The sequence below is a fragment of the Propithecus coquereli genome, unplaced genomic scaffold (genome assembly GCF_000956105.1).
Source record: "Propithecus coquereli isolate 6110/MARCELLA unplaced genomic scaffold, Pcoq_1.0 Scaffold1, whole genome shotgun sequence".
NCBI classification, from domain to species: domain Eukaryota; kingdom Metazoa; phylum Chordata; class Mammalia; order Primates; family Indriidae; genus Propithecus; species Propithecus coquereli.
Window position 1 is genome coordinate 15,655,771 of NW_012133857.1, and position 68,172 is coordinate 15,723,942.

The following is a 68,172-nucleotide window of genomic DNA, read 5'->3' on the forward strand; positions in this document are numbered from 1 at the left end:
TACAGAGAAAATACTGAGGACTAGAAGTTAAATGGACCATTATCACGTGTATGGTTTTGTGAAATCCTTCCTAAAGCTAGGAAAACTGGGCCATTGTCAGAGATAAGCAAAGTGAGCCTTGGAGATGTGAAGTGACTTGTTCAAATCTACACAACTGTTCCCTGATGGAGTGGATCCCAGGCTTCTGATTCTAAACTTGCCGCTCTAGCCTGCATGCTAGGAATTGTGAGGGTAGAGTGGAAGAATGGACCAGAAGTGCTTTGTGAGACGTTAAGCACCCAGCATACACAACACCCAGCTGTTGTTCTGTGGGTGTTCTTATTATCTACTACGTAGGCTGTAGGAAGCCCAATTTTTTTTTTTTTTTTTGAGACGGGGTCTCACTCTGTCGCCCTGGATAGATAGAATGCAGTGGCCTCATCATAGCTCACTGTAACCTCAAACTCCTGGGCTCAAGCAATCCTCCTGCCTCAGCCCTCCAAATAGCTAGGACTACAGGCATGGGCTACCATGCCTGGCTAATTTTTCTATTTTTTGTAGAGACGAGGTCTTGATCTTGCTCAGGCTGGTCTCGAACTCCTGACCTCAAGCGATTCTCCTGCCTCAGCCTCCCGGAGTGGTAGGATTTACAGGCATGAGCCACTGCATATGGCCATGGAAGCCCAATCTTTTTTCAATCTCTTTTAGGCCTTCCATGATTTGGCCCCAACCTGCCTTCTCACTACTTTTCACACCATCACTACCCTTTCCCAACACACTCTAGGCCCTAGCCATTTGGAGTCCTTACTGGTCCTCAAACTGGCCCTATCTCATTGGTCTTTGCTCCTGCCACCCTCTCTGTTCAAAGTGTCTTCCCTGACAGCATCTCTTATCCTCCCAGGCCCCACTGTCCCGATTTTCCTGACTACTCACAGTTGGCACCTGCTATGGACCTAAATGTTTGCGTCCCCTTCAAAATGCACATGTTAAAGACTAATACCCAATGTGATGGTAATAGGAAATGGGGCCTTTAGGAGGTAATTAGGTCAAGAGGGTAGTGCCCTCATAATGGGATTGGTGCCCTTATAAAAAGAGATGTGAGAAAGATGATCTCGCTGTCCACTCTGTGAGGATACAGCAAGAAGGTAGCTATCTGCAAACCAGGAAGAGGTCACTCACTAGGAACCGAATTGGCTGGTGACTTGGTCTTGAACTTCCAGCCTACATAACTGTGAGAAATAATATTTATGTTGTTTAAGCCACTCAGTCTATGATTTTTTGTTACAGCAGCCCAAGCAGACTAAGAGAGTGCCCCTAAAGCACTTTGTACCCCTTTATAGCTCTTAGTACAGTCTGCATTATAGTAAGAGACTAGAATATGTATCTCTATCTGATCAGCCCATGAGCTCCAAGGAGGGAAGCTTGCCTGGTTTTGCCTCCTGCAATAGTGGAAGGGAACATTCCCAGGACTCCCATAAATGCCTCCTGACACATTACTGCTGCTACTGCTGCTGGAGGCAGACTGTGGGACTAAACGCCTATATACCCCACCTTTCCGGGTGAAATGAGCTGTTAGTATGGAGGCTTAGAATGGCCTGGGATCCTCAATAGGCCACTCATTAACAGGGTGACCTCAGTATTCTCAACTATTAAATAGGGACATTATCTGTCCTGTAAGGCTAGTCATAAGGATTGTATCATACATGTCTAGCCCTCAAGGAGCTCAAATTCTAGTGGAAGGAGAGTGAAAAACCCTAATAAACAAACAATAAAATTTCACATAGGAATAAGTGCTATGAAGGAATAAGACCATATAAGTTAATAAAGGCTCTTGGAGGAGAGAGAGGGGCACTCTTCTGGAAGTTAGAGAAAACCAGGCACCCAGCTGGGGGAGGAGTGTACTTGGAGAATAGAGAAAGCACTGCAGGGTCAAGGTATTTGGCATAATGGCTGAGATGCTCCAGGTCTTGACCCAGGCAGCCTGCCCACCCCCATGGACCATGGGCTGGCAGATGAGGTGGGCTCCCACTTCCTTTATCCCCAGCCAAGCAGCCTCCTCCTCCATAGCTAGTCCCTGGAGCAGAACCAGCCAAGAGCTCTTCATGTGCACATACTCCTAAGCCTGGGCTTCCATGTGGGCTGGTTTGGAAGGGACAAGGGGATCATTTTGCCAGGCGGAAAGAAGCCAAAGGGGAAATGCTCTAAGCTAAGTCCAAAGGGCAAAGCCTCCCAGGAGCCCAGGGTATGTATGGACTCTTCGGGGCTCCCGGGGCAGGAGTCAGAGGACTTTTTCTCTTATTCTGGAAGTTAAGACTTGGCAAGGAGGGACTGAGCAGACACTGTGTGTCCAGAGCCATGCTGGGTTCTGGGGTGGGGTGGGGAGAAGGAACTGTGAGGACAGTCCACAAGCACTGACCACGTGCCTCCACTTAGGCACCTATCTGGGCACTACACATGCAGGTATTGACTCCTTCATGCTCTCAATAACCTATGAGGGAGGTACTGCAGATGAGGAAACTGAGGCACAGGGATGTTAAGTAACTCACCCAAGGCCATTCAGCTAAGGGGCAGTCAAGCTGGTATTTGAACCCAGGTCCTTTCTGACTCCAGATGCTTAAACAGTAATGTTCTTGCTATCAAAAAAGCTTCTGATTCTATAAGAAACCTAAGAGTCCCCATACCTAAGCCACAGAACACATGTGGCATTGAGAGGGAGGAGTCTGGAAGGGCTGCAGTTGTTGAGCTGCAGGGGGCTTGGAGACTTCCCCTCCTCCCTGCTGAGCCTTGCCAAAGGCCTTGAATCTAGAGTTATTGGCACAGACAGGACGTGGCACTCTCCATGGTCTTGCCTGTGGGGCGCTCAGCTCAGGGCTGGCAAGCTGTGGCTCACTGGCTGTTGCCTGTTTTGTATGGCCTGCAAGCTAAGAATAGTTTTTATATTTTTAAATGGTTGAAAAAAATTAAAACAATATTTCATGACATGTGAAAATTATATGAAATTCAAATTTCAGTGTCCACAAATAAAGTTTTGTTGGAACACAACCACATCCACCCATTTGTTTACATGTTGTCCATAGCTACTTTCCTTTTTCTTTTATATTTTAGAATTTTTTTCTTTCTCTCCAAAAATCGCTACAGGAAACAGCTATTTTCTTGCTACAATGGCAGAGTGGGTTGATCTGCAAACCTGAAAATATTTACTAGCTGGCCCTTTCCAGGACGCGTTTGCCAATTCCTGGTAATCACCACTGAGCCTGGGCAGTTGGCATGGAGTAAACATTTCAGTAATGAATGAATGAATGCATTTATGAATGCACTGGAATTCATTCACTGGAATGAATGAATGATGAGGGACTAGGAAAGGAAGAAAGACAAATAAATAGGCTCTTTTTGGGGGGTCACCTAGTTTGGGAAGCAGGAGCTTCTGATTCTATAGGAAACCTAAGAGTCCCCTTGAGAATACCAGACTGTAATTAGTGGTCATTGAAGGAGCTGTTTTCCCCAGGCTTCTCCCTGCCTCCTGCCTCTATGCCAGCTGGCCTTCCTGCCAGGGAAAGCTGACCCGAGCCACCTATTTTATTACAAATCTGGAGGGAAGTGCCAGGGCTGATGCCAAGCCAGTTAGGCTCCTGGAGCAGAAGGATAGGGAGGGAGGCCACTGGTGGGCAGGGAGGCCACTGGTGGGCAAGGTGGAAGCATGGCTGAGCCATGGACCTCAGCTGGATGGAGGCAGGAGACCTGGGTGTGGTCCCACACATGAGCCACTAGGTGGCGGAGTGTCCTGGGTGACGGCCCTGCCAAGGCTTTCTGCGGCCCAGAGGACCTCCATCATGGCCTCTCCCCAAGTAGGACATCAAGGGTCTGCCCCTCACTCAAAAGTCCCAGAGTGTGAGAGCGCGATACTAACAGTCCACGTTTGTCCACATGGGCGCTGTGCGAGGCACTTCACTTTCATAATCTCATTTAACTTCCATAGCAGACCCACAAGGTAGACAACATTTTTATCCCCACTTTACAGACCAGGAAATTGAGGCTCAGTGAGGTTGAAGGACTTGCCTAAGGACTAGTGAATGGCAATGCCAAAATTTGGATTAGGCAGTGTGGCTCTCAGACCCTTACCAGAACTAAACCAGAGAGTTTATTGTTAACGCTGATTCCTGGGCTCCACCTCAGCAGTTCTAGGGTGGGATCAGGAATCTGTATTGACCAGCACCCCACCCTGGGTGCCTCTGAAACAGTGGACCAGGCTCTGAGAAGCACTGCCTGCTTCTGTGGGCTGGAAGCGTCTGTCTGCCTCAAGCAGTCAAAACAATCCTTGAAAGCTGCCCCCAGGCTTGTCCAGCCCTCAAGGAGCCTTGTTCTCAGGGCTGGGCCCAGGGCTAGTGGACAGGGCAGCAGGAGCTGCATGCAGTGGCTCCATGAGGACCGTGGAGGAATTCAACGCCAGGAAGGGTATACAGGGCACCCCCTGGGCACCGGGGTCTGCCCAGGGTTGGGGTGAGCAGCCACAGGGCCCTGGCTTTGCCTGCTCCTCTGGGCATTGATTTGTGCAGAGGGAGAGAGTCACCTGTGATGCCCACATATCAGCATGTTTCATTTCAGTCTAGCCTCGCATTCCAGAGCCAGCGCTCCGGTCATAGGTGAGTGAGCCGCAATCATGCCCTCCCGGTGATACCAGGCAAGCTGAGGTGGTAAAAACTGGCAGGGGGAACTCAGGGGTGGGTGGCAGATATTTCTGGCTGGGGAGTCAGGGAAGCTTTCCCGCAGGGGATGTTTTAAGGTGAATCTTCAAGGGCGAGAGGGCTTGGTCAAACAAAGGGACATGCCCAGCAGAAAGGACAGTAGCAACGAAGGCTCAGAAGAGGAAACGTGCCGAGGCAGTTGGAGGACACAGGAGTTAGCTGTGGCTGCCCTAGAGTGCAAAGGTTCTTCCATCTACCCGTCTGTGGCCAGTGCTGGGCTGGCGGTCCTAAGGACAGCAAGTTCATGGGTGTGGACGCGCACGTGTGAATGAATACAAATGCAGGTTCATGTGTTCACATGCATGGGGGAAAGGTGAGTGTGCATTTGCATGTGTGTGCAGGCCTAGTTGTCAGAGTCTGCTTTCAGATAGACAAGGTGTGCACAGGCGCATGTGTACATGCATATGAATGGACATGCTCGTGAGTTTGTAAGTGAGTATGGATGTGAAAGCGTGAATGCAGGATCACGTGTGGTGCGTGCAGGTGTGCACGCCTGCTAGTATACAAATATGTGTGCTGGTCTGGGAGTCAGCCTTCAGGCGCTCTGAATCCGGGTCCATGGCCCCCGTAAATGTAATAATGGCTGCTGTCGTAAAGTCTTTTCTGAGTCAGGTCCCCATGTTCCATGCATCACCTCAATTAATCCTCGCCTCAATCATATGAGGTAGGCTTATAATAATATATAATGATCTCATGAGTCATTATCCCCATTTTACAGATTACAAAACTGAGATGAAGAAAAGTGAAGTGACTTTCTTAGGGTTACCCAGCTGGTAGGTAGCACAGCTGGGATTGAGCCCAGGCTGCGGGACCTCAGAGGCCCCCTTTATCGTTTCCCACAAGCTGCTTCTCAGCAGTTCAAAGAGCTCCTGAGGAACTACCCCTGGCACACCCATGCTGGCCTGGGCCTGGCACAGACTACCTGGGGCTTCTCATGTGCTGGGGGGGAAATGCCTGGGTTTTGGGACCCAGGGCTACACATGTATTAATAGTAAGGTCACACAGGTGAAACGAGGCAGCCCTTGTTTATCAAAACACCCAAAGAACTTGAGCCAGATCCAGCTGAGGCCCCTGGCCTGAGCATGTGTTATGTTTCCTGCCCCTTAGAACAGCAGCCCAGCATGGAGAGTTGCCCCAGATTCTCCTGGGGCAGTTTCTCAAGAGCTACTCACAAGCCCCTGCCCCTACAGAGGGCCGGGGCCCCAGTCTGGGGAGCAGAGTAGAGCCAGGAACCGGGGTGTTCCTCCCTGGCCCCTGGCAGCCTGGCAGCTGCAGCAACACCACCAGCTTGCATTGAGGATGTGGGCTACCGTGTGAAAAAAACTAACCGGGTCACACAGAACCATTTTCCCTACCTTTTGGAGATGGACTAATCTAAGCTCAAATGCCGCAGGCAAGTCACTTCACCCTGAGCCTCTGTATGCTCATCTGTAAAACAGAGATGATGATAATACTCGCCACGTGGGTTGTGGTGAGAATTGAATGAGATAAGCATGTGGAGGTTGCCACACTGCCAGGCACGTAGAGTGAGCGTGCCCAACAAATAGGAGCTGTTTAGAGTCGTTTTCATCACATTTGCATCAACAGGGCTGACATCATTTCTCCCTGTGACCTTGGAAAAGCGTTTAATATTTTTAGAACTTCATCTCCCACCCCCACAGAGATTCTTTTGATCTCTTTTCTCTCTTTCTTTCATTCTTTCTTTCTTTCTTTCACTCTCCTTCCTTCTTTCCTTCCTTCCTTCCTTCTTTATTAGGCTCACTTAAATATTTTATTGAGAAGTAATTCTGCACCATAAAATTCATCCTTTTAAAGTGTACAATTTATTTGTTTATTTTAGAGACAGGGTCTTGCTCTGTCGTTTGGGCTGGAGTGCAGTAGTGTGGTCACAGCTCACAGCAACCTCAAACTCCTGGGCTCAAGAGATCCTCCTGACTCAACTTCCTGTGTAGCTCAGACTACAGCCTCCTGCCACCACGCCTGGCTAATTTTTTAATTTCTTTGTAGAGACAGGGTCTTGCTTTGTTGCCCAGGCTGGTCTCGAACTCCTGAGCTCAAGAGATCTTCCCACCTTGGGCTCCCAAAGTGCTGGGATCATAAGCATGAGCCACCATGCCTGGCCCCAAAGTGGGTGTTAGTATATTTGCGGAGTTGTGCAACCACCACCACTAACTCCAGAGTACTTTTCATCACCCACAAAAGAAACCTCATACTCATTAGCAGTTGCTCCCCAGTGCCCCTTCTTCCCGGCTTCTGGCAACTGCTAGTTTACTTTGTATCTCTTTGGATTTGCCTATTCCAGACATGTCATGCAAAAAGAATCATACAAAATAGGGTCCTTTCCACCTAGATTCTTTCACTTAGCATGATTTTGAGGGTTATCCATGTTAAGAATGTATCAGTACTTCATTCCTTTTCTAAGGCTGAGTAATATTCCACCATATGGATATACCACATTTGATGTACATGTGGGTTGACTGTGAAAAATAATGCTGCTATGAACATTTGTGTACAGGGCTTTGTATGGACATATGTTTTTAATTCTTTAGGAGTGGGATTGTTGGGTCTTGTGGTGACTCTATGCTGAACCATTTGGGGAACTGCTAGGCTGTTTTCCACAGTGTGCACCACTTTACATTCCCACTGGCAGTGTATGAGGGTCCCAGTTTCCCCACATCCTCACAAATACTTACTGTCCATCTTTTTTGGTCACAGACACGCTACTGGGTATGAAGTAGTAACTCTTTGTGGCTTTGCTTTGCATTTCCTTAATGACTAATAATGTTGAGCATGTTTTCATGGGCTTATTGGTCATTTGTATATTTTTCGGAGACATGTCTATTTAAATCTTTAGCCTATTTTTAAATTCTTTTGATTTTAGCCAGCATTTACCTGTGTGCCAACATACAGGGGCACAGGAAGAAGCACACAAAGCCTGGGACTCTGCTTGCGGTGTGAAGGCTCGCCCTGCTCTGCCTCCCAGGGCTGTCACATGGGAGCATTTGTGTGAAGGAAGGGACACTGCTCCAAAAGGGGAGGAGGTACAGACTGGACAAAGGCCTCAGGTTGCAGAGGCTCTGTCTGTGTAATCCACCCACCCAGAGGCCTGCCCTGCCACACCCGACACCAGTGTGATCAATACCTGGCAGCTAGAAGCTGACCGGGCATGGCAGCCACCCAGGCCACCAACAAAAACCCATCACCAGCCAGCCAGGGCCAGCCACACGGCCCCCAGTCATCTGCAGGTGGCTCTGCAGGTGAGTGATGGAGGCGGTAAGGCTACAGAGGCCTGAGCAACAGGAAGACAGAAGGACTCTGTTCTGCCCCCACTACTGTATGCCTTGTGCATGTTCCTGAGCATCCGTTTTATTTGTGGAATGAGAGAATAATGGCACAACCTCTCGAGGTAGTTATGAGGCTGAAATGCGATGACACATGCAGAGGGCTTTGCACAGGTTGGGGCAGAGGAAATGTTCACTACCTAGAACTCATGTTATCTAAAAACTGAGAGGGACAAGATGACCTATAAACGCTCTTCTCCCGTATAAAAAAGAGAGGTGATAGGAGCCAGGGGTACCCCCAGATCAGATGGAAGGAGGAAAGAAGGAGGCCAGACTCCCCCACACACAGCCACCTCTATGGGGAGCAGCTGCCCTGAGTTCAGGGTTACCCAAAAAGGACTTCAGAGGCAGCAGCCCTGGCTCAGGCTGCCAGACCATTCTGGGAAGCCCTCCGGCCTCTGTGGCTCTCTGCCTCCACCCTGGCTTGGCCCCAGCCCTCCCAGCCGACACTGCAGCAGCCAGGAGTCCTCTCACTGATCTGCCCAGCTCATGGCTGAGGGGAAATATGTTTCCAGATAGGGTGAAAATAGATCCTTCTCCAAATATATTCATCGTGGCTAAGAAAAATAAATAGAACCACGAGGGAAAAGAGAGCAGAGAGCAGCCATCAGACGAGGCCAGGCCTGGGCAGCTCTGGAGGGGCAAGTTGCTGACGGGCGGGGCTGGGCTTGCGTGTGTGTGACTGTGGGTGCGAGTGTGTGTGTGCATGTGTGTGTGGCCGAGTTTGTGCGCAACTGCATGTGTGAGCACGTGGGACAGTAAACGTATGTACGTGAGTATGTGTGAGTGTGTGAGAGTGCGTATGCATGTTGAGTGGTGACCATGTGTGTGGGAGACTGTGTAAGTGCATTTGTGTGTAAGGTGAAAGTCTGTGAGCATGTGCAAGCGTGAGTGTATGAGTATGTAGGGTGGTGCAAGTGTGTGTATATATGGCGGCATGCAATGAGCATGTAAGCATGTGTGAGTGCAAATGTGCATGACTGCATGCTGTATTCATGAGTGTGTGCATGTGTGTGCATATATAGGAACATGTGTGTGAGTGTATGTGAGTAAGGATGGCTATGAGTGTGTGTGTGTGCGCCCCTGGGTTGTGCAGTGTGGGCGTTTGTGAGCAAGTTTACGTGAGGGTGTACATGCAGGTATAATGTGAGTTTGCAGACTGAGTATGTGAGTGTGCATGAGCGTGTGTGTGCATGTGCTCCTGTGAGTGGGGTGGTACTTGTGTATTTGTGCCCCGAGTCATGTGCCAGGGGAGGCGGCCTCAAGGGAAGGGAGAATTCTCTCTGCTTAGTCACTCACGGCCCAGACACAGCCAATCTGAGAAAATATTTCAAAATAGACCTGTTTGCATTCGTCATGGCAACTTCCTGCTAGCCGGTGGCCAAGAAGTCTTCCTAGAGTCGCAGCTTGGTGGGGACCCTTCAGAGGCATAGGATGTTGGAACCCGAAGGGGTCTTGAAGCTCATCCGCCCAAAGACTTTATGCTACAAATGGGGAGGCTGAGGCTGAGGGTGACACAGCTGTTGAGGTCAGAGCTAGGCGTGGAAGTCAGGCCTTCTGCATCTCTGTCTGGTGTTCCTGTGCTTCCCACCAATGTACACCTTCTGCCTCCCTGGTCATCATTCATTCATTCATTCATTCAGCAAATGTTTACCAGTCCCTATTAAGTGCTAGGTACCGCACAGGCCTCTAAGCTACAGACAAGACCCCTACCTCAAGGAGCTTCCCTCCCAGCATGGAGAGGTAGACTGAAACCAATAACCAGGCTGATAAAATAATTCCACACCCTGACATGCGCCCGGAAGTCAGGAAGGCAGGGTGATGCAATCCCAAGGCCTACTTCAGCTGGGGGCTCGGGGCCTCTGCAGAGTGACACTGGGGCCAAGGCCGGGTAGAGAGAGCCAGACCTCACAAGTGGGTACCCAGACCCATCTGCAAACTGACCTTGTAGGGATTGACGGAGCAGTAGGAGTGCCACAGGTCAGGAAGCCTCAGCCGTTCCCCTAATCCCATTTTGATGGAAAGTGCTGGAGAAAAGCCTCCTGCCCGTGGGGCCTGAGGCTGCTGAGGCCCAGGAGGCACTGTTGGGGTCATGGAAGAGCTGTCACCTTCTGCTCATGCCCTGAAGCTCCGGTCCAGCCCTCACGAAAATCACAGTGACCACTGATGTTAAATAATAGTAACGGCTGATGTTAGTTAAGCACTCAGCTTGTGTCAGGCACATAGCAGGTGCTTCAGGAACATTACTGCATTTATTCTCAACATACCTTAGGAAACGAGCACTGATGTCACGGGGCAGTGGCGCAGGCTCCAGCCTCTCCATTCTACAGGTGAGGGAAGTAAGTTGAAGTAACTTACACAAGGTCGTACCACCGAGAAAGGGCAGAGCTGCCATTCCCACCCCAGTCTTTGTGCTCCCAAAGGCCAGAGCCCCTGCGCACGGATCCCAGCCCCTCCCGCCCGCCTGACCTTCACATCTCACTGACGTGGGCCCTCCTGGCCACCTGATCCCTGGGACCACCCTGCCTGTTCTTGGAGCTCCGACTGACTTGGGCCTCAGGACCTGCCACGAGGCCTTGGATTATGCCTCCATTTGCAAGGGCCACGATCCACATCATTGTCCTAACAGCACCTGCTACGTGCCAGGATCGTCGAGACCTTTACATGCATGATCACGGTCTTTGCAAGAACCTTCAAGGTTGGGCTTAGGCATCTCATCTTACAGCTGAGAAGGTACAGGAACTGGCTCGAGGTCACACAGCTGTAGGAGGGGATCAAGTGACCTGGTCGAGGAGCCTGACAGCCGCCCATGCATTCCCCCGGGAGAGCTGGTGAAGAGCTTGGCCTGCTCCCCCTCCTGTAAGCTTCCGAATCAGTGACTCCCTTCTGTCACATCCCTCAATCTATGTCAATTCATGCCTCAGCAAGGCTGCAAATGACAGAAAGTGCCCGACCAGTGAGGTTACCCCAAACACTTGAAATCCCAAATGTTGGAATGGTGAACGCCATTCCAACTCCAGGTCTGCGCCACAGGCTGTGAGAGAATAAATGTAAAATAGCACAGCCTCATCTTAGTCTAGGGACCCTGCGCAAGGGACCTGACCCTTCAAAGCCCATCTATAAACTGTGGGAACTACCTTGCGGGTTTGGAATCAGGTAAAACTGAGGTAACTTAACATTGCCTGGCACACAGCAGTTACTCAGTTAAGATCTATGTGCTCATTGGTTGGTTGAAAATTGACTGCATGACCTTGAAGGGCTGGTGCTGTTTGGAGTCTACATGGTGGGATGGAGATTTCAACTTTCTGGGTTTCCAGAGCATTGCTCAGAGGACCTGGGTCATCAGCTCTCTCCCCAAGTCCCTGGTGTTTGGGCTCAGCAGACACTGGGCTCTCCCTCTGGACACAGTAGGGCAGCAGGGCAGCGGCACAGGCTCCAGCCTCTCCAGCTTGCAGGCAAGCTGCGCAGGGGAAGCAGCAGGTTTTCTAGACAGCTGTGCCCCCAGCGCGGCAGCTAAGGGAGGGAAGTGTGCACTCAATGGGGAAGTTCCTGCTGCAAACACCCAGTTGAGAAACATGTTGGGGAAAATCTACCAGGCTGCTGATCTCCAGGGGTGGCCCAGCAAACCACTCCCTCCTTCCTTTGTTCCTCCAGCCTGGGGGTGGTAGCGGCTTCCTTCCTGCTGGTGCTACTCTCTGGGCAGCCTCTCTATTCCCTGTATAGTCTCTGTACTCTTCCATCACTTGTATAACAGATTCCCTACATTCAATTCCCTCTATCTGAAATACCTAGAATGGTTTCTCTTTTCCTGCTGGACCCTGAAATCCAGAAACGTGAGGTCAGCCCCCTCTCCCTTTGCAGATCTGCCTTCCTTACCTCTAATCTTTAGGGTGCTAATCTTTTTGCCAGCTTCCCTCTTTTTTGTGTGGTCTGTCTGGGAATGCAGTGAACTTAAGGAACCTCATCAACTGGTTCTCACTAAAATATTACTGAGTGATACTCGGGTCATCCAGAAGAAGCTAGAACCTCATTGGGCCTGTCCAGGGGGGGTCTGAGGCCACGAGCTGGAAACATTGCCTAAGATGTCTGTCTTGCCTCTACTTTCCCCAAAGGCTAAGCCAAACTCCACAGAATGGCAATGCAGCATGAAGAGGTCGGTCCCCTCTGCCATAGATGAAGATCAGAGCAGAGGAAGGATGAGAAACGATTGGAGGCAAACAGGCCCAGAATGGGCACGTTCCCCTTCTGTGTACCATGGCATGGGACTGAACCAGGTGGACCTTGAGGACCCTTGCTGTGCGACAGTTCACAGATCTAGGACTCTTAGAGCAAGGACATGATTTCCCTCGGTTCTGCTCCCAATTCTGATCCTCTGTGGCCTTCCAATCCCTCCTCTGTCTGGCCTTAGTGTGTCCATCTGCTCAGTGGAGGGGTTAATCAGACTGGTTCAAGAGGGCCATAGAGGAAGACCCTGGGAACTGATTTCTCATCCACATCCAGGCCACACACTCCAAAAGCTCCTTGTAAGAATTTGCTTCCCTCACCATCCCTGCCCACCTGATATCTTCTCCATGCTGCTGCCCCAGGCTGAAGCCCACCCAGCCCACTTTTCCCCATAGCCCAGTCTTCACGAAACTGTGAGCCCATCAGCCATGGCCCACACCCCCCCGGAGTGATTCCAGCTGTCCAGGGCTCCACTTCTGCCTAGGCTGAGGAGTCCTTTCCCCTCAGAGGACTACGAGGTACCCCTTGTCCTGGGCAGGGGTCCACTTGAGCCGTGCCCCACCTCCTTCTCACTGTGCAGGGCTTCCTTTCCAGAGAGTAAGAGGAGAATGGACCCGTTTCTTTTTTTTTCTTTTCTTTTTTTTTTTTTTTTGAGACAGAGTCTCACTCTTTTGCCCCGGCTAGAGTGAGTGCCGTGGCATCAGCCTAGCTCACAGCAACCTCAAACTCCTGGGCTCAAGTGATCCTTCTGCCTCAGGCTCCCGAGTAGCTGGGACTACAGGCACGCACCACCATGCCCGGCTAATTTTTTCTATATATTTTTAGTTGGCCGATTAATTTCTTTCTAATTTTAGTAGAGGCGGGGTCTCGCTCTTGCTCAGGCTAGTCTCGAACTCCTGAGCTCAAACAATCCGCCTGCCTCGGCCTCCCAGAGAGCTAGGATTACAGGCGTGAGCCACCACGCCCGGCCTGGACCCGTTTCTTAAAAGGTTTCTAGAAAGACTCCAAGAGAGGAACAGACCCTAGGAGACTGCAGGTCTTGTTCCTATGAAAGCTGAAGTCAGGCCCTTCTAAAGCCTCTGCAGGCTTTCAGCTCTCAACCCAAGCAGGTTAAAATGCACCCACTTCCCACATTAAAACACTTTTGAATCACTTTCTAGGAGTTGAAGTGTGCTATAGATGACAGGTTGTCCTAATATTACACTTTGCAGACATTTAATTAAACATGCAAGAATTGCAAGCTTCCTCTGACTGAGCTCCGACCCTGTGCTGTGTGATCTCAACCTACTCTTCAAAACACTGTTCTATTATTAAGCCCATTTTACGGGAGAAACAGGATACGAGAAGTCCTGCACCTTGTCCAAGGCCACATAGCCAGGGAGTGTGGCAGCACCAGCACGGTCCACTTTACCTCTGCCCTGGTGTGGGCCTCTCCCCACAGCCCGCCCTCTGCCAGCGCCTCTCTCTCCCATCCCCAGGTTCCTGGCTCTGCCCTGGGGTGCCTGGGGCAGGGGCTTCAGGCCCGTGGGGCTCAAGCATCATAAGAAGAGCTCGGATCTGCCGAATGATCTGACCTGCTGGACCAGAGCCCACCTCCTGGCCCAGTTAGGAGCTTAGTGCCAATACCCGAGGACTCCTCCCCAGGGTGAGCTGCAGGGCACATGGTTTACCTGCCAGGAGCCCAGAGGTAGGAAAACAAACACCATAAATCATCAGGAAACCTGTGTAAATATTTTATAGCCGGGACAGTAAATAATGCAGCTCTTTGGACATGCCCAGCCCAGTTCATCTGTCCCACATCCAGTACCTAGGACAGTCTGACTGGGCCCCTCTTCTATCTTGCATTTTTTTTTTTTTTGAGACAGAGTCTCACCGTGTTGCCCGGGCTAGAGTGCTATGGCGTCATCCTAGCTCACAGCAACCTCAAACTCCTGGGCTCAAGCGATCCTCCTGCCTCAGACTCCCAAGTAGCTGGGACTACAGGCATGCGCCACCATGCCCGGCTAATTTTTTCTATGTATTTTTAGCTGTCCAATTAATTTCTTTCTAATTTTAGTAGAGACGGGGGTCTCGCTCTTGCTCAGGGTGGTTTCGAACTCCTGAGCTCAAACAATCCGCCCGCCTCAGCCTCCCAGAGAGCTAGGATTACAGGCGTGAGCCACCGCGCCCGGCCCTATCTTGCATTTTTTAAACAAATACTGTGGCCCAGTGCTGGTGGCTTTCACGTGCACTATCTTCACTGACCAGCCCTTGCTCAGGCCTGGAACACCTTTCTCCCTTCTCCTTCAGGAGTCACCTTGTCCAGGAAGCTTTCTTTGATTTCCTGGGTGGGGTCAGGGGTTCCTCTGGCTCTCACAGTCCCTGGGCTTCCCCCATCTGGGCTCTGCTCACTCTGTGTGGTCATTTCCTGGCTGTCATTATGATTCCTGGTGACTTGTCTGCTCTCCCTCTGACTGTCAGCTCCAAAAGGCAATCATATCCCTAGAGGTGGGTGCAGAGGTGGGTGCACAGTAGGTGCTCAATAATGCTGGAGGATGGAATAAATAATCTTGCTGAATCCTTAAGTACGTTTATGATGCAGGTGTTGCGTTTATTATTCCTGTCATACATATTTTACAGACAAGAAAACTGAGGCCCGAGTGGCACCACTGGGATTGACCTGAGCCTGCCTGACCGCAAGTCTAATGTTGTCTCAGTAACCCATCCGGGGATTTGCCTCTTCCCCCTGCAGATCTCAAGTTCCTTTGTTTCTGCTCAGGGAGGCCCTCGACCCCTCCCACAGGCTCTGGCATCCATTGGGGACTAATCCACAGTTTGAATGGCTGGAAAGGGCAAGGGAGAAGTCAGGGTTTTGTCCTCGACTGGGGAAGCAATGCACAGTGAGCACCCTGGGAGCAGGAGGCTGGGTAAGGGGCTCCGTGCTCCCCGGGCTCCAGAGCAGCTCTGGGAAGACATATGTCTGGGGTCTTGGGTCCCAGATGGAGGCGGCTATGGAAGGTGCTCTGACGCAGCAGCCCAGATGCCTTCTATCCAAAGGCATCATGCTGCTTTGAGGCCACGTCCCTAACCAGGCTATTGCAGCCTCACTAGAACCTGAGACGAGAAGACAGATGATCCCGTCTGCCTTCTCTCCATCCTGTGGCAGGCATTGAGAACGAGGACAAAGAAATCAGGGCACAGGCAGTGTGAGGTGGGACAGGACAAGGACACCTTTGCACAAGAAGCCCTGGCCTGACCCTGGCTTCAACCCTCAGCAGGAGGTGGGGTGCAGAAGGGAGGGCAAATGGTTTCAACTGGTGTGTCAACTCCAGCTGGTTGCCAATGGCTCCCTGGAGCTGTGTTGAGACGATTCTCAGCTGTGTCCCTCCAGATGCACCAAGAAGTACTGTGATTCAATTGGCAGTTTCTGCTTCAAGCACAGTAGCCCACCTAGGAATTTGCCAGCCCATTATTCCCCCTCTCCTCAGCTCTCAGGACAGAGCAAGGACTCAATAAAGGTTTGCAGGTTCATTGTTGATTACTAATAAGGGCAGTGCAGAAGTCATTTGGAGTTAGCATTTACTGTGGGGAGGAAAAGTAGGAATCCCTGGCCTATTTACTATTGCATCTGCAAGAGCCAGGAAGGAAATCAGGGAGAAGAGAATGGGAGAGAATGACAGATAGCAAGTGAGAAGTCAGTTAGATAGATGCTCGTAAGAACTTCCTGGCAGTGTGGACTGAGACCCTGAGCCCAGGGACAAGGGAAGTCACAGCTTAGCCCTCACTAGTCAGCAGGGACCAGGAGTTTTCCAAGGCAAATTCCAGAGATAAAACATGGCAAGAGCCCAGGCAGCGAGTCTTTTGCTGCAGGAGGCAGGGCCCAAGCAGTCTATGCCAGCAGACTCCGCCAGGCATCCCCACTGGGCCCAGGACAGTGTGAGGGGCACACAGGGGTCTTGCGTGGAGCCCCTGCCCTCACAGAGCTTCCCAAGCTGTGGAGGAAGAATATTGCAGGGGCCAGAGCAGGCAGGGACAGACAGGCAGGGGTTCCCTCTGGACTAAGAGAGTCTGAGCAGGCTCTGGGGGCCAGAGGGCAGGCTGTGAGGCCGCCAGGCTGTGTGTACCTACCCTTGTTTCCCCCAGTCTCTCACTCCCACTGGGATGCCCCTGTGAGGCCACACAGACCGACGGCACAAGCCTCTGTGGTAGGAGAATGAGCCTGGAGGGCAGCACTGTCCAGAGGCAGCTGCCAACACCTGCGCGCCAGTCGCTTGTCTCACTCCACCCAGGCCAGTTACCAGCTGTCTCACCCTTGCTCCTGCGGCTTTAGGGACAAGCTGGCCTGGCGGTTGTGAACTCTGGCCTGGAGGTCAGAGCAGTCTGGGTGTGAGGCCCAGTCTGGCCACTTCCCAGCTGTGTGACCATGGGCGCATCGTTTAGACCCTGGGCCTCAGTTTCCCCTCCTGTTAAATGGAACTAATGATGCTACTAACCACATCGTAGGGGCTTTGTGGGAAGTATGTGAGTTAAGGAACATCAAGTGTTAGTTCAAGGCCTGGTGGGTAGTGTGTGCTTGATGTGTGGGGGCTGGAGTTACCATTCTTATTTTGACTCTAATCTGAGACCAAATTTGAATTACCATTCTTATGATTCTAATCTGAGACAAACCCACGCTCTCCACACCTTCTGCAGAGTTCAGAGTCTACCCAGACCCCCCAGGGGACCCCTACCCAGATCTGTAGGCCTTTAGGCTGATGGAGGGCCCTGGAGCTGGGGCTGGGGCTGCTCTGAACCTGAAGGCCTGGTGCAGAACAGGAGGGGAGGGCAGGGCTCCCTGCAGCACTGTGGCTCTGGGCCTGCTGAGCTTGGGGTTGTGGGCAGAGTGACCATCCTAGGCCACCCATAATTACCTTTCGGCAGAACTCTGCGGTACTGGGCGGGGGCAGCAATTTTCAGGTTTTATTTTGATGCCCAGACAGTGCCCTTGGGCAGCCTCACACCAGCTGGCTGCTGCCAGACAGGGACAAAGGTTGAGTTCGTCAGGGAGGAGGCCCTTCCAAGGAGGCTGACCTCTGAGTACAGGGTCCAGGGTTCAAGATCCCATGGTCCCCACCCTTTGCTCAGGCCCTGGGGCAGAGGCTGTTCTCGGAAGCCAGAGGTAGCAGGAGAGCCAATGAGAAGCACGCCAGGGCCTCCGGGACAGCATGGAGCAGGAGGAGCCAGGGGAGGCCCAGTGGGCTCTCCGTCCTTGTCCTCCTCTGCTCTGTCCCCCTCCTCTCCTCCCCCCAGCTGCCTAGGCCTTGGTCTTCTGTGGAAAGAGGCTGGCACGGTTTCTATTGTGGTGGCGTGGAGTGAGGGTATCTCAAGGGCAGATTCTGAGCCTGTGCCATCTCTGGAGGCCAGGCACCCTGGCTTGCTCACACCTGGCCCTCGTCCTGCCTCCCACCTTGCTGCCCCCACATCATGCCTCTCACAATGAGAATGCATGCACAGATGCATCCTTGCACACTCACCCACCAGCGACAATCAGGGTGATGATGAAAGAAGTGCTGTGATTTCCCACCCAAAACTCCCCCTATAGCAGCGAGAGAGGTGGGGACCCCAGGAGTCAGGCTCCAGGGCGTGGGGAGGGGAGAAAGATGGTGGGTGCCTGTGTGTTTACAGACACCCAGGGGCATTAGCATGCAGGCCTGCCCCAAGCTGCTTCATCATGAGCTGCTACTCCCCATTCTCTTGGGCACATTCCTACCTGCTGTGTCTGGTCCCCCATGGCAGAGCCTGGGTGTCTCCGGATCCCAGAGGGGCTTCCAGGGCAGGGTCTCCAGGGCTCCTGGGTGCAGGGAGCCCTGGAGGTCCAGGCCAACCCCATCCAGCTTTACTTCCGTGGAGCTGGCCCTCCCAGCCCCTGCCAAATGGAAGCCCAGGGTGCTGGGAAGCCAAAAACATGCAGTTGACAAATGTTGCTGAGCGCTGTCTCTGGGCACAGGAACGCCACCATGGGAAGGTCGGTCTTCCACTGAGCACCTACTGTATACCTGGCCCTCACAAGGTGAGGGCCGTGCATGCGTGCGTGTGTGTGTCTGTGTGTGTGTGTGTGTGTGGTGGCAGTGGGGAGTGATCAGGAGGGAAGGACATGGCACTCAAGGGGGTGATCCTGCAGCTAGGGAATGAACAGAGACATACAGGATCCAAGGCTCAACTGCCAGAATTGTGGCACCTGGAAGCCCAGAGCCCTATAAGCACAGGTTGACAGTGGAGGAGTGGAGGGTTTTCAAAGCTGCCCCGGAGCCCCCTGCACTCACCCATGAGTCCGCTGGCCAGAGTCCCAGCAGCCCATGATTAAGGGCTGAGCCAGCCAAGCTAACAGAGCAAATGTCAGAGTGCAGAGATTGGTGGAAAACTCTCCCTGGACTCATAGCCATCTGTGCCCTTTCGTGGGGCAAATTTTGTGCTCCCAGAGCAGGCTGTAATCGGCCTCGGCACTTCCTTGGAATAAGGAAGCTGGGCATGTGAGCAGGTGGAGGTCTCTGAGTTTCCGCCCAGCGTCAGGCATGGGCATCACCAGCAAGCATGGGGCAGGGCACTCTGGTCCCCACCCTATAGGCTCCAGGAAGCATCAGTATGAATAATCAAGGCCATGCCGTCATTTATTCATTCTTCTAAAAGTGCCTGCTGCCTCCAGGCCTTTCGCCTTACTGTTTCCCCTGCCTAGAGCTCTTCCTCCAGATCTTTCCCCCTCCAGTGTCTGCTTGGAAAACCCCTGTTTCAAGGCTTTATTTCCCATTGTCTTCAGCACAGGCCCAGGCTTCTGCATGGCATCCGAGGCCACTAAGAGTGTGTATCCCCAATTGGTCCTGGGGTACCTGCCAGCAGCAACCAGTCCCCTGTGAGTCCCATGCTCCAGCCCTCAGGGTTGCCTCCCTGCTCCTAGAATCAGCTTTGGATGCAGAAGTTCATTACCTTTGAGCCTTCGCTCAGGCTGTTCCTTCTGCCTAGAGTGCCGTCTCTGCCCTCCCCCACTGCCGCTGAGGACTCCTCCTTGTTCTGCCTGGCCCGGCTCCAAGGGCACCTTTCTGATGGAGCCTTCCCTGCTTTGTCAGCTCCAGCACACGGCCCAGCACACAGTGGGTGCTTCTTAGATGACTGCAGGATGGAAAGAACAATGAATTATGTTCTGCTCTTGGCACTGTTTGAATCCATTGCTGGCAAGTCACTTTGCCTCTTGGAACCTTAGTCCCCCATCTGTACAATGGTGAACTGGGGACTGGCTGGAGTGGGGATCGTTGTGTGGGGAGGGAGGTTGAGCAGGGGGCCAGGGCAGAAGGCCTCCATCCAGGGTCTGGGAGCCCTTTTCCCTCTCACCCTCTCTCGGAGAAAGGTTTGTGCCTGAGGGAAGAAAGTTCCTTTTTTCCTCCCCTTTACCACGGCTGTGACCTGCACGCTCACACAGCACCCCCACAGTGGCTGTGGTTTGGCTGCTGCCTGCCTTCCCCAAAGTCTGGGCATGGGTGGAAGCTTCCTTGGGGCCTCTCTGGATTCCAGTGGCTTGGTGTGGGTGGTGTGGAAGGAAGGGGCTTGAGGAACAGAGGGAAGACTGGGCATTTCCACTACTTCTTCCTTCCCCTTTCCCCGCCACACATACACTCCAGCTGGCACCCAGGTGCACACATATGAACTCAAAATCAGATTCCACAGAATACTCCCGCCACAGCCCCTATAGCCCAGCACTCAAACCCACTGATTCTTCCCCCCAAGTTCCCTCTTCAACCTTGCAGTTCTCCCTCCAGAGAGGCACCCCAGGGCTAGAAGCATCCCACACATGGAAGAGCTACCTTCCTACTCCAGCATACAGATCAGCAGGGTTGCTCTGGCAACATGAGAAAGCTAGGGTAGACATCAGCATGAACTTCCCAGGTATCCAGGTTGTGAAACCCAAGAGCAAGTTGAAAGTCTAGTTCATTTTCTTGGGCCCCCCAGCAGAGTCCCAGACCTCTCCACATCTAGAGAATCCTGTGATCCTGGGCCTGGTACCTGAAGCTGAGGCCTCGGTTCCAGTGCCTGGGGAAGCCTGGCATGGCTAGAGGGGAGGTGTAAGGGGCTCCACAAGGGGCACCCCTGAGGGCTCAGATTCTTTACTCCAGCCCTTGACCCAAACTCCACTCCATCCAGAAATTCCAGCCTTTTTTCCCTGTCCCCGACTGCCCCAGGTTGACTGCCCAGTACCCACAGGCCCTGAGGGGCTGGCCTGGGAACTGGCTGTGCTTCTGGCCCCAAGGGCTCATCATCCTGCTGCCCAGACCTGCCCAGTGGCCTGGCGGGCTGCCTAGCCACTCTGGCCACAGCTTGTGCCCATGGAAGCCTGCGGGCAGCGGCAGGGCCCTGGCGTGTGAAGGTGGTGAGGTGGGCAGCACCCTGAGGGCCAGACCCGTCCTCCAGGGCAGGCTCCTCCCCCACCAGCCTCTGCCTCAGCCCACTTTAGGCTGCTGGGCATTGAGGGAGGAGGCACGTCTCTGCCGGGGGAGTCCTGGTCTGGGGAAGATGGACACCATCAGCCCAGCTGTCTATATCTAGAGTTGGGTACAGGGCTGGGCCCTCCGCATCTAACATTTTAATCTATTAATATCTTCATGGCAGCCCCAAGGGGTGCGGATGTTGCGGATGAAGAAACTGAGGCTGAAAGAGGGCTGGCACTTGCCCCAGGTCACACAGCCCATCGCCCCGGAGACTGCATGCTGGTCCTCCCCACACTGGAGCCCCTGCACTCAAGGTGTGGTCGATGCTTCAGGAGAGGCCCCGACAGCGTGGAGTGGGGGTGGGCTCAAGGGAAGCAGAGGAGCTTCTGGTGAGGGGCAGGGATCTGGGAGGCTCCATGGGCTGGCAAAGAGCTTGATGGAAAGGCTTCCAGGGGCAAACAGCCTGAGCACAGGCGGGGGCCTTGTGGGGGACAGCGGGGATGGCGGGTGGGTTGGCATAAGTATTCTGGTGCCCAGGGCCTCTCATATGCCTGGAGAACCTGGGGTGGAGGCTGCTGGCTGTGTGGGCCCCTGGCTCAGGCTCTGCTGGTCCAACTGGCCCAACCACTTCTCTCTGGCACTGCCCGTTGCCCCTGCTCAGAGCCCTGCCAAGAGTTGTTGGCAAACCCTGGGTGAAGTCTGGGTCAGGGGCCTAGGATCCCCCAATCCTGGTCTCAGGGCAAGGATGAAGGAGTCCTGAGCCCCAGGCTGCTCTGCTCAGTCTTTGAAGGCTTCACAGCCACCTCCTTCAGAAAGTCTGCCTTGATTGCATCCTCAGTAAAACAATTTCCAATAAGCAATGACAGTGTGGAGGGTAGGTCTATCTGGGGAGATGACATTAACTATGCGATTATGGGAGATTTCTACTTTCCTCTGTACAGAACAGCCAATGTGTGTCGTTGCTTTTCTAAAATTCTGTGACTCTCTTTCCACCTCTCATACCCCACCCAGCCCCTGTCCTCATGGTCTTCCCTGTCCTCAAGGTCTTTTCAGAGGTTCCCAGCTAGGAGGCCGGCTGAGGTGCCCTGGACGACCCTCACGCCCAGGACCTCGGTTGCACCATGCATGTAACGGGCGTGCACAGGTCTCCCTGACTTTCCTGAACCGAGCGAGGGGCTGAGCGTGGGGCAGCGAAGGGCGAGGAGGAGAAGGCGCCGCGCTGCCCGGCGCCAGTGCCCAGGTGGAGGCGCCTGTCCAGCCACCAGGTGGCTGCGGGGCCCGGGAATAGAGCCGGGTCTTTTATAGTGGGGCTTGCGTCACGCGGCGGGCAGACGCCTCCGCCCCAGCTCGAAAAGGCTTCCCCGGGGCGGGGCGGGGCCTGGGGGCCTGTCGTGCCCACAGCGGGAGCCGGAGCCGTGCCTGCGGGGGCGTGTGTGCGCTGTGCGCGTGGGGAGGAGGGTGTGTGCATGGCGCAGGGGACCCTGGCGTGCCTGCAGTCCTTCCCACCTCGAGGGGCGCCCTTCTTGCTCCTGGCCACCTCCAACCCCACTTTCCCATGGGCCAAGCTGCGTTCAGTGAGCTGCCCTCCGCGGAGGGAAACTGAGGCACCAGAAAGCAAGGGGGCTGGTGAGCTGATGGCCCTTGCCCTGGGTGACTGAACCCCGCAGGCCGCGCAGTGTGAGACCTGGCAGACGAGAGCTGAACAGTGGCGGGAGTGGGGGTGGCGGACTGGACCGGGATGTGGGCTGGGGTGGGGGCTTGTCTCCTGGGTCTCTATGCCGGGGGATAGCAGTCACTGGTCGTCAACGCCCCTCCTTCCCACCCACACACCAATTTAGGGGGCAGGGGGCAGAGGAGCCGGGAAAAGGGACTCTGGCAGGGGCTGTGCATGGTCAGTGTAGGGTTGGGGCAGTCCCAGGCTGCACACCCTGTGCGAACCACAGGAAAGCCCTGTGTCCTGCTCTCGCAGGAGGCACCTTCCCTCCTCTACCCACAAGTACTTCTCAAATTTCACCCAAACAAATGTGTTGAGGAAAGAGCTTGGAGACTACTAGCCCAGCCTCACTAACTTGGTTTGGCAGTTGACACCAACATAGGTTGAGCTTTGCTCCTAGTGTCTCAGAAGCTGATCTCTTCCATCCTCTCAACAACCTCAGGCCAATGTTGTCATCCCCATTCCACAGGTGAGGGAGCTGAGGCACAGTGAGGTCACAGTCCAGGGCAGGGCCAGGCTGTGAACCTCGCCCTTTCAGCCTCCAGGCCTGTACTTCCCCGCCATGTGGCACTGCCCACAAGGCCCCTGCCCTCTGAGCCTGTCTTTGCCTGCCCCTCACCTAGTGCCTGAGGCTGAAACTCCTGTGGATGACAGTCTTCATGCCTGAGGCCTGGGCATGTCCCAAGTGTCCTTCCCACCACACTACCCCCAATGGGACCCTCCCAGGCTCTGCTGTCCCCAGCAGTTGCCCAGGTGCAACATCCCTGCTGACCTGTGCCAGAAACATGAGCCCACTCTCCCTGGGCCAGGCCAGTGCTCTGGGTGTGATGAGGATGGCCCTGGCAACCAAAGCTTCAGGGACAAGGATGGCGACACAGAGAGGCAGAAAGAGAAAGAAGGTATGAGAGGCAGAGAGGCCAGGACGAGGACCAACTCTTGGCAGGGATCAGGTGGGGGACCCTGTCTCCCTTCAGCTGGGTAGGCCTCAGGGACAAAGAGGCTTTTTCCAGATTGTTTGGCTGAGTCTTGGATTTCCCATGAAGGGGGTGGGTCTTGGGGGCCCCCCAGGATTCATGGTTTTTGGACAGGGCAGAAGTGGCAGGAATCAGGCTTCTTCTCCTCTAGACCAACTGTCAGGGAGCCCACAGAGGAACAGCCCTGGGTGGGTGCTGTGGGTGGGAGTCTGGGTATTGCCTAGTGCCACCCCTGGCCCATGTCCTTGGCTGCAAACCCGGAGGGGGAGAAAAGGAAAACATCACTTCTGGCAGCTGCTGTGAGCCCAGCTCTGTTCAGAGATTTACACTCCACATCACAACATGAGAGGACCTCGAGGGCTCTTTCAAGGCTGACAACCTGTGACTTGGCACAATGACCATGACTATAAACCCTGGCCAGTGTGGGCTAAACCTTCACCAGGTGTCCACCCTGGCCGAAGGTCTGTACATACCACTCACTTAACCCTTTTTTTTTTTTTTTTTTTTTTTTGAGACAGAGTCTCACTCTTTTGCCTGGGCTAGAGTGAATGCCGTGGCGTCAGCCTAGCTCGCAGCAACCTCAAACTCCTGGGCTCAAGTGATGCTTCTGCCTCAGCCTCCCAAGTAGCTGGGACTACAGGCATGAGCCACCATGCCCGGCTAATTTCTTTTTCTATGTATTTTTAGTTGGCCGATTAATTTCTTTCTAATTTTCAGTTGAGGCAGGGTCTCGCTCTTGCTCAGGCTGGTCTCGAACTCCTGAGCTCAAACAATCCGCCCGCCTTGGCCTCCCAGAGTGCTAGGATTACAGGCGTGAGCCACCGCGCCCGGCCCTCACTTAACCCTTATTCAGCCTCCAACATGAGTCTGCCATCAGCCCCTTCATAGGTGAGGACACTGAGGCTGGGAGAGGAGTGGTCACCTGCCCAGGGTCACACAACCAAGGTTTGCTCCCAGGCCTCAACAGGCCCATCTTAGGTTGGTGCTAGGCAAGTTATGGGGGCACAGAGGCCAGCTCATCTGGACCCTGACCTGGCCTATCCAGTGTGGCACCCAGAAGCAGCTCCAGGATGCAGGGTGGCTCCCACCAAGCTTGGCCCAGTCTCTCTGGACCTCACACAAACCTGTTCTCCCTGGGACCCCTTGGAGCCAGGGCCTGTTCATGGAGGAAAGCCCAGCTGCCATCATGGCCAGCACAGCCTTAGCCCCTCTGCCCCTTTCTGAGTATGTCATACTGCCCCTTCGAATCTCTGGAGGAGAAAGATTGGCTGAGGCCAGTGTGTGCTAGCAGCCCCTGAGCTCATGAATCTGTAAAATTCTGAGAACCAAGAAAGTGCTTCCTGTTATCTAACCTAAATCCTTCTTGTTCCTGTAACACCAGTATACTCTAAGGCAGTGGTTCTCAACAAGTGGTAATTTTGCTCCCCAGGGGACATTTGGCAATGTTTGGAGACATTTTTGTCTGTCCCACGTTAAGGGGGGGAGGTGCTACTGGCATCCAGTGGCTATAGGCCAGGTGTGCTGTTAAACACCCTACAGCGTACAAGAGAGCCCCCTCAACGAAGAACGATCTGGCCCAAAGGTCAGCAGTGTTGGATTGAGAACTTGATGCTAAGTATGGGCTTTGGAACCAGACAAACCCTGGTTTGAATCCTGCCTCTGCCACTTACTCACTATGTACTCTCGGGCAAATGGCTTCACCTTTCTCTGTGCCTCAGTTTGCTCATCACCAAAACTGGCACTAACAGCGCCCCTCACCTCTTGGGGTCTTGAGGACTATTTAGACTGCACACATCCAGCACCCAACACAGAGCCTGGTACTGGGTAGCCCCCATCAGTGATAACCGTTATTCTTCATTTCCTTTTCCCAAGGCAAACTGTGGGGTGTGGGAACAAAGGTCTGGTGGCTGAACCTAGAGCTCCCAAGAGTCAGCCCTCCCCTTGCACAGGGTGGGCCTATTGTTTATGTTAAGGGAGAGGCTGGGTTGGCTACTGTGGACCTGAAGGAGAAGCCAGAAAGGAAACTTGATCCCAAGTGGGCAAAGGTCACCTGAAGCTCACCTAGTATATACCCTTCCCTCCAGCCCAGCTCCAGGAAAGTCATGGGGCATGGTAAGTGAGGGGGGATGGGACCAGGACACAGAACATGCTAATGAATATAGTCTTGTAGCTCAGGGAAGTGGCATGGATTGAGCATCAGGGACGAGGGGCATTTGAGTGGATACAACCAAGACAGGCAGGGGTCTGGGGGTGGGTGGGAAATGGCATTTGGCCCCAGGCAACAGCATATTCAAACGCCTGGTTGTGAGGAGAAAGATGTCTTTCCCAAATGCTAGTCCAGTATGGCCAGCGGGGACCAGCTTGGTGGAAAGAGTTGATCCCAATGGGGATACGAGACAGTGCTCAGGGTTGGGAACCTGGACATTAACAGGTTTTCAAATTGGGTCATCTCTCCTTCCTGGGTGTAGGGTACCAGGGCTGCCTCCCCATGGCGGGAAGAGTCATTGTGGTTTTTCTCTCTCCAGCCCAGAACCCCCTCCTCACACCTAAAACAGCATTTTGGGATCCACATCTCTGCCAGGGCTCTCCATGCCCAGAGGTCTAACTGGACTCTTCCCAGCCTGATTCCTGCAGCCCTGGAACCCACCTGGTCTGGCCTCTCTGCATCCATCTTCCTCAACCTCAGCCCAGGGTCCTTCCACCTAAACAATGTGGCAGCCCATCTGCCCCCCTCCAGCCTCTCCTAGCCTCTCCTCTTCCCTGCTGGAGGCCCATTTGTGCCTGTCACCCTGCCAGGTCGTAATAGAATCTACCACCTTCCCATTGCTCCTTGAGAAGACCAAAGTCCTGGCCATGGCCTGTCTCTGTCACAAGCCCCTTGCTAAGTTCAGGCCTCCTCAGGGATTGTCCCCAACTTCCATCCCTTGGGTCTCAGCTGGGAAGAGCCATCTAGACATAACCCCATCCACTCTAGGTGGTACGCCAGGAGGCCTGGGACCTGGAACCGTGGTTTTTGCCTCCTGGGAAGTGACATTTCTTTGGTTGAGTATGGGCTTGGCTTTCTGAGCTTTGGGGGAAGGAGAATGGACTCCCTGGACCCCAGGTGGTTCCCAGGCTTCGGGCCTAGGGAACACTCGGTGAATGAATGAATGAGTGAATGAATGACTTATGTATGACAACCAAGTTGCAAGTCTGGAAAGGAAGCTCAGGCGCCTGCCAGGGGCGATGGGGAGCTCTCAAAGGTGGGGGCAGGAGAGCAGAAGACTGAGAGATCGGGTTAGGGGCGCTCCCAGAGCCGCCGGACTAGCAGTGCAGCGGCAGACCAGCGAGAGCCCTGGAGTCTAACCAGCTCCCTCTTTGGGGCAGGGCTGGGACCGGCAGGCCTGGCGGCGGGCACCGAGCCGGCCGCGGCCGCGCTCCAGCCAACAGGAAGAGAAGGAGTGAGGCCAGGCGAGGCGGGCCAGCTGGCCCGCGGAGAGTCCCCGGCGTGGGCGTGGGGAGCGGGGGAACACCCACGGGCGCCTCCTCCGCCCGGTTGTGTATGGGGGGCGCCGCCCCCGGGCCTCGGCGTCTTCCTTCGCAAAGTGGGGGCCCCTGCGGGGACTGGCTTGCGTGCTAACGGCAAGAGGGAGGCGAAGTGTGCCCAAGAGGGCAGAGAGGCCAGGAGGCTGACCCTCACAGAGCGAGGCGGAGAGACCGGGTACCCCGACTCCCAGCAAGCCGGGGCGGGGCCTCGGAGGGGCGGACCCTCTTGGGGGAGGGGCGGACTCTCTCGAGGACGGGGCGGGGCTGGGCCGGCACCTGGGCGAGGTCGCGCCGCCCCGCCCCGCCCCCTTGCACTTCCGTGTGCCGCGGCGCCCGAGCGAGAGGCGGCAGCCCAGAACCCCCGAGCGACCCCGGCATCCGCCCGCCGCGCCGAGAGCCGAGCTGTACCTCCCTGGCCGCTGGGCCCGTCCCCATCGGGCCCGCGCCGACCCCCGTCCGCGCGCGCGCCCCGGAGCCGCGCGGGGAGCCGGACCCCGCCGCCGCGACCCTCGGCTCCTGGCCCTGGGCCCAGAGGTGAGTGAGAACCGGGCCCGAGCTCGGGATCAGCGCTACCCCGAGGGCGCGCCGTCCTCCCTGCCTCCTCCCCGCTCCGGTCCCCGTTTCCCGTTTCTGAAACTGAGAAACTGAGCTGCGGCCAGTGAAAGTCCCGCCGTACGCCGAGACTCGCCGGTGCCTCTGTCCCTTCGTCCGTCCGTCCCACCATTCAACAGTGGGGGCTGAGACCCTTTCGTCCGACAGCTCCCAGCCCCTCTGCCCACCTGTGTGTCCCCCGCTCCTCCGAGGAGTCTGTGCGTCCTTTCCGAATCTCTCCGAGGCCCCGTGTCGGTCCGTCTGTTCCCACCCCCTCTGTGTTCCCCTGTCCGCCTCTCGCCAGACCCGCTTCGTCTGTCCCTCGCCCTCGGCGTGTTCCATCGCCCCACCCCCACCCAGCCGCCCCCTTGATCCTGTCCTCCCGGAGCCGCGCCCCCGGCCCACGCTCGCCTCCCCCTGCCTGTCCAGCCTCCTCTCGTTTTCTACCGCCGGCCGAGGCCGAGCCGCCCGCCGGGCCTCGCCTCCCTCCCCTCCCTCCCCTGGGTCCCAGCCGGCCCGACCTGCGCGGCGCCTCCTCCTCGCTCTCTCTTTCAGTCTTGGAGTCTTTCTCCGTCTCTCGATCGGTCTCTGGGCTGGGCGTGGTTCCTGTCTCAACCATCTTCCTTTCCGCCCCTCCGCCCCTCCGAGACCCCTGCCCTGGTGGCCCCGTCTGGTGCGGTCTTTCCCTGCCCCCTAATCCAGATGCCTCCCCCCGTGGGGGGCCCAGACAGTGTAGGGGAGGAGATGGAGGGGAGCACCCTCCTGACTGGTGGTGGAGAGGTAGGAGGTGAACATCAGCACTGCTCCCACTTCCCCAAAAGAGCCCCCCTGAACCCGTATCTAAACTGGGACAGAAGGATTTGGTACGAATTGGGGTGCCCTACCCTGTATGCAGCGACCCTGTCTTCTTGTGCTGAGTTGCCTGTATCTTGGCTTGTGGGTATGTTGTGTGTCTGTGTCTCCTGTGTTCTTTGGCACTGTGGGACTTGCCCCTGTGCGTGCACATTCTTTTTCACGTGTGTGACTTGCTTGTATGTATGTGCGTCTGCTTGTGTGTCCTGAGGCTCTGTGTGGGTCCTTTGCAACTGTGTGTGTACCATAGCTTGGTGTGTTCTTTGTCCCCTCTGTGTGTGTGTGTGTGTGTGTGTGTATCTTTGCCTGCCCGTACGTGTGTCCCTGTGTGTCTGGAAGGTTCAGTGTTGCACACTGGGTGTATCATGGTGACCAGCTGGCCATGAATACATTAGATCCGTTAATTGTGGGAGCCCCTGGTGTTGGGATCCCAGCTCACCAGGCTAATGTGTGAAAGTATCTATGAGTGTGTTTATGTGTGTGCACTCACATGTGGTTCTTCCTCTCCCTCCGCCACCGAGCTGCTGTGACCAGACAGACCTGGTCACCAAGGGAGAGGACTGGTCCCTTGGGTTTCCTCATTCCTGATGTTGACCAAGCTGGGGTGTGGCAGGCAGGCCGGCAGAGGGCAACTGTGTGGCATGCATGTGTGTGGTTGTGTGTGTGAGGTGTGGAGGTGTCTGAGTGGCTGTACGTGGCAGTGTGGGGCCACGGTGGGAGTGTATGACTGGTGGCAGACACACTCTGACTGTATGAAACTGCCAGGGTGTGCTTGGGGAGTGACTGTGATTGTGGGGAACTGAGAGTGCTTGGGCGTGGGTGTCAGCAGCAGGAGGGGGTGTGACAAGGTGTGTGGTGACCGTGCGGAGCAGGAAGGTGAGAGCCCGGTGTGTGTGTGAGCACGTGGGACACTGTGAGGGTGTGGTGTGCACGCAGCACCCTGGGGAGGCGGTGAGAGCCAGAGGGCAAGTCTTGGGGTTTGTAGTGTTATGACCAAGACCTCAGGCTCTGGGCCAAGACAAACCTGGGCTCAAATACTTGCTGTGCTGATTAAGAGTGGGAGACCCAAGCTAGGCCGAGTTATCTGCAGCATGGAAAGTTGCTGTGAGGACTAGAGGTCCAGTGTCACAGATCCTTTAGCACAGCACTGGCCCATAGTGAGAGCACAGCACATGCTGTCTTATTTGGTGACCACACCCCAGCTGTATGGTCCCCATTCTCCTGGGAGCTGGGGCTAATGAAAGCCCAGAGAGTCCCCAACCCAGTTTTCTGCCTATGATGTGTCTGTTGCCCCCGTCATCCCCTTGACCAGGATGCTTTGGGAGGGAGGGAGTGCTGACAGAGCCCCCAAGACCCAGCCCTGTTCAGCCCACGTGACAATCCCTTCCCCGCCAGGGGGAAAGAGGGGTGAGGGGTGATTTGGAGCTGTGACTTCAGGGCACTGACACCGTTTAGCTGGTACAGCTAATTGGAGTTTAAATTAAAATTAGAAATAATTTAAAGTACAGCCAAAAAAAAATAATAAAGCCTGAGGATGCCTTTGTCCCCAGGGAGTGGTGATGTGGGGTCCTCAGCTGGGAGAGGGGCTGACATCTGGGGAGGAGAATCATTTATGGAGGCCTGGTCTGGCCTGCAGAGAAAATGCTCAGACCTTTCAGCCAGGAAACCCAGGGCACCTCGCTGCCTGTGCCATTCCTTCCTTCCAGGGTCTATTCAGGTGTCAGTTTTTACAGCTGTATAATGGGCACAATAGTGATGTAAGAATCATCTGAACTGTAAGGTTCAAAACAAGGGATAAAAAAATGTCGCTATTCATTTGGCACTCTTGTGAGTCCAGCACAGGAGCTGGCACGCCACATCACTGGAGACTTGGAACCACCTGGGGAGAGGGATGCTAGTATTCTCCCCATTTTAGAAACTGAGGCTCAGAGGAATTGCCCCAGGCCATAAAGTGCCCAATTTCTTCCTAGGACTCCTGAGCCTGCGGGGCAGCCTCCCATAGGCAGGAAGGTCGGAAACGGCTTTTTGCTCTGTCTATTGGCCTACTCGCCAAGCTGGAAATGTTCTGAGGGCAGGGACACAGAGTTCTCCACCTCTACCATGGAGTGGACACATAGCCGGTACCCAGGAAAAGTTGGGCCTGACACCCCATTTCTAGAGAAGAGAAAGCCAAGTCCAGAGAGCCTGAGGTCTTAGGGCCAGGTGAGACAGAACTGGGCTGTGTCAGCCGTGCTGAGCTGGGCTGATGGGGAGAGACTATTTGGCAATCCCTCCCAGCACAGCTGTTTTCTTCTGTTCTTACAGGTCTACTGGGAACTGGCCCAGGCCAGGAGGGCAGGTTTCTTTCTCCTGGTGGTTGGTGTGTGGTAGTGACAGCAGCAGAGAGGACAAAGGACAAGCAGGAGCCGGGAGCCCCAGGTAGGACTGAGTCCTCTTCGACAGGTGGACAGTGTGAGCAGTGGCTTTCCTCTTTGAGCTCCTCCCCTTCCACTGTGGGGCCAGATGGGGGTGGGGGACGTGCATGCACAGTCCTTGATCTGGTTGTGGGGCCTGGGTCCCCAGAGGTGGCAGCCGTTTGCCCTGCCTAGGAGGGGCTCCCTGCCCACGAGGAGCTCCCTGCCTGGAACCTGACCCTGGCCCAGGGAAGGCTTTGGCCTTGGAGCTCAGAGGACTGGGGCCCACCAGCAGTTTGGAGCAATAAGTGCTGACACTTTTTTGGTCAATTAGAGAGAAGATGGCATGCGAGCCAAGGATTGAGGGTGGATGTATCAGCTTTTCCATGGCCCCTTGTATCTGCCTCAAACTGTCCTCATCATTACACAAGGACACTGAGGTTCACCCTGGGCCCCACAACGGAGTGGATGCTGCACGGGGAATGGAACGGGGTCCCCAGCTCCTGGCATAGCTGAGCTCTTTTCTGTGCCCCAGTTCCGCTCCATCTCCCTAGCCTATCTGGAACCTGAGCAGGGGCTCTACACCCCTCTTTCCAGACTCCAGGTTCAGCGGGGAGCTGGGTAGAGTCTCTAAGGAGTGCTGGGGAAGACTGAAGTCTCTCTGAGGCCCCTCATAAAGCTAGAAATCCCTCCTTTTGGGGCCAGCCTTGCCCTCTTTAGCCCCTATTACAATGAAAATACTGCTGTGAGTTACTCACTGGATGTCTGGGGCCCCAGGGAGCAGGTTTCTAGGGGCGGGGTGGGTGCTGAGGAAACCTGGAACCTGGCAGTGACAGTAAGGGGATGGCAAAGATGGTCTTTCCTCCAGGAGTCCTCCCCAATCACCCCCCCATGCCCACCCCTGCGGGCCGTCAGGCACCTATAGGTCTCGGGGGTGACGGTGAGCAGGCCTGAGAGGGCTGGGCTCCCTGGGCCTGAGTCTGGGCAGGGGAGGAGGTCAGGGCCCTTACCCCTGGAGTGGCAGCAGGGGCAGAATGAGAGCAGGGTCTTGGCTGGGTGTCGTGGATCATGCCTGTAATCCCAGCACTTTGGGAGGCTGAGGCAGGAGGATCACTTGAGGCCAGGAGTTTGAGACCAGCCTGGGAAACATAGCAAGACCATGCCTCTACAAAAAAATAAAAAATTAGCCAGTCGATCATGGTGGCATGCACCTATAGTCCCAGCTACTCAGGATGTTCGGGCAGGAGGATCGCTTGAGCCCAGGAGTTCTGAAGCTGCAGTGAGCTATGATTGTGCCACTGCGCTCCAGCCTGGGCAGCAGAGCGAGACCCTATCTCTTAAAAAACAAAAACAACAAAAGAGCAGGGTCTTCACTGGGCCTTCTGTTTATTCAGCCTACCCCCAAACCTGGTGGGGAGGAGGTGAAGTGCCCTTGGCTGTCTGAGGGCCTCTGCCACCTGAGTTCAGGGGAGCTGGCCTTCCTGGCACTCAGTGTCGTTCCTTAAGGAGTGCAATTAGCCTTGGAGCCAGCCTGCTTTCAACCCTCAAACATCACTTCCCTGGCAGGCACAGACATGCATGTGCTCACACAGGGCTACAGAAAGCCAGGCCACACTGGGCATGCATACCTGCACACGCACCACACACATGGGCACACAGGTACACAGGTACTTACATGCACCCACCCACAGACACACCGAAACACATGCACAGATGCTTACCTTGTTACCGTTGGCATCCATGAATTTAGACACCTGCCCACGCACACACCACACTGTGCCCATTCTGGGTCAGGAAGGGGGGCCCAGGCACCTGAGGGTGAGGGTCCAGGTGTGACTGTGGTCACAGGGACTCAAAGTGGGTGGGCCACACTGGGAAGTGAGCTCTGCCCAGGCACTCAACAGCTACCCTGCCAACCTGGCCCAGGGCCCCAGGTTGACCAGGGCTTGGCATTGGAGATAAGGAGGTGGGGGAACATGGGGTGGAGGGGCCATATGAACTGCAGTGACACTGTGTGTGGCTGTTGCCACAGAGGAGGAAGTAGTCATGGGCCTGAAGTGCTCATAAGGAGGGTAGGGGTCCTGTCAACTCCTCTGTCTTGTAGCGTCCATGCCTGGAGAGAGTGGGGTTGCTGGGCTCTGGGGACTGGGAAGCAGGCAGAGAGGGTACTCTTCTCCTGGAGTGGTCTGTCCACTTTTCAAGGCCTGGGCCCAGGGAAGAGGCCTGTCTGTCCGAGTCGTTTCCGGAGGCTCACTTCCTCTGGGCTGCCCAGGAAGTGGTTTCAGAGTGGGACTGACCATCCCTCTGCATGTCGCCTGCCCCACCCCTGCCTTGCCTGCCCAGGGAGCAGCGTCTGGCCAGGGGGTTAGGCTGACCGACCAGGCTTTTTTCCTGCCAGAGCTGCCCAGGCCTTGTTGCAGGCTCTAGGAGAGGGGAAGGGGCTGAGGCCGTGACATCCCCTGTAGCCCCCAAAAGCCTGGCTCCTTCCTGCTCGGGGCCTGTAGGCCTCGGCTCAGGAGTTCCGGCTCTGGTGCGCACGCCCCTGGGAGTGGTGACGGCTGGGCTGCATCTCAGGGACTAGGCAGCTCCAAGAGCTATGTGAATGAGCCTGGCAAGTGGCTTTGCCACTCAGTGCCTCAGGTGTCCCCTCTGACAAATGAGATGATGATGGCATCCATCTTCATGAGATTGTGCTGGAAATAACAGTTACTGTATGCAAAGTAGCTAGCACCACTAGCACCATGCTTGGCACATTGTTAGTGTTTAGTGAGCAGAAACTGTAGTTATATAAAGCACTTAGTGCCTGGTTGACGGTAACTATTCAAAAAATAGCAAGTGGCACCGATGAGGGGGTTACTATTGTCACAGTGTCGCAGGGCCAGGAGGCTGCAGAGCCCACCTGATGGAGAAGCCAGGTCTCTGGCTCTCTCCTCCCCCTCGATTCTTCCTCCAGTGGCAATGCCAGAAGGTGGGGAGGGCCTGTGACTTCAGTAGGTTCCATGTCCTCTGAGGAGAAGAGCTCCCAGGGGCACAGCCCCTGCCTGCGCTTCTCCCTCCACTCCCTTTCAAAGGAAGAAAAACAGATCCTGTGACAAATGCATGTGGGGAAGGGAAGGCAGTCTGCAGCCGCCTGCTGCCCCCAGGGCTCCCTTGGCCCTTGGCCGCTCTGGCCTCCTGCAGGGTTTTGGAGATGGGCTGGGGGTAAGGAGTGGGTGGTGAGCCTTCCTGCCAGCCCGCCTGTCCTTCTGGAGTCAGCCTTTGGTCTGGGGGAGGGGACAGGCATCTGGGATGATGAAGAGTGGGGAGAGCCAGCAATCCCCTCTACGCATGTCCTTGACACGTGGTGGCTGGGGACAGGGGCCTGCCTGTCCCAGGGACATGCAGAAGGTCAGCCCAGTGAGGGTTGGGCGAGCATTCGCCTTCACTATTTGGGGCCAGGAGGCTGGGGGTGTGGCGTGCTGGGAGCAGTAATGACAGTGGTGGGGGTGGGCGAGGCCTGGGCTGAGTGTGGGGCGTCCTGAGGTTTAGGAGGAGCAGGGCTTCTGCGGGCATCAGACAGAGTGGGTTGAAGCCCTGCTCCATGCTCACTGGCTGTGTGCCCTGGAGCCGGGGATGGGACTGCTCCTTGGTTGCCTCATCTGTGAAAAGGGCAGATCGAGGAGTGTCCTGTGAGACCCCAGTGATGGGAAGCAGCCTCATGTGGGATGGAGGTGGGGCAGGAGGGCAGAACAGCAAGCACTGAGGCTCCTAAGCTGGAAGGAACTGGCTGTTCAGGGAACTGAAAGGGGTCAGTGTGGCTGGGGCACAGGAGTGGGGAGGGCAGCCCTGAGGTCAGGGAGGTAGTGGGAGCAGGCTGTGGGGGAGGCCAGGGGAGGGGTCTGAGCTTATCAGAGGGGCAGTTGGAGACCGCTGTGCTCTTGGGCAGGGGTTGACAAGATCTGCTTTACCGTCTTAAAAGCCCCGTCTGGTGACTGGAGCCAAGGGACTGTGGGGCCAGAGTAGAGGATGGGGAGCAGTGAGAGGCAGGCGCAGAGCCCAGGGACATGGTGGTGGCCAGGATAGGGCAGGAGGTGGAAGAAGAGAGGACATGCAGACAGACTGCACATGCAGAGGCTGGCAGCGTGATGGTCTTGCTGTGTGTAGAGGGGTCCCTGGGGAGGGAGCGCTGTGGGCTGCCATGGCAGTTTGAGCACCTGTGGTGTCATTCATGTGGTGACTTTGGGAGGCAGGTGGGGCCATGAGCCTAGAGTTCAGGAGGGTCTGGGCCGAAGGTGGAGAACTGAGGGTTTAAAGCCAGGCCTGGGGAGGAGAGGGCTCAGCAGGCCTTCACTGGGGAAGTCTGAGAGGCCCCAGGCGCAGGGCTGGGGAGATTGTCCCTCGAAGGTCCCTGCCAAGGCACCTAGGAGGACAAGCTTGCAGTGGCTGAGCCGCTGTTTTCACAACAGCCCCGGAAGCTTTGGATCATGTCTATGGCCATGTTGGGTAAACAGGTAGAGCAGAGCAGCCAGTCGCCAAGGCCCAAGGCCGGATCAGATATCTGGTGGTGTGGGCTGTGGGCCAGGGTTGAGGGTGGGAGGAGGCTCTCAGGGTTCTCCAGTATCGGGGCTGGAGAAACCTTAGAAGTCTCCATTGTCCAGACGGAGTGTGGAGCCCTGAGAGGGGCAGCAGTGGGCCAGGCTCTGCCAGTGGGCTCAGGCCACTTCACTCAGCCCAGGCTCTTCCCAAAGCAGCAGGCCGCACAGGGCACCCCACAGCGGGGTGGCTTGAGCCTCTTTTCCCACTGATCCAAGGAAGTCTGGAGGCCCCTATGGCAGCTGGAGGAGGGTGGTAGGGCAGGTGGGGAGAGGGCCAGGTGTGAGATGACAGTGGTGATGTGGACAATGGTGACAGCTTCCATGTGCCAGGCCCTGTGCTTAGCACAACCCCCTGGGCAGGGCATAGTCATTCCCATATTAGAGATGAGACACCTGAGCAGCTTGGCCAAGTTCTCGGGGCACCCAGGGCACCAGCTCTGAACTAGCTCTCTGGTTCCTCTGTTCGCTGCCCGGTGTGGGGTGGTGCACCACGTGGGATGCTGCTGCCTCTCTCCCAGCTTTCTCGAGATCCCTGAAGTAGGGAGGCATCATCTGGGCCCTGCCCACCTCCCAGGGATGGATGCCAAAAGGCTTAGTGGCCATATAGCCTTCTCCCCAACACAAAACAATTATTTCCTGTGGTGAGCGATCAGGAACACCATGGGGCCTCTGTATGGGAGAGAGAGGGCTGAGGAGTGGGGCCCATCTACGGGGGCTGATGGAGGATCTGTTCCCACCTCACCGGCTGAAGGCCAGGTGGCAGTTCCAGGACTAGCACTGGCGGTGCTCTCCCCTTCCCCGGGTCTGCCCCATTGGCTTTGTGGCTTTGGCCAATTTGCTCAATCTCTCTTTCAGTTTCTGCACAGTGAGCCTGGGGCTCATGCATGCAGTGCCCAGCGTGGCTGCCCCACCAGCACAGGTTCAAGCCCTCCCCTCCTCCTGTGCACCTGGTCTGTGACTGCCACCTGTGACCCCCAACCTTGTCCTCAACCTCAGCTGACTTCCCCTGAGGGCCCTGTGGGCAGGCGGAGGCCTGCCCAGTGCTGTGCCTGACCGGCCCACTGCTTCCTTTACACACTTTGGACTTTGCTCTGGACCAGAAGGGATTTTCTCTATCTCCCCCAGTGGGGAGGCCCAGCCTGGCCTGACACCCAGCTGCCCTCCCTGCCCCCTCCTCCTCTCCCCATCCATTGTGCCTGGAGGCTGCATGTGGACTTTCTTGGTGCCAGACCCTAGTCAGGCATGTGGGGTCCTTCCAGACGCGTGTGTTTATTTCTGTCTGCCTGGAGCGTCTGTGTGCCATGTTATGGATTGGGACACCCCCTGTGCATGTGGATGTGGATCCTGGTGGCTGGGCGTGGTCTGTGTGGGCCTGGATGTCTGTTGACATGTGAGAGCCAGTGAGTGGGGGTGTGTTTCTGTGCATGCCACTGAGTCATCGCAGGAGTGTGTAGTGTGCTTATGGCTACAGTGTGTGTGTGCGTGTGTCCAACTTCAAGTGGGGCTCCCATGTGTTTGGGTTGGTGGGTGTGCCTGTGTGTGCACACGTGTGCGGCTGTTCTTGGAGAGGCCAGACGTACCCCCACCCTGGCTTCTCACAGAGGCCCCCTTGTCCCTGCAGGAGCTGCCTCTCTGGCTCCTCCATGAAGGAGCCTTTGTTCCTTTCTCAGGGTACCTGGAGCCCTCCCTCTGGGTGAGCCCAGGGCTTCCTAAATCCTAGGGCTAGCGGGGTGACTCCAGACCTGTGCCTCGGGGCTGTTCCCCCAAGGAGGTCCTACCCCACACATGGTGGCAGGCCTGGACTGTGAGCTGATGACAGCCAGGGTCCCAAGTCCTGCCCCTCTGGCAGGGTGGACTGGGATGTCCCTGCTGACTTCTCAGATTGAAGGCCACCCAGCCCCATGCCACCCACTCCCTACCACTCACTGGCGGGCTTGAGGAGGGCTGGGGAAGACCTGGGGCTGGGGTGGGCCTTTGGGGCCCACAGCTCCCACCCTGTCACGTACAAAATCATGTCGCCATGTGGCTGTATTTTCTGGGGAAGAGGATCCCCATCTTTCATTGGATTCTTAGGGTAGTGCAACCCCCTTTGCAATTGCAAAAGGTACAGTCGTGCTGCCTGGGCCCCACTGCTGATTCCCGTGGAATTCCTGTGGGCTGGTAGGGCCTGGCAGTGGGGTTTCTGAAACGCCCCCAGGAGCCAGGGCTGAGGAGGCTGAACTAGAGTCAGAGACACGAACCAGAAAAAACCCAGGTCCTCAGCATGAATGAGCCCAGATACCTGCATGGGTTACCTTCCTGGGAGGTAGGGGAGGATCCCCCAGGCTGGCCTTTTGAACTGCCTGGAAGGACACACGTGAATTCAGGAGGAGGACATCCTGGTTGAAGGAACAGCACGGGCAGAAACTCGGGGACTTGAATTGAGACACATGTCCCAGAGGTGGGAGTTGAGGTAGAGAGCAGGACAGGCTGGGGTATGGGGAGCCTCAAATGCCAGGCTGAGGTCCGGACTTTCTCCCAGGGCAGTGGGAGCCTAGGAGGTTGCAAGCTTCGAGAGGAATGGATGGGGAAGGACCAGGGGTGGTGACAGCTGGGAAGGGCTGCTGGGGAAGGGGAGGTGGGGCCACTGTGTGGGTGGGGGAGGGGACAAGGAGGCCCTGCCTGGGGGATGAGGTGCCAGTCCTGGGAGGGGCACGGATGGGGAGCTCTGGGACTTGGCTGTGACCTGAGACCGTAGGTCCGGCTCTTATCCTAGCACAGGGATGGGTATGTGGGGACCGGGTCACGGGCTTTTGTGGAGGAGCCTCGAAGGGTCTTGCTGGGCCTCCCTCCCACCTCCTGTTCCTCTTGCTGGCCCACTTCCTGGGTTGTGAAACCCCCGTGGCCTCCCAGCCTAGCCACCACTGCCTGCCTGCCTGGCAGTTCCACCATGCCTGGGCCCCTCGCCCTGCCACACTGCCAGGGCCAGCCCTGCTTCCTCCTGCCGATCACACCACCTCTCGCTCCCCTTCCTGCCCTGGCCTCTGTCTCCCCTCCCCGCTTTATTCACCCCCTCAAGGCAATGCAGGCTGGACAGTGGCCTCCCTGCACACAGTCTGCATTCTTGGAAAGGTCCCCACCTTGCTGCTGCCTGCCACCCAGTCCTGCCTGGCAGCAGGTGGCACCTTTCACCGGCAGGCGTCAGGTGTGTGTGGGGAGGGCTGCGTGAGGTGGTGTGGGAGACATATCCCGCTCCCCAGGGGCTCTGTTCAAGGGAGCCAGACCCCAGGCCCACCACGGTCTTTCCTTGCCCTTGCTTCAACCGGCCTCAGCCCGCCACCTCATGTGTCTCCCACAGACACAGGCGCTTCTGAGGGAGCCCCCTCCACACCCACACCCTCCCCTGCAGTGTGACCAAGACCTCTCCTCTCCATCCCCTGTGGCCTGTGAGCAGCACTGAACCCAACGAAGGGCTGGGGTGGAGGGGACCAAGCCAGGTCTAGGATCCAGGAGGGCCTTGGCCTCAGTTTCCCCTTCTATACAATGAGGAGGTGGACATGTTGGTCTCTGAAGACCCTTCTCTTGCAGACATTTTGGCTTGTTGGGTTTTATTTTTCATCTTTGACAAAACTGTTATCAAATAAGTTATACAGAAAAATTAGAAAATGCATTCCTGGTCTTGATGGCATCCCTCAGGCCACGTCTCCCACCCCAGCCTCCTTTGTTGGTACACGCCAGCACATGTGTGGATGTGCAACACACATACTTGTCCACCGGGGGCCACTCTCTGTGCCCCAGGAGCTCTGACCTCACAGTCATTCTGGTCACCTTGAGGCCTTGCCCGCTGCCCTGTACTGGCTGGGAACAGGTTTTCAATTACCCTGTGGGAGGTGACATGCCTGCTCTGGCCTGGCCTAGCTACCACCTTTCCTTACCTCTGGGCTGCTGGGCCAGGGCAGGGTGGGGAGTACGGCCAGGAAACCCTCATTCCCTGGGGCTGGGATCCAGCTCAGCCAAGCCTTCTTCAGGTTTTAGGAACCCGAGGGTGGTCCAAGCAGCTGGGAAAGAGGGGAGGACAGCAGTTCAGGGGCGTATACCTCCTTGTTTGTGCAAAGAGGGTTGGGGGGCTCCTCAAGGTCAGGCCTGGGGCCAGCCTGGGGGGAATGGGTAGATAGACTCTGGTTGGCACAGGGTATTTGTCTCCTGGTGCCCTTACCTCCCTGTTTCCTCTGTCTGTGTGTATGTGTGCGAGTGCTATTTCTGGCACATTTATCTATCTCCATCTCTACCCTTTTCTCTCCCTTTGTCTCTTCTTCCCAATGTGGTATACTGGAAAGAACATGGGCTGTAACGTTAGGCAGGCCAGGATTCAAACCCTTCTGCCACTGACTGGCTATGTGACCTTGGGCAAGTTGCTTAGCCTCTCTGAACCTCAATTTGTTCATCAGTAAAATATCCACCTCCTGGCTCTGCATAGGGATGAAGTAAGCTAATGTAATTATAAGGCTAATCTGGTACACTGTCTGCCTCAGAAAAGAACTGTCCTTCTTATAAATGGGGGAGCTGAGATTCACACCCAGATACTTTCATTCTGAGTGCAATGCGCTCTGCTTTGTAGGGCTGGCTCTGCCGTGGGTTGGAGAAGCAGGAGAATGGAGGTTTGGAGCCCACAGGCAGCCGAAACAGTCACCCCCATGGAGGCCATGTGGGGTCCAGCCCCTGCCACCCCCATGGCCCTGCAGAGCAGCGATGAGTCTGGGGCTGAGCCAGTGGCCTTCCTTTGGGGCCTGTGGGCCTGGGCCGATTTGCATGGGGGCTATAAATAGTCAGCACACCTTGCTTTTGTGCTGTCGTTTCGCCCCCTCTTTTCCCCACCACTGTTCAGACACTCTGCGATGTAGGTGGACAGACTCTGACAGAGGGGGTTGTGGCCCAGTGAGGCCCAGGACCTGTCAGGCTCACACAGTGATGCAAGAAGATGCTAGGGTCTGGGTAGTACAACTGGGGGAGAGGAGGTGGCGGAACCTGGCCAGAGCCTGTGCCCTAGTTTTCGCCCTAGGAAGTTGGGGCTGGGTGATCTAACCCTAGGGTTACTGCCAGGTAGCCCCGTGGTAGCCCACAAAGACCATGGGTCCCCTGTCCTCGTGGTACTGTGGCCTGGCTGTGCAGGTTTAGGGCTAGGCCCTGGGCCTGCTGTGGTTGTGGTTTTCCCTCCAGTGCCTCTGACCGTGAGCAGCAGCCGCCCTGAGTGTGAGCTGAGAACGCTGGCAGGCAGCCTGTGCGGCTGGCAGGGGAGGCTGGTCCTAGGTTCTGCCTCAGCCTCCTGGGGCTTCTCTGACCCCCACCTCCTCCATGCAGGCCATCAGGGCTGGCCCCCAAGGTGACGCGGCTGGGAGGAGGAGCTGGCCAGCAGGTGTGTGGAGGACCCAGTGCCGCAGGATGAGCTGCCTGTGTTCCTGGAGGCTCGGTTTCCCTGTCTGAGAGGCAGGGTCAGTAACCAGGACTGTCTTCCCAGGCCGTTGGGCAGGTGGACTGGATGGGGTGGGGGATGTGAGTGCACTGAGTAAGCTGTGACAGGAGGTGCACAGGTGAGGGATGGGTGCTGCAGGTGAGAGGGGTGGTTGTGATAAGAGGACCCCTCCCTGAGGCCTGTTGGGTTTATACCCGCCCTCATCCTACGTGGGTTCTGAGTTCTCATCATCACGACAGGCCTGAGCCCTGGCCCCCTGCAGCACGCTGGCTCCTTTATCTCTGTCCACCTGCCCCTCAGCCCTCATCCTCTGAGCACTCAGCAGTCACTTCCTGCCCCAGCTGAGTCTCCAGGTTCTCCTGTCAGGAAGCATGAGGCTGAGCTGAGTCTGCTGGGGTCAGGCCCTGGGCGTGCAGGCACAGACTTGTGACAAGTGTGTGCTGTGCAGAGGCCCCGCCGATGAACATTCGAGACCCCAGGGAGCACTCACGTGGGTGCTCAATGTCTTGGACCCCCGACCAGGCAAGGCAGCAGGAGGTGCGAGACATCTTACACCCAGACTCCCACACATGCTCGAGGCAAGGCCCGTGCAGCTTGCTTTTCACTCCAGCATTAACTGAGTGCCCACCATGGCCACCCACTTCCATGGCCTTGCAGGCACACCCACCTCCATGGCAGCGTGCAGTCATACTCATGCAAACCCATCGTGCCCACGTGCACCCTCACACGCACCAACACACATCTGCACGCTCCAGCCTGGGAAGGAGCCAACAGCAGCCCACAGCTGGCTCTCCCTCCCTGCCTGCCAAGTGTTCATGGGCAGCTGGCCTGGTACCCAGCACTCATTGCCCACTTGCTGGTCTCAGGCCGATGGCTTTGGGGCCTGGGCTCAGGTATGAGCTTGCATACTCACCATCATTCCCACCGAGTAGGAGCCAGGCCCCACCTGGTGCCTCCTCTCTGCTCTGGCTGCTGGCCTCAGAGGATTGGCTGGGCCCACTGGGCTGGGCTGCAGGCCGAGGTCAGTGTTTGCCATGACCTTGTCTGGGCTGGGAGCTTCCAGCAGACCCAGCTACCTTGTGCAGGAGCTGGAGGGAGCCCTCTCAGGGGCTGAGCAGCTGTTGTGTGTGTGCACACATGTGGCGGGGGGGGGGTGTGCCCAAGTCTGCCCCTGAGTGCCGGCTTACGTTCAGGATGGAGCGAGGACATGTGTATGCACACAAACACGAGTGAGCGTGAGTTCACTCAACCACGGTTACGGAGCACCCTCGTGTGAGACCTGGGCTGGCAGCCAGTGTCCACGGACGTGCTTACTCACCTGAGTGTCCTTCAAGAATGGCAACCTGAGGAGCCCCTCGGAGTCACCTACTGGAGTGACCCTTGACTTGGGGAAGAGTGAGAATGGGGGAGTGTAGGGGCTGCCCTGTGTGAATGTGCAAAGTAGTTCCCCTGTCTGAAAAGTGTGGGTGTTCATCCTGGCCCTGCGTGTCTGCCTCAGTAGTTATGAGCAAAAAACCCCCAAACTTCAAAAACCAAGAAGGGTTGCATGGGGCAGAGTGGAGGGAGGAGGGGATACCATCCCGCCCCCTTGGCAGGTGACGACTGGCACTGGGGTGCAGGAGCCCAGCACATCCTGGGTACCTGGCATGGAGTAGGTGCTAAGTGGTTGGGTGCCGAGGGAGGCACCGAGTGACTCCCCAGATGAATGTCTTGGGGTCACAGACGCAAACCCCTCCGGGGCGCAGGTAGGTTTTGGAGAGGAGTAAAGAGAGTGTGCTTGGCCTGGGTTAGGTGTACGGGGCAGCTGTCCCAGCACTGGCTGGCTATTATTGCCCAGCAGGCGCGATGTCACATCTTGCAGTTTACCGGAGATGCCACAAATCCAGACTTACATAAAACTTCTCAACTTTTAACTTTGGCAACCAGGACTAGTGCATTTTATGCACCGTGTGGGCCAAACCCGGTGGTGGGGATCCCTGGGGGAATGGGTCCCTGAGCACCTCCTGTGGCTGTCACTGCTGGTCCCACTGGCTGCCTGGCCTCACCCCTCTTTGTGCACAACCCTGCCGTAGGCCCCGCCATGGCGCCGTTCCTGCGCATCGCCTTCAACTCCTACGAGCTGGGCACCCTGCAGGCCGAGGACGAGGCGAGCCAGCCCTTCTGTGCCGTGAAGATGAAGGAGGCGCTCAGCACAGGTGGGGCTGGAGGCTGGACCCCGGAGAGGGGCTGGGAATCTGGGCCTGGTGGGAGGCATTGGAGGGGCCTGGCCCTGTTCCTTGGACCCTCTGAAGGCTCCTTCTTTTCCTCATCCTTGACCCTCTGCTCCACCCAGCTGTGGACCCAGGAAAGCAGAGGCTGCTGAGTCTCTAGGGCCTCAAACACTGGCCAAATGGAAGCCTCCCCAGGGCTTGGGGTTTCCGGCTCCTCCTCCATTGGCTGTTTTACCCACCAGTTTCCACGTGTGCATCTGCGCCAGGCCCTGTGCTGAGCCCTGAGGACTGACCTGGCCCTGCCCTCATGGGGCTCACAGCCAGATAAATGACAAAGCAGTGAGTCCTGTGATGAGGAAGCCCAGAGAAGGCATCGTCTGAGCCTGGGGTCATGGAGGACTTCCTGGAGGAGGCACACATCTCACACCATTCCCTCTTCTTCTGTCACCTGGTGAAGCCCTACTTGTCCCTTAGGTCTCAGCTGATCTGTCCCTTCCTCCAGGAAATCTTCCCTGATCCTTAGGCTGGGTCAGGCCACTTGACCATGGGCAGGTCTAGAACAACCAGCCTTGTCCTCCTCAATCTCGTTGTAGCTGCGACTTAACAGGTTACTTAAGGAATTAGTTGGTTCATTCTCCACCCAGGAGGAGGGATCCGAGAGGATGGGCACTGGGTTTCACTTTTCTCTCAGCTGTGTTTCTGCCTCTGATACCGTGGCTGACATGTGGGAGCTCTCAGCACGTGTTCACTGAGTGGATGCATAAGGGAAGGTGACATTTAAGTGCAGCTGGAGCGAGTGGGTCACAGGAAGAGGGAATAGCAGGAGCAAAGGCCTGGAGCTGGACCTAGCAGGGTGCCCTAGAGGCACAACAGGCAGCTCTGTCTTCTAGAGGACACTGGGGAGCCACAGCAAGCCCTGAGGGCAGGAGAGGCCCTCAGATTCTCTCAGGGCTGAAGACTGGGGAGGTCCAGGGAGAGAGGGACAGAGGGGCCCTGGCCTGACCTCGCCTGCCTGGCCCCACTGCAGAGCGCGGGAAGACGCTGGTGCAGAAGAAGCCTACCATGTACCCCGAGTGGAAGTCCACGTTCGATGCCCACATCTACGAGGGCCGAGTCATTCAGATAGTGCTGATGCGGGCAGCTGAGGAGCCGGTGTCTGAGGTGACCGTGGGCGTGTCGGTGCTGGCCGAGCGCTGCAAGAAGAACAATGGCAAGGCCGAGTTCTGGGTGAGGGGCGCGCGAGCCTCGGTCTGAGGCAGTGCACGCGTGCATGTGTGTGTGCGCGTGTGCGGGCTCGGTCAGCAAGCACAGCTGCGGGCGCTGGGCCCCGCGCTGGCCACCAGGCCAGCTCCGCAGCCGACGCAGCCTGGGTTTGAATCCCGGATCTCTCAGCCCCAGTTTCCGCATCTGTAAGAGGAGGAGCCACTGGGTCAGTTGTTCAGAAGAAATGAGCAGATGGATCAAGGGCTTATTGCAGAACCTGACATGGAGTGGGTGCTAAAGAAAGCCGTCTTCCTGCAGCTACATTTTCCCTTTTAATTTGAAAAGGCAGGATACGCACATAATAAAACATTCTGAACCACAGGGAAGGGTGTGTCCGTGCCCCCACACCAGGCCCCCAGGTCCCCAGGCCCCCTTCTCAGAGGCACCCATTGTTCTGGTTCTTTTTGGAATCTCCACAGATATTCCAGGCCTAGGCAGGCACTGGAGGACAACGTTATGATGTTTAACAGCAGGGAGGTGGGAGAAGGGGAAGGCCAGGGATCCCACCCACTCACCTGCAGAAACGGAGACTCTACACGTGCCTATGTCCACCTGGCTGTGGGTTCTGGGCGCCAACAGGATGCCAGCATTGGCGGAACTCCCCTGGGATTACCTGTGGGATGTAACCAAGATGTCTCCACCAGAAAAGACCCTGTGACCACTGGAGGCTCTGGTCAGCCTCCCCCGAAGGGTGAAGGGGCCAGGGCTGCACCAACCTTCCGGCAGTCAGGCAGGGACACAGGGGCCCCTGACTGGGCTCTCTCTCTCTCCACTCCCCCAAGGGAGGGTATCAGTCACCAGGTCTGGGGCCTGGGGGAGGTGAGGGAATAGAGGCTCGGATCCTGCCCTTAAGGCTGACCCGTCTGTCTGAGGAGCCCCCGACGTAGAGATCCAGCACGGGAGTGTGAGGATGAGTGTGTCTGTGTCTCTGCCTGTGCACCCGGGGGTAGGGTCCCTCCATTCTAAGATCCTTGCCAAGGGGGCAGCAGGGGTGGGGAGTTTCCCGTCCCACTTTGTTCCCAGGGCCCTGTGGCTGGGCAGGGTGTGGGCTGGATCCTTTCACTTCCCCAAATGTAATAATACCCATGGGTGCAGGGTGGGGGGCGGGGCTCAGGGGCGGGGCCCTGCCCACACTGGGCAGACACGGGTCTGGCTAGGCTCGGTGGGGCTCCCTTGGCCTTGGGGGACCAACCATGGGGGTGGGTTCTGAGTCTGGCCTGGCCCAGGCCCGCCCTCACTGACCTTGTTGTGCCCTCTACCCTGGCCCCCAACAGCTGGACCTACAGCCTCAGGCCAAGGTGTTGATGTCTGTGCAGTACTTCCTGGAGGACGTGGGTAAGACCGCCCCACCTGGGCTGGGGATGGAGCGCTCACCTGCCAGGTTCAGGGGCCAGAGCCCACACCGAGGTTTAGGGAAGCAGCCCCCTTCAGCGATCTGACCAGGGCCACCCTGAGAGGGACTGCAGGGGTACGGCCCCTCCCAGACACCAGGACTGACTTCGCTCTGTGGCCCCCAGATTGCAAACAGTCTATGCGTAGTGAAGACGAGGCCAAGTTCCCAACAATGAACCGCCGTGGAGCCATCAAACAGGCCAAAATCCACTACATCAAGAACCACGAGTTTATCGCCACCTTCTTTGGGCAGCCCACCTTCTGTTCTGTGTGCAAAGAATTTGTCTGGTGAGGGCTGGCTTTGCCCACAGGTGGTGGTACAGGGTAGGGAGGGCCCCCACCCCGGGGCGCCCCCTCACACACCCTGCCTGGGATCTACCTTTCAGGGGTCTCAACAAGCAAGGCTACAAATGCAGGCGTAAGTGTCTCCGCAACCCCAGGGTGTGTACCTGTGTGTGCTTTCGGGTGCCCTGCCTGTGCATTCACGGGAAAGCCTGGGACTCCGGATTGGGACAGCCCTGGGATGGCTGGACAAGGGCTCCGTGGACTTCAGTGTGTGCATGTGCGCTTCTCCTCGTCAGAGTCTGTGTGTGCAGCAGTGTGTTTGGGGAGTGCTGGGGCTGGCTTGCTGCTGCTCACGAAAGCCAGTCCCAGGCATCTCCCAGCTCTGTGTTCAGGGAACATGAAGTTGGTAGCCTGAAGTGGGCCATGGGAGAGTTATTTACACAGGCAAGGATACACATCAGGACTCTTTCCAGGAGAGGTGGTTGTGGGACCTTTGCTAGCACCCCTCTGGCTGCACGTGCTCTGTGTAGACGTGGGTGTCTCTGGGTACACAGATGGGAGCACACCTCTCTCCATGATGTACATGCAGGAGGCACTGTGGGCTGGTGCCGTGTGCATGGCCTCGGGAGCCAGGCTGCCTGGGTTTTAATCCCAGTTCCACTACCTTCTAGCTGCAGGGCCTTCAGCAAAGTTACCTAACCTCTCTGTTCCTCGGTTTCCTCATCCATAAACTAAGAGTAGGGTCATTGTCAAGATTGAATGGGATAAAATATGTAAAGCTGTATTTTAAGTGCCTGTCATGTGGTAAGCATTCAATATAAGTCTATTGTCATTGCCACACATGCCCGCTGTGTGTGTGTAGATGTCTTTGTGTTGGGGTGTGTCCGTGTGCACATGTGAGAGAGCTTAGATATCTGGGGAGCCTGGGGCACGGGAGAGGGAAGGAGGGGCTCTCCTGCCCTCAGTTCTCTCGCAGCAGTTCCCTGTCCCATGGCCCCCTCACTTCTGCCCGCCCTCCCTGCCCACTTGGACCCCTTGAGCCTTCCCTAGTCTCTGAGACCCTGCAGATTGGCCTGTCCTTCCTGCCCTGTCCTTGCTGGGGCCTTCCTTCGAGGGTTGATGGGAGGGAAGAAAAATCAAGCACTGGGCCCAAGGCCTCTGCGGGGTGAGGGTGTGGGCGGTCAGGGAGAACGGTGGCTTTGTGTGGAGGGCTGGACTAGGCCAGCGGGCGCCAGCTCACAGCCTCTGCCCCTCCCGGTGCCTTCTCATCCCCCTCCTGGGCCTGTGCCTCTTCAAGAATGCAACGCTGCCATCCACAAGAAATGCATCGACAAGATCATCGGCCGGTGCACGGGCACCGCGGCTGACAGCCGGGACACCATAGTGAGGCTGGGCCTAGGGCAGGGGGACTTTGCCAGGTGGGAGGGGTTCCACTGTTCCCCACACCTTTCCGGGGGGGCTCACCCCATCCCCATTTTTCTCAGCCCTTCTTTGCCTCTCCTGTGGACCCCACTTGGGACCTTGCTGTGCGTGGGGTTGGGGGAGAGCTAAGGGTTGAGGAAGGGCCTGGAGCTGGCATGTGACCTTTAACCTGTGATACCCCCATCCCCAGTTTCAGAAAGAACGCTTCAAAATCGACATGCCACACCGGTTCAAGGTCCACAACTACATGAGCCCCACCTTCTGTGACCACTGTGGCAGCCTGCTGTGGGGACTGGTGAAGCAGGGACAAAAGTGTGAAGGTGTGTGCACCCGGCTCCCAGGCTGGGGGCGGCCACCCCTGCCCATGAACTCCAGCTGCTACCTCATGCTGCTCTCACCCTTACTAGAGACGGGCCCTTGAGCTCAAAGGAAACTCATCTGGGGATTTGGTGTGGGCAGGGCCTCGGTGTCCCCTCCCCATTGGCCTGACTGGCTTTGCCATTTACCTGCTGTGTGGCCAGGCAGGTGGCTCCACCCCTCTGAGCTGTGTCCTCCAGCATAAGATGCTGGGAGAAATGGGACCTGGAGAGCTGCCCCGTGGGGCAAGTGGGCAGGGGTGCTCATGTCAGGCCTGGGACACACCAGCAGGCACCCAGCCGACATCCTTCTCCGGCCTCCCCTGGCTTCACCTAGGGACAAGAGACAAGAGACCCCCAAGGGAAAGCAGCCTGTCTAAGTTGTCCCAGACATTCTTCAAAGGGTTTAGAATTAGGTCCCGTATCTTTTGCTTTTTCCTTTTTCTTCTTTAAATCATTAAAGATTGGAAGTGCTCATGATGGCTTCAGATCCATTTTTTCCTAAAGACAGGAAACCAGCAGACCCCCTCAAAGCCCTCCTTTCCCTTGCTCTCCTGTCCTTTCCTCCACCCCTCCCTGCCCCTGGCCGAGCCCTGAGACTGACAGCCCCGTTTCTCCTTCATCCCAGACTGCGGCATGAACGTGCACCATAAATGCCAGGAGAAGGTGGCCAACCTCTGTGGCATCAACCAGAAGCTCTTGGCAGAGGCATTGAACCAAGTCAGCCAGGTGAGCAGGCATCGTGGGGACCCGGACACAGAGCAGTGGGGTCAGGGAACAATGGGGTCAGGGGACAATGGGGTCAGGGCATAGCCACTCCTGGGGAACCACTGGGGGGGCTTTTAGACCCAGGACCCCATTTCTGGAGGATCCAATTCAAGAATTTAAGCAGCAGAGGGAAGTGGGCTTGTTTTTGTGAGAAATTAGTTATTCAAGCAGTTCTTCCCTTGAGGGTGAACCTGGGGGACCGCAGGATTGGGCATCGGAACTAAGACTTTGTGGTGCGGGTGTTTGGGTGTGGGCGGGGCTTGAGGGATGCCACAAACCTTTAAGGTAGAATTCTCAAATCAATCAGAAATGCAGTTAACACAAATAAATACCTATCGAATGAGTGATTGAGAAGGCAGGTTCAGTTATCAAAATTTCTATTTGTAATCAGTGTTTTCCAGACCAGCAAGGCTTCTCTGCTCTGTGCGGGGAGTGTGTGTGTGTGTGTGTGCGCGCGCGTGCGCGCGTGTGCGCTGCCTTGGGGGCTGGGCTGGGTGCCTGCTGGGCCCCACCGGTATTGAGGGTGGGGTTATGGCTGGGGCTCTTGTCTCTGGGCTGGAAGTTCTGACCATGGAATGTCTGTCTGGCTCCCACCTCTGCCCCCTGACAGAGAGCCTCCCGGAGATCAGACACAGCGCCTTCCGAGACTGTTGGCATATACCAGGGTTTCGAGAAGAAGCCAGGAGTCTCTGGTGACGATGTGTTAGGTGAAGCTGAGCCCATTGCCACCATTGCCACCATTCCAGTGCCTGCTCCCAACCAGGGCACAGAGTGGGGCCAGTCCTCCCTCCTGCTGTCAAGGAAGGAGGCATCACCCGTGGGTAGCAAGCCTCTTCTTCTGCTCTCTCACCCCAACCCACTCCTGGGCCCCAGGGGAGGGGAGCTGTGCAGACTGAGACCCAAGTCTGAGGGGCCATCTCTCGGGCAGACAACAGCGGGACCTACGGCAAGATCTGGGAAGGCAGCAACAAGTGCAAGATCGATAACTTCACCTTCCACAAGGTCCTGGGCAAAGGCAGCTTTGGGAAGGTGAGGCACTGTGAGGCCCTGGGGCCACCCAAGGGACCAGGGCTCCGGAGCCCAGGGGGCACCTGCTTCCCTCTCCGCCCTGGCTGGGTGGCAGAAGCTGGGAGTCTGTGGGTGGGGCTGGGCCTTTGCCCCGTCCTCCCAGCTCAGCATCCCCGCCTGCCCGTCAGGTGCTGCTCGCGGAGCTGAAGAGCAACGGCCAGTACTTCGCCATCAAGACCCTGAAGAAGGATGTGGTTCTCATCGACGACGACGTGGAGTGCACCATGGTGGAGAAGCGAGTGCTGGCGCTTGCTGGGGAGAATCCCTTTCTCACCCACCTCATCTGCACCTTCCAGACCAAGGTGCCTCAGTCTCCCGCTGTCATTGCCACGTGGCACAGCCACCCTGATGCAGAGGCTGCGTCTCCTCTTCAGACCCCTGGGACAGGGCCATGTCTCCTCCTCAGGCCTCCAAGGCAGGGCCTCCTCTTCCCCAGACTACCTAAAGCAGGGCCATATCTCTCCCCACTGTGGCTCCCCAGGCAGAGTTGTCCCCTCAGCCAGGGCCCAACCCCCTGCTTCCTGTTGGGGCTTGGCCCAGGAGCCCCAGGGAGGGACCCTGCTGCCTGTTCCTCTGTCTTTGCTTACCATCCTGCCACCCCAGGACCACCTGTTCTTCGTGATGGAGTTCCTCAACGGGGGGGACCTGATGTTCCACATTCAAGACAAAGGCCGCTTCGAGCTCTACCGTGCCACGTACGTGAGTCTTGGTGTGGGGGAAGGGACAGTGGCTCAGAGCCAGTCTGTCCTCCACTTCTCCTTCTCTCTCCCTGAAGAAGCCAGCCTGGGCTAGAGCTGGGGTCGGGGAGATTTGGCAGGAAGCCATGGGTGGTAAGTGAGCTCCGGCTGAGGGTACAGCACCAACAGGCCAGGTCCTGTCCCCTCCTTGGGCCTCAGCCAGAGCAGCCTTACCGAGAGTGCTCTGATGTGTGGCCCCCAGACTTGCATTGTGATGATGTTCCCCATTTGCATGCCCTCCCGAAACTAACGGGTATGTGTGTGTTTACATGTACACACACACATATCTGTACAAATGCATACACTCTTAGGACAGAGAATTGGCTACTGGAGCTTTCCTGCCCAGGCTGCCAGCCCCCACTTGCCTGTTCTAAGATGTGCTTGGTCGGGCCCAGGTTGTCCAGGGAGTTATTTGCAGCATTTCCTGCCCCTGGGGGTGGGGGGAGGGTCCGATGAGAAGCAGAGGCTAGTCGCCAGAAATCCCAGGACACTTTGTCTCTCTCTCTCCCAGGTTTTATGCAGCTGAGATCATCTGTGGACTGCAGTTTCTACATAGCAAGAGAATCATTTACAGGTGCACGAGTCAGGGTGGTAGGGGATCTGGAACAGGGAGGGTCCAACCAACCCCATCATATCCTTTGAAATGCTCTGAGTGGGGCCCGGCCTAGCTCCAGCTTCACCTCTGCTTGGAGTCAGTCTTTAGCTGGGTGTTGGCCTAAACCTCCTATTCTGGTGCTAGAATTTCTTGCAGCCCCTCAGCTGAGGCTGACATAGCTCCAGGGACTTAGGGACTCGCTGCCCATGCTTGACACCATTGGCAGGGAGGGCAGCGCCAACTGGTGCAGCGTGTCCCTTCCTTGAAGCTGTCACTCCCTCTCAGAAGCCCCATCTGGACAATCTGGCTTGCACCAGAAAAGACTGGTTCCACAGATTCTTGTCCAACAAATTATGGCCCCATGCTATGGTGGAATACTGTACAGCCATCCAAAAGGCTGAGGCCACGCTGTGTACTGAGGTGGGATGATGCCAAGATACGTTGTCAAATGGAAAACCAACCCTCGGGAGAGTATGTATCGAATATCAGCATTCAGATTTTAAAGGTAGAGGTGAGATGCACATTGCAATATGCTAGTCCATGCTCAGAGTCACTTGAAGGAGAGCCTGACAGGTGAGCTTAGTGGAAGATGAACTTGGCACTATTTGCCCATTTCTGGTACTTGTTCCCGTGTAAACAAATTATCTGCTCAAATGACTAATTACATGAATATAGACATCGTCCCTGCCCTCGTGGAGTCAGGCCTGAGCCCAGGGGCCGCTTCTGATGCTGGCCAGCTAGAGGACCCTGGGCAAGTGACTTGACCTCTCCAAGCCACATTTAGGCTTCAGGGAGTAAGAGAGTGTGTGCCTGGCATTTAGCACACAGTAGGTGGCTTGCAGGAAGCACATTTCTAGCACCTCTTTCGCCTTCTGCTGCGCTTTCTCTTCCCCATCCCCTTGTTCCCTGGGGGAGAGTCCCGGACTTACAGGCTGAAAATGAGGACATGGGGGACAGGGTTGGGGAGGAAAAGAATTAGTCCCTGGTGACCACTTTTCCTGTCTTCTCTTCTTAGAGACCTCAAACTGGACAACATACTGCTGGACCGGGATGGCCACATCAAGATTGCCGACTTCGGGATGTGCAAAGAGAACATATTTGGGGAGAACCTGGCCAGCACCTTCTGCGGCACCCCTGACTACATTGCCCCTGAGGTGAGCAGATACTGTCTGGGCCTCGCAGTCAGAAACCTTGCCTCAACAGGGTGGGGCAGGGAAGACTTCCCAGGGGCAATGACGTCTGAGCCAACACCCAGGGGATGAGGAGGGCTGGCTGGGGATGGTATTCAGGGGTCCCTCTCAGCTCCGGCACCCCAGCTCCTGCTGACCTGCTGCTCCCGCCCCAGATCCTGCAGGGCCTGAAGTACTCATTCTCTGTGGACTGGTGGTCCTTCGGGGTCCTTCTCTATGAAATGCTCATTGGTCAGTCCCCCTTCCATGGTGATGATGAGGATGAACTCTTCGAGTCCATCCGTGTGGACACGCCGCACTATCCCCGTTGGATTACCAAGGAGTCCAAGGACATCCTGGAGAAGGTGGGGGCCTTGGGCTGGGCCAGGTGGGGCTGGGGCCGGGGTTGGCAGATACTGCGCTGTGGGCATGCGACAGCTTCTTGTCTCTGGAAGCACAGCCTCACTGATGCTCCAGTCCTAACACGTTGGGGGTACTGGGGGTATTGTTCCCGGGAACTCCTGTCTGAGTCCAGTGCATGGAATCTACCTGACATGGTGACTAAGGGCTCAGGGTCAGGAGACAGACAGACCTGAGGCCAAACCCTGGCTCTGCCCATGCCTATGTGGTGACCCTAGGCAGGTCACTAACCCTCTCTACATTTATCTCTGGGTTTGTTTCCTTATCTATAAAATGGGGTTATGAGAGACCCTGCCTCACGGAGTTGTTGGGAAGAAAGAACAAAAGTATTATGCTCACTTCCGTGCCAGGCAGATAGTAAATGCTCCATGAACGGGCACCGGTTTACTCCCAAGTCCCGCCAGCTGAGTCCCAGGTGTCCCGGCCTAGGCCTGTCGTTTGGGCGACCTGGGAGCACGACAGGTCAGAGAGGCCTCTGTGGGGCCGGGACAGGCCTGCCGTGCACCCTGGCCTGCTGGGGATTTGCTGAAGCTCCAGTTTCCCGTGGTCCTCAGGCACTAACCAGGGTCCCTGTCGGGTTGCAGCTATTTGAAAGGGACCCAAGTAAGAGGCTGGGAGTGACAGGAAACATCAGAATCCACCCCTTCTTCAAGACCATCAACTGGACTTTGCTGGAAAAGCGGAAGATAGAGCCGCCCTTCAGGCCCAAAGTGGTATGTGGTCCCCGCCCCTGCGCTGCTCTCCGGGCTGGTCCTTCCTCCCCTGTCCCCGTCTGTCCTGCGTCACTCACACACTTTCCTCCTCTCCCTTCTTCCAGAAAAGATGCTTCCCTGAGCTCCCCTAGCATGTTCAGTCACTGCCTCTGCCCTTGTATTCTAATCCTCTCTTTCCTACTCAGCCATTCAACAAACACTGGGAGCCGTGGGTCCAGCCGCCTTTAACATACATTCTCTCGCACCCACTGTGTGCAGAGGACTGTGTTTTGGGAATCAGAGTTCGGGTTTCACTCCCTCTCTCCGTCCATCTGTCTGGCCCATTTCCCAGTAAATACTGGGAATGCCGAGTCCTCGTTGGGTGCAGAGCACTGTGCTAGGCTGCACGGCCAAGTGGGAGACCAGTCCCAGAGCTGGAGGAGCCCCCAGCTAGTCGAAAAGATAAGAAACTTGCACACTGATGACAATTTGTGGCACAATAGTATAAGAGATGTCATAGGCCACACATGACCAGTTGCTGTTGGGAGGGTCTGTGAGCAAGAGCCCACATGCAAAGAACGAGGTGGGTCTGAGAGGCCCCCTTGGAAGAAGTGGGACTTGCACAGGGCTAGTGACATTAGGCTGGGCAGAAGGCAGCTAGAGAGAGTGCAGGAGGGATGGTTTGCACAAAGGCCCAGACTCTACAGGGGCCACCAAGCCACCAGCATGAGAGCAGAGGCAGGTTGGGGCCACTAAGAAGTTGGGACTCTGTGGCCCTCTGTGACCACAGTTCTTCCCTCCCAGTCTCTTTCTCTCCTTTGCTTCCCCTCCTCCGTCAGGACATGCCGTTCCCCCGGGCAGCCTGCGTACCATGTCCCACATTTGTGCTTTGAGGCTACAGAGTACTTCCCCTATACCAGGGATCTCAAACCCGGACGCCTCCTGGGCTGGGCATGTAACTAACAGGCTAGGTCAGTTGTAAGAAAATCACACAGCCTGCGTTCAGTTTCTGGCTTTGATAGAAGGAGAGAGATTTCTTCCCCTACACTAAGAAACACAAGGCCGGTGCGATGACCAGCGTCAGTGGGAATGGGGGGGCCGATGGCAAGCTGTCCAGGGGGCTCTTAGCACCAAGAGTGGCCATGCCAGCAAGTGGGCCCAGTGCTGCTTTAATCTGCCAGTTTTCAAAAGAAGCCAGAAATCTAGATTTTCTGTCACATTGCCTAATTTTAAAATACTGGCTCAAAGTGCATTAAAACCCAGTGCAAAGGCGAGGCTTGGTGGCTCACGCCTGTGATCCTAGCACTCTGGGAGGCCGATGCAGGAGGATCACTTGAGCTCGGGCATTTGAGAACAGCCTGAGCAAGAATGAGACCCCGTCTCTACTGAAAATATATAAAAAAAATTAGCCGTGCATGGTGGGACACGCCTGTAGTCCCAGCTACTCAGGAGGCTGAGGCAGGAGGATCACTTGAGCCCAGGAGTTTGAGGTTGCAGTGAGCTAGACTGATGCCACTGCACTCTAGCCTGGGGCAACAGAGTGAGACTGTGTCTCAAAACAAAAAAAAACTCGGTGCAAGGCAAAATGATTGTACCTGCAGCTCAGTTTGGCCTGAGGGCTGCCACCTTGAGGCCTCTTTCTGTTACCATCTCATCGTATCCTCAGGAGCGGGGAATCAGCAAACTTTCTGTAGACAGCCTGATGGTAAATATTTTGAACTTTACAGGCCAGATGGTCTCAAAGCAGCCATAGATAATACGTGGACAAATGGGCATGGTTGTGTACTAATAAAACTTTATTTATGGACACCAAAATTCAAATTTCACTTACTTTTCATGTCATAAAATATTCTTTTTCTTTTGTTTTTTTCCAACCACTTAATAACGTGGAGGCCACTCTTAGCTTGTGGGCCCCACAAAAACAGGCAGCAGGTGAGATTTGGCCCAGAGGCCGTGGTTTGCTGGCCCCTGCTCAGGAGGGTGCCACCGTTCCTTACCCAGGCCCAGAGCTCCCTGCTTCCTTTCCTCATCCTTTCCTTTGGGGAAACAGCATCCATCTTCCAGTGGGGGTCCTCTCAGCCACTGGGAGAGGCCCCCTTCCTGTTCTGAGTAAGGACAGCTCTGGCCTGGCCCAGACTGGCAGGGACTCCAGCCCTGGAGGTGGGGCCCAAAGCGATTGGAAGGCAGCCCTGGGGAACTGGGAGCCTTTGGAGGACCACTCCTCAGGTCCCGCTCACCCACCCCTGCCCTCTGCTCACAGAAGTCCCTCAGAGACTATAGCAACTTCGACCAGGAGTTCCTGACTGAGAAGGCACGCCTCTCCTACAGCGACAAGAACCTCATCGACTCCATGGACCAGTCTGCATTTGAAGGCTTCTCCTTTGTGAACCCCATATTCGAGCATCTCCTGGAAGGTTGAGGTTCCCAGACATGCCCCCCCAGCCCACCTTGGGCAGAGCAGGCCAGGCCCCACTCTCCGTCTGCACATGCCCACCCCCCATGATAAGCAACAGTGTCCGTGTGGCGATTTCTGCTGCTGCTGCCTGCCCCCGCCCCCTGCCCCCAGAGGGGCCTCGGCTCCTGTCTGGCTGGGCTCTTATGGTACTTCCTCTGTGAACTGTGTGTGAATTTGCTTTTCCTCTGCCCTCAGAGGGAAACTGTAAATCCTGTGTTTCATTACTTGAATGTAGTTATCTATTGAAACATATGTATACACACACATATATATATAATAGGCTGTATATATTGCTCAGCAGAGAAAAAATGTCGGGGACTGGTGATATGTTGATCTTTTTCAAAATATATATATATATATGTGAAAACAAAAAAAGGAACACGATCTGTTTGAACTGCTAGGTTCTTTTATTTGTGTGTCAATAAACACCGAATGGTACCAACCTGGCGGCTGGGACAGGTTTGTCCCAGGAAGCTAGTGGTGGCTTCTCCCACGTGGCAGCTCTGGCCCGGAAGCTAACTGAGCTGGGCCTTCATGCAAATATATTTTTATTTATGGGTTTCCTCTGGGCCTAGAGCAGAAGGCTTTTCTGGGTGCTGCAGGGAGCCCTGGAGTCTCTGTGCGGTGGTGGGACCAGCCGCAGTCTGTCTGGAGAGTGAGGGGCCAGGCTGGAAGTGCAGAGAAGTGGAAGACATGAGCAGAGGCTTAGAAACTGGCCCCAGACCAGGGAGGAGGAGGAGGAGGAGGAGGAGAAAGGAAATACAGTTCAGGCTTTGGGCATATCTGGATTTAAACCCCAGAGTAGCCAAAAGATGTGGGAAGGTCACTTAATCATTGTAAGCCTCAGTTTTCTCATCTGTCACATGGGGACAAGGCAAGGAGATGATAGATGGAACTCCACATCACATTACTGTTTATCCCTGTTTTTGCCACAGAAGAATCTGTATCTAGGTTCTAGAATCTATTTCTCAGGAGCCCTTGCCTACCTGGGGAAGGGGGCAGGCAGGATGGGAGAGGAAGGTGGGAAATGCCGAGTGACTGGGCAAGGCTGGGAGGCACGCTCCAGTGTGCCGTGTGCAGGTGAGGAAACTGGCTCCAAGGGCAGCTGGTGTCCCCATGAGTGAGCGCAGCTGGGGACAGTGCTGGGCAGTCCTCCTGCTCCGCTGGACACCTTCCCCACCACCTCAGTGTCTCCCCCTCTCCTAGCTCTTCATTTCTTCCCCTCCTCTCCCCCTACCTCTCCCTCTTTGTATTCTCGCCTTGCTGTCCGGGGCACAGGTCTCAGGCAGGGCCCACCCTCCAGCCCCGCTGGTCCAGCCCCAGCTCTTTGTCCCTGGAGGTGGGCGAGGCGCTCCTAGCACCTGATTGGCTGGCCTTGGCAGCTGAGCAGCTGACTTCCAGCAAGTTCATTTTTCCAGGCTGAAGTACAAGTTTCCACAACTGGAAGGGCAGATGGTATGGGGCTGGAGTTGGCCAGGGAGGGGGCTGCAGGGATAGGGGCTGAGCTCTCCCCAGAGAGCAAGTTTTGCCCTCTCCACCCTCTGTCTTCTCAGGAAACACTCCTCTTGAATCCCTGCTCTGTATTGGGCCAGTCTGGGCACTCAGGACAGCAGGGAACACCTCAGAAGTGGCGTTCATCCCCTTGGGCTCCCAGTCAGGAGGAGCAGACAGGCAGCATGGCGGGGGCTCTGCTGAGGGACACTGGGGCTGCAGGAGCCCAGAGGTGGTGCCTGGGGTCCCCTGACCTCTGCCTCTGCCACAACAAACACACATACCTCGAAAACCCCCATGGGGCCATCCAAAGGGAGTTTAAAACGAAAATGTGGTTGGTGTTTGAATTCAGAGCCTCCCACCGTCCTGAAGCTGCAAAGCAGGGCCTTGCACTGGAGCCAGTTTCCTCCCTTGTGGAACGGAGGACTTAGAAGCAGTGGAGAGCGGCGGGAAGAACATGGTGCCTGGAATCGGAAGCCTGGGCTTTGAATTCCACTCTGCCACCCACACACCATGTAACCTCAATGAGTTCCTTCATCTGCCTCAATTCCCTCATCTGTAAAATGGGACCATGAATCCCTGCTGCCTCACAGGAACCCTGGCTCTGGGGGCCCCTTGTGGGACTGATACTGATACCCAGTGGTGCCAGGCAGAGCCCAGGAAAGGACAGGGGCTGATCCTGTGGGGTCCACCTCAAGCAGCCTGGGACAGGAAGCTGCTGGGGACACTGCCAAACCGTCTGGGAGGCTGCACAGCTCCAACCCTGTTCCCAGCCTCTGAGTGGGCGCCAGGCCTGACCCAGCAGCCTCAGGAAATGCCTGTCGTGGCTGGGCCCTGAGCCACACTTTCACTGGGACCTGGGGGCCCCGAAGCAGACAGATTGCCCCCTCTACCTGCCAAGTAGGTGTGTGAGCATCACCAGCTCGGCCCCACTGTAAGGGCAAAACGGAGCAATGTGCCCCACGCAGTGCTGGGCAGAGAAATGCAGGCACAGGAGGGCCAGGAGCAGGAACATGGGCTCTGCTGTCAGACAGCCCTGGGTTCAAATTCTGCATGTCTCTGGTTGTGTGACCTTGGAAGTTGCTTTGCCTCCCAGAGCCCCATTTTCCTCTACTATAAAATGAGGATGCCTCCAATGATGTCTGTGAGTGCACGGCGTGAGCTCAGCACAAGATAAGCAGCAGCCATGGTGACCCCACCCTGCCCGCCGCACACTGAACTCCCCAGGCCTTGGACTGGACTGCAAGTGGGCAACGAAAACGCACCCACCCCATGACCTGGCGGTCCCCCTTCAGGAAGAGCTACCCAGGAGCCTCACCCACATGGCCCAGGAGGCTTGCCCAAGATGCCCACCACTGCATGGCTTAATTGGGAAGACCTGAAAGCAAGCAGAAGGCCCAGCAGTTGGGGAGCTGGTTAAATACTTTCCTGGTGTGGAAATGGTGCAGGGCTAAGAGATCACCAAAAACAGCAATTTAGAGAACCGAAGACTCAGCGTGATTCCACCCTGTGGTTCCACATGCCCGCTTCTGACAGCACCCCAGGTCTGGGGGGACGGGGCAGGGCCGCAGGGAGGAAGGATGAATGAGTGAATGAATAAATGAATGGACGGGCTGCCCAGACTGCAAGTCCCTTGCAGGCAGTGGCTCTCAAATTCAGTATCCAGCGCATACTGATGAAAGACACATATCCCCTGGGTCAAGTTCTAACCAGCAGATCTCAGCCTTGGTTGTCACTGGAACCCGGTGCCCAGGCTGCCCTGGTCTAATTACATGGTGAGCTCTGGAGGGGCCCAGGCATCAGTATTTTGAAAGTGCCCCCGCGGTGCAGCGCGGGCTCCTGAGCCAGTTGGGTGAGGTCGGGGAATCAGCATTCTGCCCAGTCCTCCTGGTGAAGCCAGGAAATGCTGCTCCGAACAGACCACACCCTGGAAGGCGAAGTCACCTGCCGGCACCCCTAGCCCACAGGAGGGGGAGCCCGGACCCCCGGCTTCCGGCCCCTGCCTGTGCACGGACACAGGGCTGTGGCTGGTGGGCCCCGGAGGCAAGGCGGGGAGGCCGCGCCGGGCTGGGCTACAGCGCCCTCTGGAGGCCGGCAGGGTCGCGGGCGCCGGGGAGGGCGCAGACCCGGGAGGGGAGGACCCCACGGCAGGGAGCACAGGCTTTGCGCCAGGGTCTATGCTGGATTCTTCATCTACTTCGTATCACTAGTCCCCGGGGAATTATTTCAGCAAGGAGATGTTGGACGACCATTTTGCTGAGAGTCAGAGACACGGAGGTCATCCAGCTAGCTTCCCTGGCATTTTTTTAAGAGTCCCCGCGCTGCCCTAAATCCGCCCGCGTTTTCTGGCATCCATCCCAACATGACAGCCATATTCCCCCATATATCCCTTATTAAGGCCTGGATAACCGATACTAGCTGGGAGGTCCTTGTTTCAATAGGTTTTAGTAGCAGGAACCAAGGGGCACCCAGCATTTGCCAGGGTGGGAGGGGCAGATAGGGCTCCATGACTCCCCACTGCTGCTCTCGGCCCCACTGCCCAGGCTGCGGGTTGGCACTTCTGCAGCTCACCGTGCACCTGGCTCCTCGCCCCCTCTGAGCTGCACGGGACCTTGGCTCCCTCCTGTGCCCTCGCTGTGCCCAGCAGGTCCCCTCAGGCCACTGCCCTGTGTGAGGCTACAGGCTGGTGAGCTGTGTTTGGTTTCCTCGAGATCTTGACCAGCCTCCCAGGCGCTTTTTTATCTCCTTGGGGTGGCGCAGGGGGAGATGCACACAGCTGAAAACATGGGACCTGGTCGCAGAGAAGGGGGAGGGGGACAAAGGCCCCCAAAGGTGGGAACTGGGCCCAAGTAAGCACCGGCCAGATCAGGCCAGACCCGTGAGGTTTGGGGCATCCCTGGGTCTGGTCATCTGACTGAATCAGCGGGTGACAGCTATAGCCCCCGTGATTTTAGTCTTCAGAACTTGGAGGCCCATCCCCGAAGTAGGCTTCTTAAGTGGGCCTTAGAAGAACCCCACTTTCTTCTCTTTCCCTGCTGAGAAATACATACTCTGAGGCCCTAACATTTGCTGCTCAGCATATGTTAAGCACTGTACAATGCCCAGAGCCTTCTGGGAAGGTGCTTTTCCTTTTTCTTCTTGGGAGAAGCGAGTTTAGCCTTCTACTGATTTCACCTGGGATGGTGGACGCACGAGCTGTGGGTGGGGCAGGCAGCGCTGGGCTCTGTTACCAAATTATATGTTCCTTCATGGAACAGATGCCTGCTGTATGCAGGAGCTCGACGGGCGTCACCCGGGAACACCAGTCAACAGGCATGACCGTGCCTGGCACTCACTGTGTGTGGCCGGAATGCGCACGGCAGTGGCAGTCTGGGGCAAGAACTGTGCTTGATGCTTTCCCTGCATTGTCACCTGCAATTAATTCTCACAACAGCCCCGTGAGACATTTTACCAGTGAGCTAACCAAGGCTCCGAGAGGTCCAGGGATGTGCCCCGTGTCTCTGGACAGGGGGCTCCCTAGGTATCTGGGAGTTGGTTTCCTTGTCCTGTTTCCTGTAGAGACAAGCATAGACAGTCTCCCACAGCCTCCCACAGCCTTGCACAGGAACTGTCAGGGAGAGAACACAAGGGTCCCCTGTCCTGGTCCTCAGAGGCCCCAGGAAGAGAGGGGAGCCAGGTGGCAGGGACAGCAGAGACAGGATGGGGCACAGTCAGGGACAGCAGAGACAGTTAGGATGGGGCACAGTCAGGCTGACTAGGAGCTGAAGGACCCTTGCAGATTATGGATCTCCAGTGGGGATCTCTATGGATTCACAGTGGGGAAACTGAGGCCAGAGAGGGGACAGGGCTGGGCCAGGGTCACACAGGGAGGTAGTGGCAGGGAGCCACTCAAAGGGAACAGCCAAGGGTGTTCCCAGCATGCCACCTCCTGTAGGGTAGAAGCCTGGCTGCTCCTTTCTGCCGACTGCAAGCCCACAGTGAGCCAGCACACGGTGGGTGGTCAGTCCATGGCGATGAACACACACACGTGAGCAAGTGAACAGTGGTGTCCACTGAGCACTTACTACCCCCAGCACAGTCCTGCCCCTCACTCTCTGCTCCCCTCCCCCTGCTCTGGTGTGGTGAAAGGGTAGGAGTCGGTAAACGCAGGAGTGGCTGCCCATCCTGGGCATTAACGGTGGCAAGTGGCCAAATCCCAGCCTCAGAGTTGATATCCTCCAGCTGGTGGGTGACAGAGGCCTGCTGCCCCAGCTGAGGGTTGGGACCGAGTTCCAGAGCAAGGCAGCTGCAGCAGACCTAGCCCATCAGACACCCGCCATCAGTAGTATTGGCAAGGCCTCTCCAATCCAGCTCACGGGTTTTAAATCATGAGTTTAGAAACAGTTAAACCGATTAGACACACTTTACATCAATAATAAGGTAAAAATAACACACTTCACAAAATGCTTGCATTTAATGAAAAATGGATTTTGTTAGCTTAATTGTTCTTGAATACCTTGTTTGAAAACAAGATATGTTTTTTTAAAAAAGATATCTTTAAACCTTGGCTCAGGTTTGTCGATAGCTTGGTATCAAATGCCCCTGTTCACAGTGGGCCCCACTCATCCTCCGCCTGGAGTGTGCCGGGAGGTGGCCGTGCTGATGGCCGAACCACAGGGTGCAGCCTCAGAGTCGGATCTGGGTCTACGCCTGCCTGCCCCCGTCCTAGCCGGGTGGCCCTTAGCAGGTTCCTCAGCTTCTCAGAGCCTCAGTTTCCTCATCGGTAGCATGTACACAACAGTACCTGCCTTATATTGTTATGAGGCCAATTCACGGAAAACTCTTGGTGCAGCCTGGCACGCAGTAAGTGCTCCAGAAACGTAAGAATGTTATTCTTAACTCCATGAACACTTCACGTGTCTTCATGCATGTTTGCTTCGTAACAATGCTGTACAGGTAAGGCATGGCTGGGCCCAGGCTTAGTCACATCCAGAACTATATAGAACAGGACACACCTTTCCCAGCACGGCAGTGGGGAGAAGAGCCGTGGAACGTGAGTCAGGAGTGGGCTCCTGTCCCTGAAGCGGGGTCCTTCCCTCCCTCTCTCGCCATGGGCCACCGGCCAGCACGACAGCAGGAAAACAAGTGTCTAAGGTTGATGGGAATAGCAAAAGGGTCTCACGTGGTTTTAAGTTATGAAAAAGAAAATTTAAATGTCAAATGCCCCAGTTCTTGGTAGAAATTAAAATGAAATGATATGAAAGGCGGTAATTACCATTGAACAAAATTCCATTGAAAGTCGCAGCAGCAGCCGCAGAAAGAACAACCGATGCCTGTGACATGGCCCCTTCTCCGCCCCAGTTGCGCCTTACTGCAGTGCCATACAGAGATCTCCCCCTCCACCCTCATGACCTCCTCAGCATGTTCCGGAGGTCCCAAGGGAGCATCCAGGCGTGGGTATGCCAGTTGCGCTGAGGTTCCTTGAGCAGCTACTTAAGGCAGATCCTGTGCTGGAGGCGTTTCTAGTACGTGTGTGGTCTTGACCCTGAAATGAAGGCTGGACTCAGTGGTTTACTCCTTGAGCATGTAGTGAGCCCCGACAGGATGTCGGGGGCTCTGCAGGGCGGTGGGAAGCTGGTGCAAACAAGGAACAGGACTCATGGGGGCACGTGTGTAAACAAGTAGAGCACAGGTGATGCTGTGGGGATGAGGGGTGCCCACCTGGGCTGTGGCATACAGAAGAAATGCTGGCTCTTCTAGGGTGGGCAGCAGCAGCCAAGGAAGAGCTTCTGGAAGAGGGAACATGTAATCCCGAGACCCAAAGAATGAGTGGGTCCCACAGTTAGACTGGCAAAAGTTTTAAAGTCTGATAACACCTAGTGTTGGTGATATGTGAAGTGGTGGATCCCTATTCGCAACAGTGGGAATGTAAGTTGGCCCCATTCCCCTCTACAGCAGCTTGGCACCCTCTGTGCACACCGAAGACCAGCAATTTTACTGATGGAGTTAGTACTGGTGGTGGCCTCGAGAGCCACATGGGCAAGGACATTCATCGCCATGTTGTAACCTGAACAACTGGAAACCAGCTGAATGTCCTCAGCAGGAGACCCCATCAAGTTGGGATACTGGTTCGCCCACTTTAACTGTCCGAGAGAACTCCCTGCTTCAAGACCAGTAAAATCTCCCACCCGCACTAGGGGGAGAACAGTACGGAAGGACGGGTGGTTGAGACGGCTTTCTGGAGTTGAGAACCGCACCAAGCGAGCTGCATGGAGCTCAAGGATGCAGACGCGAGGGCCTGAGAGTGCCCGGCTAGGACTCAGGCCACCTGTGGGGGTGAGGGAGAGGCCTGGGAGGCGAGGGTACCCAAAGGGCTTGACTTCCACCTGCAATGCTTTACTTCTTTAAAAAAAAAAAAAAAGATCTGGGCTGATTGTGATGGCTCACACCTATAATCTCAGCACTCTGGGAGGCCCAGGCGGGAGGATTGCTTAAGGTCAGGAGTTCGAGACCAGCCTGAGCAAGAGCGAGACCCCCATCCTCTCCTAAAAACAGAAAAATTAGCCAAGTGTAGTGGCGCCTGCCTGTAGTCCCAGCTACTTGGGAGGCTGAGGCAGGAGGATCACTTGAGCCCAGGAGTTGGAGGCTGTAGTGAGCTATGGTGATGCCACTACCCACTAGCCCAGGCAATAGAGCACAACACTGTCTCAAAAAAAAAAAAAAAAAAAAAAAAAATCTGAAGCATGGAAGGAAAACTGTTGGAGTTTTGCAGAGCTTGGTGGAGGGCCTGCAGATGCTTATTTTAGTCTCTGTGCTTGTCTCTATGTTGCAAACGGTTTGTAATGTTTAAAAATGCTTTTTAAAGGACAGGCAGGTGTTCCTACTCTTGACCTGATGGCTGGTTACCCAGGTGTCCCTTTATAATGATTTGTCACACCGTTCTTTTGTTCTGTGTGCTTTTCTTTATGGATGTGACATTTCACAGTTTTTAAAAGTTAAAAGCAATGAGTAGGCGAGAGGCTGGGGTCAGGCAGTCCCGGGCAGAGGAACCGGCCTGAGCAAAGGCCTGGGAGCTGGCCGAGTCCACGTGCGCAGCTCGGGCCCAAGGACGTGCCGTCCCCTGGGGAGCAGCAGGCCGGCTGGCGGCAGCCCTGCTCCCACAGCCAGCCTGCGCGGAGTGGGCGCCGGCCACTGCTGGGGCCCGGCCTGATTTAGTCCCGATTCAGCCTGCGCAAGGCTGGATCAAAAGTGAGCTCTTGGGGCGGGGGAGCCAACTGGAGGCGAGCCCATGGGTTTAATAAAGTGGTTTAACCACCGCTCAGTGCGGTAAGAGGCGGTTGCTGCGGCCTGCAGGTGCGTGTCATTATGAGCCTGGCGTTTCTTGACGGAGGCGGCGAGCGGTGGCTGTGCTGATGGAGGAACTTGTAGCAGTAGCAGCTTGACAGCCCATCTGGGGAGAGAGGGAGGAGCGGGCCACGGGTGGGGGCACACAGGAGCTGTGCCCACGGAGGTGCCACTGCCTGCTCCCCAACAAGCCCGGCAGGTATTTCCGGGCATTTGGAAGGCTGGAGGAGACTTAACGTGGGCAGGGATGATGGGAAAGTTGAGAGTTTTTCTGGGGAAAGCAAAAGACAAACTTGAAGAGAAGAGGAAAACGTTTTTTTTCTGCATAGGCGAGGGGAAGTCAAACCCAAAGCACTGCGCGGGCGTGCTCAGTGGGGGCTGCGCCCGCAGGCCATGGGGGCACCTGGCACCGAGGAAAGTGCTGGTGACTTATCTGACAAGTCATCTTATTAGGAAAACTCCAGGCATTAAAAAAAAGTATAGAGAATGATTCTGCCCCAGACTAAGAAACAAAACATTAGAGATAAAACTGCAGCCCCTGTATCCCCCTTCCCAATACACACACACGCACACACACACCTTGTTTCCTCTGTGTCCCCTGGAGGGAACCACTTAGTGTTTGGAGCATTTCTCTATACCGTAGGCCAGAGGCATCTCTGAACATAATCTAGAGAATTCTTTCACACGTGTTTTTAAGCTTCAGATAAACAATGTTTGTGCTTTAGACAATCCTCCTGCCATTCAATTTCCCCCTCACATGCTTTTGAAATTGATCTTTGCCAAGTCCTGTAGCTCAAGTGCATTTCTTTTCTTTCTTTTTTCTTTTGTTTTCTTTCTTTCTTTTTTTTTTTTGGTAACAGCTTTATTGAGATATAATTCAAATACCATACAACTTACCCATTTAAACTGTACAATTTAATGAGTTTTAGTATATTCATAAAGTTGTGTGACCCTCACCATGATCGATTTTAGAGCATTTTGATCACCCAGAAAAGAAACCCCATACCCTTTAGCCATCTCCCCCACATACTCCCACACTCCCAACTCTAAGCAACCTCTAACCTACTTTTTGTCTCTATAGATTTCAATTTTAAAATAAACGGAATCTTACAATATGTGGCCTTTGTGGTTGGTGAAGTGCCTTCCTTTCTACGGCTGTACAGCCTTCTTTCATATACACTCACCACAATTTATCCAAGTGAGTGATGTGGAATTCTGCTTTCAGCCAAGATGGAGTAAAAGGGACAATATTTACCTTCCTGCCTGAAAAACCTAAAAAAAACCCTGAAACAAAATGGGTGAAACAGCAGTTCTCAAGACACTGCACATTAGGCAACAAAGAACACCGATCTCTGAGAGATGGAAGCAAAGGAGCTGAGCCCTGGACGCCCCAGCTCCACTGCCCACAGGTGGTCTTCAGGCTGCAGCATGGGGAGAGGGAACCCAGCTGGAGCCCGGTGGACTCCCCAAGTGGAGGAGATGAAGCTGCTAGTCCAGGGATGCCAAGGTGACTAGAATTCATGATGTATCGTACTGGGGACCAGGGAGCCCAGAAAGAGAGAAGCCTGGAGATCTACGGAGGCACCTGCTCAAGGCTTCAGCCGAGTACCGATCAGTGCATGCATCTGGGGAAACATCTGAATGGATTAGAGGGAACAATCCTCAGAACTCATGCAGGATCCTGAACAGTGCCAGATTGAAAAACCTCATAACTAAGGGGTCATTGCAGAGAGTACCCAGAGAGGTTTTGCCTCAGTAGCAGATAAAAATGAACCTCAGACTAAAACACTGTTCTTGTCTTGCCTAACAAAGCTTAGAAGCAAGACCCAAAAGGATCAAACTATTTCCAAGACATTTAACCACATCTTAAAACAAAGCCTAAGAGTATTTATGGGAATGCAAAAAATATCCACTACCCAATAAGGTAAAATTCACAATATCTGGCACCCGATCAAAAATTATCAGGCATGAAAAGAAATAGGAGAAATATTAATTCATTGAAACTGACCTAGAACCAACACAAATAATGGAGTCAGCAGACAAGGACATTAAAACAGTTATAACTGTATTCCCTATGTTTGAAAAATAGAGACACGGAAGATATAAAAAAAGACCCAAATCATACTTCTAGAGATGAAAACTATGATGTCTGAGATGAAAAACATGTTAGATGGGATTAAACTTTAGCAGATTAAACTTTAAAGATGAAAAGATTAATAAACTTGAAATGAAAACTATCCAAAATGAAATCTAGGGGAAAAAAGAATTTTAAAAAGGAACAGCGCATAGGGGAGTTGTGGAACAATCTCAAGCAATCTAATATATTTGTAATTGGAATTTCTAAAGGAGGAGGGGCTGGGGTAAAAAAATACTGAGGAAATAGCGGCAGAAAATTTTCCTTATTTGATGAAAACTATAAACCCACAGATCCTAGAAGCGTAATGAGCCCCAAGTGCAATAAACACAAGGAAAACCATACCAAAGTGCATAAAAATTAAATTGCTAAAAACCAGTGATAAAGAGGAAATCTTAAAAACAGTCAGAGAGGCCAGGCGTGGTGGCTCATGCCTGTAATCCTAGCACTCTGGGAGGCCAAGGTGGGCGGATCGTTTGAGCTCAGGAGTTCGAGACCAGCCTGAGCAAGAGAGAGACCCCGTCTCTACCAAAAATAGAAAGAAATTAATTGGACAGCTAAAAATATATATAGAAAAAATTAGCTGGCATGGTGGCACATGCCTGTAGTCCCAGCTACTCGGGAGGCTGAGGCAGGAGGATTGCTTGAGCCCAGGAGTTTGAGGTTGCTGTGAGCTAGGCTGATGCCACGGCACTCTAGCCTGGGCAACACAGTGAGACTCTGTCTCAAAAAAAAAAATAAATAAAAACAAATTGGTATTAACTGATCAACACATAAGTGCACACATAAGAATAACATCTATTGGATGTTGGGCAGGGGGGAGGGGAGAGGAAGGGGGAGGGGACGGGTATATGCATACACAAAGAGTGCAATGCGCACCACTCGAAAGATGGACATATTTGAAACTTGGACTTAGGGGGGGAGGGGGAGGCGGCAAGGGCAACATACGTAACCTAAACATCTGTACCCCCATAATATGCTGAAATAAAAAAAAAAGAGTTCAAGACCAGCCTGAGCAAGAGGGAGACCCCCCCCCTGTCTCTACTAAAAATAGAAAAAATTAGCCACGCATGGTGGCACATCCCTGTAGTCCCAGGTTCTCGGGAGGCTGAGGCAGGAGGATTGCTTGAGCCCAGGAGTTTGAGGTTGCTGTGAGCTAGGCTGATGCCATGGCACTCTAGCCTGGGCAACACAATGAGACTCTGTCTCAAAAAAAAAAAAAAAAACCAAACAAACAAACAAACAAAAAAACAGTCAGAGAAAAAAGTCATGTTACATACAGAAGAACAAAAATGAAGATGACAACAAATTTCTTTTTGGAAACAATGCAAGTAAAAGACAATACAACAACATCTTTAAAGTACTAAAACAAAAACACCCACCTGCCAACCCAGAATTCTATGGCAAACAAAAATATCTTTCAGCTGGGCACAGTGGCTCATACCTGTAATCCTAGCACTGTGAGAGGCCGAGATCAGAGGATCGCTTGCGCTCAAGAGTTCAAGACCATAGTGCTGGAAGTCCTGGCCACAGCAATCAGGCAAGAGAGTGGGATTAAAGGCATACAAATGGGAACAGAAGAGATCAAATTCTCACTATTTG

General features: G+C 55.3%; 1 protein-coding gene across 1 annotated transcript; it reads left to right on the forward strand.

Moving 5' to 3' along the window:
- Positions 1-30,685: 30,685 nt before the first annotated feature.
- Positions 30,686-55,896, forward strand: PRKCD (protein kinase C, delta). The gene is made up of 18 exons (XM_012638818.1): positions 30,686-30,792; positions 42,863-42,985; positions 44,028-44,227; positions 45,538-45,598; positions 45,781-45,943; positions 46,042-46,073; positions 47,238-47,323; positions 47,553-47,682; positions 48,347-48,447; positions 49,097-49,193; positions 49,415-49,515; positions 49,683-49,856; positions 50,158-50,249; positions 50,803-50,865; positions 51,902-52,040; positions 52,232-52,420; positions 53,060-53,188; positions 55,428-55,896. Exons 2-18 carry the CDS (start codon positions 42,871-42,873, stop codon positions 55,584-55,586), a joined length of 2,031 nt encoding a protein of 676 aa, XP_012494272.1. The 5' UTR covers positions 30,686-30,792; positions 42,863-42,870; the 3' UTR covers positions 55,587-55,896.
- The last annotated feature ends 12,276 nt before the right edge of the window (positions 55,897-68,172 follow it).

Excerpts from the sequence above, each read along its gene's own strand:
- PRKCD (XM_012638818.1), top strand. The coding sequence starts at position 42,871 with ATGGCGCCGTTCCTGCGCATCGCCTTCAACTCCTACGAGCTGGGCACC. Across the intron at positions 47,683-48,346 it reads GCAGGGACAAAAGTGTGAAG|ACTGCGGCATGAACGTGCAC; the intron begins GTGTGTGCACCC and ends CCTTCATCCCAG. Across the intron at positions 52,041-52,231 it reads CTGACTACATTGCCCCTGAG|ATCCTGCAGGGCCTGAAGTA; the intron begins GTGAGCAGATAC and ends CTCCCGCCCCAG.